We start from the raw sequence: 57171 nt of genomic DNA, 5'->3' as shown, positions 1-57171 counted from the left end.
CTGACGGGTGCTGGTGATCAATGAAAAAATGTAAACAAAGACTAAAAAGATGATTTTTGACGTTTTCACTCATAAAAAATGGAAGAAAACAGTTGAGATTTTTCAATTTTGTTTCTTATATATAGGTTCCTATGTAAACCATTAAAAAGTTGACCCTCTAAACTGTTCCAGTAAGCGTAACACAAAAATGCTTATTTTCAGAAAATCTCGAACTGAAAAAAATAAACAAAAATGCTCATAGAGTCCGCTTTCTATACCGCAATCCACACGACAAAACTATTTTGTAAAAAAACATTGCAATTTATTAAAATTTAGCATTTTCTCAATTTATTCATGTCCTGATACTGTGCTGGTGGGTCCTGTCATTGTGCTGGTGGGTCCTGATACGGTGCTGGTGATTTTGGATAAGAAGTTGGTCATATTTGAAACAAATGTTAGAAAATCAATAAAATTGGGCAGATAATTGTTGTCAATAGGATCTATGACTCCTATTTTAGCTCTTGTGCATCCATGTGGCTGTTTAATATGTGTTTTCAAATGATCGTAACTTGTATTACATAATTACATAAAAGGGCAACATCTTTCGTTCAATATCAGATAACAATATATAGTATCTAAAATAAAAATAGTTTTATTAAGATCTTAAATGCCCCTTACATTGATGCTTCAACAATGATCAAAGCCCATGCCGCATAGACGTGTTTGTTAGCGCTCCGCATACCCCTCCCCACTTCTACCCAACCAACCCTTCTCATTTCCTCCTTCATTGTTACAGTGGTATACTAACACACCAATTTATCACATAAAATAATAAAACAATGACACACATTATTGAACAACGAATGCTCGCAGGTACTGAAAGCTAGTTCGAAGCCGCATTTTCAACACAATGAATTGAACACAAGTTAAAAATTCCACAATACTATATAATTCATTTTATGTGTCAATTTGTTCGAAAAAAGTCGAAAAGAAGAGAGTTTTTTAATGTCATGATTATCTGTCGCTTTCTAGATCTATGCTTAGCATTTATTTCAGATGACATGGACTCCTCACCCTGGTGACCCTGCTGCCTTTCATACCTTTATCCGTATACATATATTAATAGATAAACAAACGGCTGCAACTGGTATTTTTGTATTTTTAAAAAATGATTCGTTGTAACGATAATATTTGTGGTGAATGGAAACTGTGAGGGTCAAAATCTTAAATTGCTTATAAATGTTGCTGGACCCAGTTTCGTTATCTGATCTGAATTTTCTGAAATGTGCAAGGTAGATAGACATTTTGATTTTTTTACTCGGTAAGTTTTACCCTAATTGCTTGAACTTTTGCAATATTAAAGCCGATTTCAATGAGTGTGAAGACAAAGGGAATATCTTTGGTTATCTTGCTTGCTGAACAGAAAAGTCATTGTTAGGTTATGTAAACTACCCTATTTTAAGAGTAGACTAGTCCGACAAATGATACATCTTTCTGTCTTTAGGACCAGGCTACTTCGAAAGGAGGGTAGTATACCTTACCTAACAATGACTTCAAGGTTTAGCTAACAAGCAAGCTAACCAAAGATATTACATTTGCCTACATACTCAATGGAATCGGCTGTAACTAAAAACTCGAATACATTTTAACAGACAGTGGTCATGTTTGTTGATGAATATTGTATTTCCTAGATTCACTCTTGATAAATCATTTGGTAACATATGGTCAAGTAATTTCAGAAAAGATCTTTTTGTAATTGCGGACGCAAAGACAATAAATGAACCTCACACGACCCCTCGACACAGGTGAGCTTATATATGATCTTATAGCGATTCGGGTTGATAACCAGTTGAAATTAAGCCAGTTTTTTGTGTGTGTAGATTTGTATTGTTTTAAACTGTTCAGGCCACAGACGGGGTCATGAACCATACACGAAAAGATAAAATATTAGTTTAAACATATTTATTTATAGTGGATTGGGAAACAAGTTTTGCAACTTATATTAATCCCTTTCCACTTGGCGGGTGCGAGTGCTGCCTTGTAGCGGCATTAGCCTACTCTTTTTCGAAATCTACAAGGGTGTCTTTAATGTGCAAGAGATGTGGCTCTCTCTTAACACGGGTCAGCCATTTATCGTCCCCTTCCGACGGACTTTCATCGTTTCCTCAAGACCATACTCACCAATGGTGACAAGGGATAAAATATTGATCTAAGTACTTAATTTACATCTCTGAACCCCCACCCCCGGCTTGTTTTTTTAGGAGGGTGTCTAAAAATGGTCGATTACAGACAGCCGAGTACGCATTTTACGCAACGTCAGATATTGCTACCATTTAGTGTAACAGAAAAATGACGTTAAATTGAAAACGTACACTATCTAATTCTTCCTGCTTTCCTTTTTTAGTAAATGCAAAGTATAACACACAAGTGTAAATGCCGTGAGAATCCAATCCAATATGATTTTATAATTAACATAGGAAATGCAATTTTAATGCTAGTAATTATGTGTTTTTGGAGGAATATTGCTGCATTATATGTGGGTCTCATTGGGGTCTAAGCGTGATGCGGGACTGCCGATTTTTGGTAAGCGTGACACGGGAAAGTCAAATTATTGTGTCGTGAAAACGGGAAATGAGGTCTAGCGGGACCCGGGAAATGACAAAAAAATGAGAATTGTTTACGTACATAGTGTAAGCGGGATACGGGAACCTGACAAAACAGTAAGCGGGATCCGGGATCGGAACCCCCCAATGAGACCCCCTTATATATTCAACCCGAGTATGATTTTATTCAAGCAGCAACATACAATAGCTTATAGGTATGATACTGATGTTTTTTTTTTTTTTTTATCGTCTTATAGATGTGTATTTTTGTAATGTGTGCATCATTTCGTTTTGTTGAAAGCAGGACATTTGTATTTAGTGGAGGAAGGAACAAGCGAATGCAGTTTATACCGTCCCTATAGCTAGCATAACGCTTCTGGCGACGTCAAATTATGACAACGGACAAACTTGCAAGAAATTTTCATTAATCCGTATTTTTTATAGATAACCATGTAATGTTAATGCTATTTGGTGTACCAACTTCAACTTTAAAAGTACTTTTTATTGGTATGGTTATCAAAGCCGAAAAATAATCTTCACGAAATCAAATCTCTGTTTTTCTGGCCGTAAAAGTTTTGTGAAGGCATGAAAGTTTAACTCGGACATTTCCGCAAGACATTGCAAATCTATTGTTTTGAATTGAATATGTAGCTCAATTTATTTTTCAATTCGAATTTTGGAAGCTTACACTTAGTACAAAACGATCGTGCTTACAATTTAATTAATTTTCTGTAAAAATTTTATTCATGAACTGAAATGTTTGAAGTTTCCAAATTAAATTTCCGATGGGACATTTCCATACATCATATTCTTTTGAAAATATGTATGCAAATTTTAAATGGAGACAGCCATGTTAACCAATACTGAAATATATCACGCCATAGAAGGTTCATGCAAAATTTCGAAGAGTTGCGTGAACATTTCGCGAATTGTGCGAGTTTTATGTCCCGAGTTTGTTACATGGGACAACGCTAGGTAAACGTTTTTCGGATAATCTGTGTCTTCCTAAGCCTATGCATATATTTTTATTCTTTCTCTATCATAATGTGCAAATGTAAGAATCAATCTTTATTTTCATGTATAATTTGAAATATTTATTTCTGACAGCATTTCTATAAAAAATTTCCGGTCAAATATTTACTTAACGCTATTTTTCGTGGTAGTAGCAATATCTAACGTTGCGTCATTTTACTTTCCAGGCGTGTTTACGTTGATTGTTAAAGTCCTGAAAACGGAAAGATGGAAACAAAAATGTTTGATATATCTGGCTTTAGATTCAGTTTTTTTAAACATAAATTAAGGCTACATTTTAATATAATAATACTTAAAATTTACAATAGAAAAAAATGCAGAAAAAAAATGGATGAAGTGAAATATCTTAGTAAGGAGTCATTACTACAGAGATGGTGTGTTTGACACACAAAACTTAAAAGCTTAGTGATATTATCAATATTAAAATAAAAGTGTATTTTAGTTGGGTATTTTTTCCATTTACTCATTTTCAATTATAATAAAGGCACATTTGATTTTTATTCATAAAAATATTTAAATATAGAAAAGTAGGACACATTGTTCACTTCCTCCCCCGTAATTCTTTATCAAAAATATTTATTTATTTTGGAATTTTAAAATGAAAAAGCGAAGACATCTTAGTTTTGTTAGTGTTCTCTAGGTTATTTCGTCTTCATTCTCTGACATATTCTAGTCTGCCCTTTCATAAAATAGTGAAAAAATTATGTTGAAAAAATCTTACAGATACAGCAAGTGATTCTTAATAGCTATAAGATACATTTTTCTTTTGAAATACAACTTTTAAATCTTACGGGAAACTATTCCAAGCTTAAAACTTTCACTGTAACCTCGCTCTAACTTATCACCCCCCCCCCCACCCCCCACCCCCCAAAAAAAACAACAAACAAATCAAACCCGCAATACTATTGTCATTCTTATAGTCAGCTATCAAATTCACATATGATTCAATCGCTCAGAAAGTCCTTTGTTCTATATTGTTGCTCTCCATTTTTATGCAAAACCTTTTACATTTTTATGTTATGGGTTATTGTTGAAGGTCGTACGATGACGACGTATGGTTGTTAACACATACTTCCTTTGGTTTCTTATGGAAATTCGTCCATTGACAACAAACATACCACATCATCTACTTTATATAGGTATTGTATAAATTACAACGTATTTTGGTGATCTTGCAAAATGATCGTAATCCCGAAAATCGTAAACATATTTTCTTATCTTAAAAGGGGGCAAGAAGGGTTCCATTAACAGCCCAGTCAATGGATGATTTTAATGTGTCAATCAACGGCCACAGCTACACTGTTTTGAATTTCATTCTAAGATTACAGTTAATGTTAAAAAAATAAAAAAATAGGGGTATTTTTTCTCTCATAATAACAGTAAACAGAACCACAACAATGTCAATTTCAAGAAAGCAGACAACAGTTAATTAGTCAGTAACAGTACAGCATCAATGGTCTTGAATATATGCCACTTTTAACTAAAATATAAAGGCACAGAACCAGGACTTAGGAGCACAGAACCAGGACCGTTTTTCTTATCACCAGCACAGCGTCAGGACAATTCCGTTTAACGAACTTGCACGACTTTTGCAATATAATATTGTTGTAATATACTTTGCATGGTTCTGACGCATCAGAGAAAAATTAAGCAACAAAACAGTCGCCTTTTATTGCCGTTCTGATATAATGTAAACAAACCCACCAGCACAGAATCAGGACCCACCAGCACCTGACAGGACCAAATCACCAGCACAGAACGTTCTCTCGCAGGACAACCATACCCACCGTGAGTAATACAGAGATTTCTTTCGTCAAAAACAAATACGTTGTTTCATACACAAGCGAATTAAACAGGAACGTTGTGGTGCCATCTAAAAATGGATAATTAACAAAAGGAAAGCTTCTAGTTCAATATTAAGATATCGAAATGCAAAAAAGGGCAGTTTTCATTGTTATTATTAGCTTTATTTTAAGTCAGTTTAGCAGGATAAATCTCTTTAGTGAATATACTATAGTCGTCATAATTTATTGAGAGCCAATATATCATTCAAATATCTAAAAGTGTTATTTATTTTTTGTATTAGATGTTGATTCGATGGGTCTTTGCTGATTTTAGTCATACATGGTAACTCGTAACAATACATAAACAGGGCAGCAATAAATGGTGCACAGTTTGTCCTCATTTGAATTCCGATAATTTGACGACAACGGAATCCCCATAGAGAACAAAAATGTTATCTAGCAAAAAAATCACTTGAAGGGCAGTTATAGTATCAAAGCAGGTCCAATTGACATGATTCTTTTGTTTATTGTTACTAAAAAAACAGAAAAGAGTTTGAACATATATTATTCGCATTCTGACTTTTTAAATGCCCATTTGGTTCAATCCATCATTTTCTACATAAGAAAATGCCTGTACCAAGTCAGGAACATGACAGTTGTTCTCCATTCGTTTCAGAGATGTGTTAGAGCTTAATTTTGATTTTGCCATTTGATTACGGACTTTCTGTTTGGACCACCTTTTTTTTTTTTACAGAAGTCTTCTTTGAATTTCGCCAAAAAAATCACAAAACTGATAAAACCTTCTATGTTTTAAGTATTCCACTCTATTTTTTTTAAATACAATAAACACACTTCTTTTCATTAACTTCTAGCAATACACTAACTAAAATTAAATCATGATAAAAATCTTATGCAACATAACACCTTCAGTAAAAAGGGTGGGGTGCGAACTAGTCCAAATAATTATGACGTCTGGCAAGGCTATTTTTTTCTGGGTTTTTTTTCTTGGACGCAAATTGCCTTGCCAGACGTCATAATTATTTTGAGTAGGTGCGAACGTGAAAGCGGGCAAACGTGAAAGGGGCGAACGATAATAGGGCGAGCGTGAATGGGTTTGGCGAACGGATTCCGATTTTAATTTAGTTTCTATGTCATACTTCCGGTTTATGTTCATGATGTTTACTTTTGAAATGTAGTATATTTAAAAATTCCCCTTTTTCACATAATATATAGGTAATATAAAACATAAACGTTAATTAGTGCTGAAAATTATATCCAACTACTACGGGCAATCATTTAAAGCTAAATTAGTTTGCTTTGATTTTACCATAACAGTTTTATTTTATTTTGGTTATATTATGACTTTAGACTATACTATAGAAAGTCCCTGATTATGTGCTTGAATGCTTGCCTGTTATATGTCTTATTGTGAAAAATTATATGTATGTTTGTCTAACTATGTGTGTATGTGTAATATACATGCATCATAATGACAATTTAAGGAGGCTCGCGGGTACACAAAATTCAGCAAAAAAATAAATATTTGTTTTTTCATTACAAATTTTAGTTATTACACTATTAGTTATTACTTTATAATATGGTACAAAAATCACCCAGACAAATCGATTTGGTTTGGCCACAGATGAGTTTTAAAATATTTATATCATTGAAAAAGCTCCAAATTATCTCCCTTTGGTGCAAAAAATGTCATTTTTTGACGTTTAAATTGAAATATCTTTTTTAACTCATGAATTGGTGACCCATATTTTTTATTATTGTTTTCATACAAGCTGTACTTAAACTAAACACAAATGAAAAATTTAAGCGATTTCTGTAGTTCTTTTTTTATTTGATATTACCAATATTTCTCCTATTAGTTCAACAGAATAAAAGGACATTAACAAAAATGTATGCTTCTTTCGGAGGCAGATTGTGAGCTTCAATGAATGGTGACCCCATAATTTTATTTAATATTTCTATTAGGTATAAGATAAAGTTTAATCATAGAAAAAAATAGCAAAATCCTAGTTAGACCCGCGAGCCCCCTTAAATTGATCACTAGAGACTGTAGAGCTTACAACAGTTGCAATGAATAAAACTATGATCAGGTTGGGCTCAAGTCAGGAAAATTGGGGTATTCCCAGTTTTAAGAGAACACACCAGTTTACCAGGACTCTGTTTATCCTTTTCAATTTATGGTATAAAATCTACAAAACCGCACCTTCTACATATGATAACATATTTTTATGATAGCAAGTGTTTCTATTAGTTAACAAATCAAGCTAATATCAAGTCTAGTTTGATGCTGAACTCACAACAAAATAATTCCTTTGTTCAACAATTCATACATTGATCATCAATTATGAGATGACAAAAAGATGAGTTAATCACTTGGGTATAATAACCGTATTTAAATTTAATGGATAAAAAGTTTCGATGGGAGTGAACATAATTCAGTTATGGTCAGTTACACCTGGAGCATGCAGCTTAATCATTTGATTCATAAACAAGATCTGTATGTTTTTGAGTTCTAGTAAAAACAAGGCTTCATTCTTACATATTTTGTTGTTCCTGAAATAATTCAAATATTTACAAATACTACTTATACAGTTTAAATATGCGCTTTTGTAGATTTCATGCCATAAATTGAAATAGAAATAGGAAGACCCAGAAAACTAGGGTGTACTCTGAAAACTGAATACCCCACTTTTTCTGACTTGAGCCCAACCTGATGATTTGATTCATTATCTGTAAACCAGATTTTTAATGATATTGGTTCTATCTTTACATTTAACCCCTCTGAATCTGGTGCCTTTTTTAGTATATATACATATATTTGATCAATTACTATCAATCATGTCAACGTTTGTGTTTATTACTTATAAACTTTTTTGTAAGACATTCAACACAAAATCAATCATCAGATCATGATCAGAAAGCAGACTAGACATCTCAGTGTGTGCACTCTTTTAAATTATTTTTCAGACTGTAGTATGGTATACATGTATGTGCTTATACAGAGATGAATCAAGTACAAGTAACTTCTAATTTACCTGGACAGCCTTCAAATGTTCAGTTTCACAACACAGTAAGAACATTACCCAGTCATAGTTTGCTCATTATTATGTTTTAAGCAATATTGATATTGACACAACCTACATGTATTGTTCCTTTTTTGTGATAATTTGCATTGATCTAAAACAAATACAATTCAACAAACAGAAACAGAAACAGAAACTCTGTCACGTCCAATCTCCATGATGTAGCTCTACTAGATGAGAAACTTACAAAAAATGTAGATGTCAGAATCCATTTGTTTGCAACAACTTACAAGTAACATTTTTCTTAAACAAAAACACTCAAGACCACAGAAAAATGCTGAATATTTCTATTTTGAAAAAAAATCTACATTCCGTGAAGCAAAGCTAAAAATGTATATGCTTCATAAAGAATGACTGAAAGAAATTTGATTATGACACATATTATTTTTTCTATAATACATGTGTAATATACTCAGTTTGCTGACATTTACTCTTACATTGATTGTCTAACTTTGATATGGGCTGTAGTGTGAAATATATTTTATATCCCCACTCTAAAAGAAAGGATTATATTACAATCACCTTCTTCATTCTGATTTTTTTTAGGTCAGTTTGCCTAACAAATATTTTTGTTACACTTTTCACAGATACTACTGAATAAAATGACTTCATATTTCATTAGCTTCTAAATTGATGAATTGTAACATGTAAGCACTTCTGTTTGTCGATACTATGATTTTTTTAATAAGTTGAATGAACTTTAAATTTTGTTAGTTTATTTTTTTCTCTGAATGACTTCATATGTTGCCAGCAGCTTTAGAGTGATGATTTGTGAAGTGTGTGTCCCTATCAGATTTATCAAACACCATCTCCCTGTTTTCCAATACTTTAAACAACAAGTGGGTAGAATATGAATGACAACTTGTTCATTCTTCCAGATATTACTTTTGAAATTTTTCAAAGAAAGCAGAAAAATTAATGATTTAGATTATGTTTTAAATCTGTTATAAATGTATCAATTTCAATTATCAGACTCACCAGCAAGGACAGTTAGTGACTGGTAGCAGTTCTATACCAGTTGGTGTTACATCTTCAGCTCCTACACCAGTGATGACCTTAGGTCAGCCAGGTCTGGCAATAAGACAGCCTATACCTTCCTCAGGTCAATCAAGCATGGGTGTACAAGACACTAAAGTATTAGATAAAAGAAGATTACAGGAGCTGGTTAAGGAAGTGGATCCAATGGAACAGCTGGATGATGATGTAGAAGAGGTAGAGTATAGTAGTGTACTTCCAAGGGTGTTGTAGCTATTGTATCTTTACAATGGTGCTATCTGAATACATTTTTTGACAGATGTATAAAAAGTGATAAAAAAACAGCTTTAGATTAAAAGTTGCAGTATAATTGCCAATAAGACACATCTCAAGTTGATATTTTCAACCAGAGACCAAAAACTATAGATAAAGTTCATAAACATGTAAGCAACTAAAGTTCACTGTATGGCTGTCAGCAATGAGTCACACATTAAAGTAAGTTAAAAGGCCCAACCATGTCAAAATGTTGAATAAAACAAACAAGAAATCCTGGCTGCTTTGTGAGCAAAACTATGTTGGCTCTATGAACAACACATCAGATTGAGTCCCATGGATAACAAAAAGGTTTTCATGGATAGTAATAATTTCAATGAAATATAAGTTTTTGAATCAAAAGGGATTGTATTTTAAAGTATCAACAAGATTATTTAATTATTATTGTAAATTTTGTTGCAATTACTTTTGTAAATCTACATTCTGCAATCATACTATGTAAAAAGACTTAAACACTTCAAAATTAAAGTTCTTCCTTCCTACAAGCCTCTATTTGTTGTTTAAAAATGAAAGAAGATACAGCTGGAATAATGGAAAACAAAGTTGAAGTGAAACATACTATGTCACAGCCGCAGTCATAAAAAAAAACCAACATGTGAAATACTAAACATTGAGCAGCTTATAGTTTAAATTAAAGCCAGGAGTCACCTCATACACTTAATTAAAGCCAGGAGTGACCTCATACACTTAATTAAAGCCAGGAGTGACCTCATACACTTAATTTTTTCAAATTATTTAATTGCTGAATAGAAAGGAAAAACGTTGACATCCTCAACAACTGTAAAAGGAGAACAAAATGGGAGATAACTCTGTATGTCAACTTACTTATAAAAAAGAAGATATGGAATGATTACCAATGAGACAAATCTCTACAAGAGACCAAATGAACCATAAATTAACAGTTGTAGGTCATAGTACAGACTCCAACACTTAACAATGCACATACCGCATAGTCAGCTATAAAAAGAGAAACTAACAGCCTATTCAATATACAACAAATAAACAAAAAACAAATTTGTTACACAGCAACAAACGACAACCTCTGAATTACAGGCTCCTAACTTAGTATATTCATAATCATTGGTACATCAATCTAACAGTAGACCTGCAGTTATATAATAATCAATGAATTACATGTAATATGAATAAAGTCTTAGCACAAATTCTCTAATTCTCTCATTTATATGCCTGACATGGCTTTTTGATCATAAGACATAACATCTACTTAAAAACAATTACAGGGTATCACCAAGGAAGAAATTAGGTCAGGTTTACATTAAGCAATTCAAATGGATGCAGAATAACTTATTATTATAAGTCAGATAACTTGAAAGCTTGAAAAAAAACATATTATTGTTAATTCTTGGTAGAAAATACAACATTTCTTAAATAAGAGCTCACATCTTGATACATATGTACTTTTATAACTTTATTTTACAGGTGTTAATGCATATAGCTGATGATTTTATAGAAAATGTTGTTAGTGCAGCATGTAAGATAGCTAAACACAGAAAATCTAATACATTAGAGGTCAAAGATGTACAGATGCATTTAGGTTTGTTATAGGGATTAGTTTTTTTTATCAATCTGCGGACATGGCAGATGGATGTATAAATAACTTAGTAAATGAAAAGAAGTCTCTCTAAAACATTCAGTTACCAGCATTTTATTATTTGACAGGACAAATTCAAAATGACTAGAATTATTTGTGATAAAAAGATAACCTTATTCAGTTATTGCTGATGTTTTGTATGCAAACTGTGTTGTCTTCTTTTAATTATAATTAAGAAAAAGTAGAATCTTCTTGTTAAATTTCAATTATTTCAATTATTACTTTTGTTTTGTTCATAGTGTATAGCAACATTGCAGTTAAATATTTGCTAATTATTACAGAGAGGAATTGGAATATATATGTGCCAGGATATGGTTCAGATGAGTTAAGGCCATACAAGAAAGCAGCAACAACAGAAGCTCATAAACAGGTATGATAATATGATCAAACATGTACCATTAGTTCTTCCACAATCACACATAATCTGTGGACTGAGAAAACATATATTGTTACATTGGTTGCAATGAATTATGAATTCCAAGTGAAAAAAACCCAGATAATTACACTTGTGCAGTTAAAAAAGATAATTGCACATTTGAAGTAAAAATCGATAATTTCACATGTGAAATAAAAACTGATAATTTCACATGTGAAGTAAAAACCGATAATTTCACATGTGAAATAAAAACTGATAATTTCACATGTGAAATAAAAACTGATAATTTCACATGTGAAGTAAAAAAACGATAATTTCACATGTGAAGTAAAAACAGATAATTTCACATGTGAAATAAAAACAGATAATTTGACATGTGAAGTAAAAACAGATAATTTCACATGTGAAATAAAAACTGATAATTTCACATGTAAAGTAAAAACAGATAATTTCACATGTGAAATAAAAAAAAACGATAATTTCACATGTGTAGTAAAAACTGATAATTTCACATGTGAAGTAAAAACAGATAATTTCACATGTAAAATAAAAACAGATGATTTGACATGTGAAGTAAAAACAGATAATTTCACATGTGAAATAAAAACTGATAATTTCACATGTAAAGTAAAAACAGATAATTTCACATGTGAAATAAAAAAAAACGATAATTTGACATGTGAAGTAAAAACAGATAATTTCACATGTGAAATAAAAACTGATAATTTCACATGTAAAGTAAAAACAGATAATTTCACATGTGAAATAAAACAGATAATTCACTTATGAAGCAAAACAGATAATTCACTTATGAAATAAAAAATGATAATTTCACTCCTATGAGTATGATATTGTACAACAATAGGTGTTGTCAAGACAGGTGCTGACGATACACCAAAATAAATTGGGATTGTGTGAAAAAAACATATTCAGTTCCTTACATTTTCTGCTCTTTTCCAATTAAAAAGCCCATAGTTATCTAAAAATACAAAACACATGTTTTGTCCTAGCTTAATTGATAGTTTAACATAGGAAAGGAAAGGATGTATTAGTATAAATCTGAGAAGTTGTTACTAAAGAAAGATCAGTAGTTATCATTGTTAGAGGTGTTCACAAATTAAATTATCTTTGCCAGAGTTTACTTAAATGTATTAACATCTTAAGATACAAATTCAAGGACCAAAAGGACCCTACTTCTTATTAGGTCCTATTCAAATTACTATAACTTTTCGAGAAGCCTTTGAGAATTAAATCCAATCATTGAAACTTTATACATGTATTCACTTGGTGTTAATTATACAAAGAAATTAATTACATTTTATTGTTGAATTTATTGAATTTATGGTCATAGATGTATGGCATAACTAAATTGGTATATAATAAGTTTAGGATACATAGCACAGAACAACTGTAAAGCCACACATTTAAATTTTGCCACGGCATACTAATAGATATTCAACCAAAAGTGATTAAAAATATTAAAGAAAAGACAACATCAAATCAGTTACCTCATTTGTTTTCATAGCCTTTTAACGTTTTTTTATACAATAAAAAAAAAAACACACTTTGATGTGGTTTATTCACAATAAGACAACTATTCACAAAAGATTTGTTATTGAAATAGCAAATGTTTCTCAAACCACAGAAATAAATTCCTCACAATTATACACATTTATATTATACTAATTTATAAAAGCCACTTAGAAACATGCTTCAAAGAATTTAGATATTATGATATCACTATAAGACATTTTTCTTTTTTCCAGAGAATGGCATTGATAAAGAAAACACTAAAGAAATTTTAAGTAGAGAAATACCATGTGTGTCTGTTGGATATTGTTTAGTAATTGTATCATTATAGAAAGATATCAGTTCTACTGGTTTAACTTACAGTTTAGGTGAAATGGAAAGAATTTGATGTAGAAGAGCATGTTACGTCAGCATGCTTCTTGGAAAGTCTTGAATGAAGCTAGCTGAAATATCTGGCACATCTTCTTTACACTTGTGATTCAATACTTGACATTTGTACAAAAAATGAGAATTTCACTTTTTTATTTCGAGAGATTTCACATTTGTCAATTCAGTTTTTATATAAGAATTAACATGTCTTTCAACAACGTAACATAAAAAAGGACATTTTAAATGTCTTGAGAAAGTAATACATCATATCAGTATTCCCATGACCATTTGAAGAATTTTTTAGTTTATGGTTTAAATTGGATTAAACATTTTTAAAAACAATAGCTTTGACAGGTGTATCATTTGTTGTAAATTTTAAATTGTGTATATTGTAATCATGGTAAATGTGTTCTGCTGCCGTATGTATATAACTTATTACCACAGTGTTCTTACTTCTGGAGTAAATAGCACAAATAAATAGTTTTTAAATGTGTATAATATTACATTTATTTCAATTCTAATGTGTAACTCTCCAGTCCACACCCTTTTTAGAACACATCGAATTGAAATAATATGAGACTGCTATATATCAGGCACATTTAATAAATACTATATTAAATAGGGCAAGATAAGAGAAACTTTACCTTTCTCTATATATTTAATACAATGTATAAGTCTTTACAGATTTATTTCTAATTCCTTTATGCTTTCAAGAGTATTGTTAACAGCAATAGTATTAACGGACTTTTTGAGCATGTGCGTATATGGCTATATGATTTGATGTAAAATACTATTTTTGTTAACTAATAAAAGGGACAGTATCCAATAATCCTTCAAGAAACATTGTACATAAAAAAAAACAATTTCATGTGTCTGATAAAATAAATTCTAATAAGCCCTTACACACATACTGGTATCACTGAATTTAATATAAGAATATTATTTATAACTCTGAAAGTTAATATGAAGATTAAGAAAATGTTACTTACATCAAATGCTTATCTTTAGAACTCAAAATTAATAATAACATATCTTTATTTGAAGACCTCTATTAAAACATATATGTTTTTGAGCAAAGCACAATAAACAAAAATCCCTAAAAAATGTGTAATTTGATTTAAAACAATGTGGTACCTTTTTAAAGAGAAACATTTTCATGTTGGTTTTTTTTTTTTTTATTGTTTTCATATTGGGGTGTTTTCACACCAAATTGTGTAGTATTTTTATGTGTTTGTAAATTAGTTTCTTGGTTTAAAGATCTTGGCTCAATGAATGTTTGCTTTCGAAATAAGCAGAGCAATTAAGTTACTTCTTCAAAAGTGATCATAATGCAAGCAAAACGTTATACTTGAAAGCAGGGTATAATGTTAGAGGAGTTGAATTTGTAAAGATAACTCAATCAAGTTTATATGATAAATTGGGAACCCTCTTGCTATGGACTATCAATTTTTGGTTGCTAGACAACTTAACCTCGGTGGTAGCTGCTGTTGCATTCAAATACATTTCAAAATAATAACAGAGGAGATAATATGATTATTTGTTAGATTTGTATATTGTTATATTGATGTAATGTCATATTCTTTTGAAAGGTGTACATGAATAATGATAGTAAACATGTAGTTTGTTCTTTAAAAAACATCTAATTTGATGGAAGTGTTTTGTTTGTCAGACTGTTGTATAATAGTTTGATCATCATTTAAATCTATTTACTTTGAATAATTTTCTATACGAATAACAGTATCTGTCATTTCATATTCATTTTATAGTAAAAGGAAAGAAAGAATCTTCTTTGTGTCTTTTATGTATTTTATAAAAGTGAAGAATAACACCATATCAATGATTAAATGGTTAATTGACTTATTTTTATAAAATCAACAAAATATAGAAGAGAATATGTATCTTTATTCACCTTCCCTTTATATTAGTGTTGTCAACGGTTAACCGGTTAACCGGTTAATCGGTCGAACGACCGAATACCGAATACAAAAAACGCTAACCGGTTAACCGGACTTTTTTCAATTTTGATAGATTTGATATAAATCTGTATTGAAATCATAAAAATGTCGTCGTGGTAATTCATTTGACAGATCAATTGTCCAGTATATTGATTGCTATTGTTAATCCTAAAATTTAAACATAAAATTGATTAGAGTTCGGGGCAGGATCTTAAAGAAACATAATTAGTATACATGTTTTTTTAACAGTAACTTTAAATCAGTAATGAGATTAAATTTTACTAATTACTTCATTATTTCGTTTTTGATCTAATATTGTGTAAACCTACATCTAAATGTGCAACCTCCGTAGTGCAAGGGTTAGTCTTACTTTACATTAAAAAAATTGTAAAATGCAAACCAATGTGCATGTACTCAATTAATGTAGGTGTAAGTACGAATAACACGCCTAAAGAAAAAAGCAAACACAGTAAAGAAACAGGTCGTACGATGACCTATAGTTGTTAATTTCTGTGTCATTTTGGTTTCTTGTGAAGAATTGTCCTATTGGCAATCATACCACATCTTCTCTTTTTATAATCAATCATTTCAAATTGAAACACACCACATTATTTTCGGAGACAACAAGAGAAAAGGAAAGAATGTATTGTTTTAGACATATGACATATTCAATTCTACGAGATTAAGATTTTTTTTTTCAATCTGAACAAAAAACGCTATTATAGTTGACACGGTGTATTTGATTATTAAAAGTCAAATTTCGCCAGGAATCCCCACGGACAAGCCTTATAATGCTAAAGGAAAAACTTCAATTCTAAAAGCGTATTTATGTCTTGGATGAAAGGTTGTCAAATTGACACTCATACCACATCTATGTGTAGGGTTCTGTTGATAAGGCTTTCAAACATCAACTTAAACTACCGGTTAACCGGTTAATCGGTCGAACGATTATCCGAGTAACCGGTTAGGCAAAAGTGTACGATTTGACAACACTACTTTATATATATCATCTTGCTCAGTCACTCTGTAATTTAGATTGAGGCTATGAGATGAAAGCAGAACTTATCATCAATGTTACAATGTCTGAGGAAAAGTTTATCAGCTAATGCAGTTGTATATGAAATCATGATATCAATGTGCAGAAAACTGATAATCTATATACTTACTATGTGATACACAAGGTAGTTAGAAAGGGACGAAAACAGGGACAAGTTCAAGCTATCTAGCTCATTTGTTCTTTGTACTAGCTTTAATGATCTACTTGGGTGCAGTCAGCTGTAGTACATGTACTGTAATAACTCCAATACTTGTATTATATCTACTGACCCTTTATTATCCAATATCTTAGAACAGATGAGGTAATTTGGTGATAAACAGCTGTTCAAAGAAAATGAGTTCAGCATGCTTTCAACAATACAAACTTTTAACTTTGCCATCTGTCTATGCTATAAAACTAGTGTGATCTATTAAAGACTGTGTGCTATTGCAATCACTTGGTGTCCATTGTCTGATCAAGGTCTCTGAAACTACTGAACCAATATCAACCCAACTTGAGGTGAATGATCCCTATGGTATGTCAATAAATATGACTGCAATGGCTAAGGGGTTAAATGCAGTAATAACAAAACAAGAGGTCAGGTCAACATTTTCAGCAGGTCAAGATTAATTTTCTAGAAAAGATTCAGACAATGGGACAACCCAATTTGGAGTTATTGCAACTGAAATGATTAATTTTATAAAATTTCTCAGTTGACACCTTCCAGTTAATTCACTGTAAAATACTGTCTTAATCATGTAAGAAACGGAAGTTATAGCAAAGGTGAAAATTTAGAACGTCAAATATATTTTTTACCTTGACCTCTATTTCAAGGTCCCAGGCAAGAACCTAATATCAAAAGATCCTAGGTCTCTATTATGTATTGTTAATAAAATATTTTACAATACAACTCAGAGTATGAGTACGGTAGCCATATCACCTCAAAGACAAAATGACCTGTTAGAACATATCGTAACTAACAATTTATACAGCAGTTTCTTAGAAGTTGCATGCACAAGCAAAAGCAAAAAATTAGAATATGACCTTCACCTTTGACCTTTACCTCATTTTCTTTTTGATGGATACAGGACCTCAAATCAAAAGACCCTAGGTCTCAATAACTTCTGGTTTATTAGTTTCCATTGCATTTCACTTTTGTCAAATACATAACTCTCAAATGAGATCTTCAGATCTCTTCGATCAAAATTATTCTCAACAACCTGTGGATGTAATGACCAATTTGGTAAAATAATTTTGTTAAAATCTTTTACAGTTGCGAAGAATTAGTGTGCACAAGAATTCTGACCAATTGAAGAGTCGGTTTTATTCGCAATTTGGTTAGAATTTTGAAAAATTACAATAGGTGGAGAGCAACACTTCTCTGATTGTTAATGACATCTTTATCCTAAAAAATTTATGTGTACCTATTTTTATTTTAGTCTGATACATATTTCTTTATCATTTGTTTTTGGCTTGAAAAAGCTGATTTTTTTAATAATTTGTTATTGGCTTTGAACTAGCTGTCAGTAACTGCGAGTATTCTTCTCTCAGAAATGTACTTTGTGTCTTTTTTGTTGTGAGGGATGTATAGAAACACCCTGCCATGTCCTGTCTGTGTTCTTGTTAGATGATTTCTGATTTATATCGATCTGAAGAGTTAAGTCCCGTTTAACTATTTTTATAGTGTTCTTATTTTAAACTGTTACTGTTACACCACTGTCCAGGTTGGGTGATGGTTGGCAACTTAAGACATGTTCATCCCCACTACATTCTTTATGTGTCTGATCCAAGTTAGGAGCCTGTAATTCAGTGGTTGCTCATGTTTTTAATATTTGTTTTTTTCGTAAATAGTTTTGTTGTACATTAGACCGTTAGTTTTCTCAATTAAATTATTTCAATTTTGTCATGTTGAGGACTAAGTCTTGATCGCCGGGCTATAAAGTATGGGGTTTCCCCACCGTTGAAGGTTGTCTATAATTGTCTATCATCCACTTCATTTGAACTTTGGTGGATAGTTGTTTAAATAACAATCATACCACATCTCCTTATTTTTATGAAGGGTAAACCTTAACTACAAATTGATTTAGCGAAGACAATGAGTAAGACATGAATAGATTTACAAACAAACTATAAGTAACATGTCACCCTTTTAGTACCGGGAAATAACTTAATGTTCCGGACGCATAGGAAAACCATACTTCAAATTCAACAACTTGTCAAAAATGATATTCAAGAATGGTCCTTGTAAAACAATTAAGATGATGTCAATGGGACAATGAAAGGCTTGTTTCCTTTTTCTTAAAATAAGTCAAAGAAGAAGAAGAAAACTCTTCAAAGCTACAACAAAATTAATGGAAGTTTTTAACGACCTATACTCGCTATAGAGCCCTTACAAGTCTATATTACACTCGCGTTTTGGTAACACACGGTCTCTTCGTCGGCGCTTGTGTCAAAATAATTGGAAAGCCAAATCCATTACGAATTTAGAGAGCATTAAAAAACAAAAGTTCCCCAAAAATTGCACAAAATTTTGCTTTCGGATCCATGTTTTGTGAAGAAAATCCTGAGTTTACCAAATTATTTACCATATGAAAAACATTCAACTTACAGAAAATGACCGTATCAATGACAGAGCGATGGTTACTTGTGACAACATTATGTCTACCAGCAAGAAGGTTGTAAAAAAATTCAATCAAAAATACCAACCAGGCTTTTAATTCAGTACGTACTCCAATCGAGCATTTCGTCTCATTAGACTAACCATTGACTTTCGAGTCGAGTTGGAAAAGTTTCAAGGTAGAATCAATTACAAGTGTAGAAAAAAAAATCTGATTTTAACATTTTATGAACTCTAAACTTATAGAATATTACCATATCACTTACATCTCATGTCAGCAAAGTGGCACTGATTACTGTACTGGTGGTTTCCTCGGGGACCGTAATGTATGCGCCCACAAGAAGTGGCGTCGACCCCGCGTCAGTGCTTCTTAAAAGTTATCAAATACATGAGATTATAATTGACCATGGCAGACACCCATTAAGTATATATATATAAGACTCATCAGTGCTGAACAAATTGAGTTGGAAAAATTGGAAGGTCAAATCATTTACAAAGTTATAGAGCATTGAAAACTAAAACTTCACAATTGTGTAATGGTATGCCGTGCCTTGGGAGGACGAAGTGTATCAAATTATTTTAACATTTTCTAAACGGTAAGTTAACAGAGAATATCAAGCTTGTTATTTATTCTGTGGTTGTCGTTTGTTACATATTTGTCTTTCGTTCATTTTTTGTACATAAATTAGGCCGTTAGTTTTCTCGTTTGAATTATTATACATTTGTGCGGTATGGGAGTTGCTCATTGTTGAAGGCAGTGTGGTGACCTATAGTTGTTAATTTCTGTGCCATTTGGTCTATTGCGGAGGGTTGTCTCATTGGCAAACATTTCATATCTTATTTTATATTCAACACGGAGCCTTGGCTCACACCGAACAGCAAGCTATAAAGGGCCCCAAAAATGATTAGTATAAAACCATTCGAACGGGAAAAACAACCAATCTATATTAAAAATAATGAGAAACGAGAAACACGAATGAACCACAATATCAAACGACAACTAGTGAACATCAGATTCCTGACTTACATGTACATACTTTGGCTATGTATTCTTATCAAAAGCCTTATCACATAAACGACTTAAGAATGGCGCTTAGATTAATGTTTATTGTGGTCTTGAGCATATCCACACTTCATCATGTTTCATCCAAAGGACAACTGAAGAGATTGTTACTTGGTACCTCTGATGATAGGTTACAGCAGATGGAAATACAGGTACAGAACTTAACACAGACTGTGCACTTGTTACAGGAAAAAGGTATTCATATATCTGTAAAATGTTTTTATTTACTGATTGTAACGAATGCCTTGACATCAAATATTCAAATCATTCGCAGTCGAATGTACTTACTTAATTACTCTTTTAATGCTGATTCTGTAAGAATCGAATGCTTCTTTTTGTAACTTCATTGGGGTGTAAAAGCGTCGACAAAAGTACATTTTGTTTCCACGTTTCATTCTAAAAATGTGCGCTTTTACAACCCTATGAAGTTACAAATAGAAGCATTCAATACTTATTTTTACATTTTTTAGCTAGAATCATGAAAACACGATTTTTATCAAGCTTTTATTTAATTTATCTGTTCATTTTATTGTGTAATGAAATTGTTTAAGGAATAATGCGAGATTGCAGTTAGCCAATCAGAATAACGTATTATGACGAAACATACATCTAATGTAAATATACGGTGTTAGAAAAATTAATATACAATTTACGATACATAAGACAAAGGAACCTGTCTGTGGGTATGACCAACCCAAATTATCATAATCTAACATCTACTGCTTTTAATTTTATCTTCATTCAAAATCTGTCTTAATCTGCAGGTTTCGGCGTATGTGTTGCTCTTTCTTAATTTCTTTTAGTCATGATATTGTCACATTTCTTTGTTTCTGTTATGGTATGACAAGGCAGTTTTCTTCGAGTGGGGATTTTGACATCTACGTCAATGATGATTTTTGTTTTAAGTTTTATATACTTTCCCGGTCTGTCATTCACGTTTCATTTTTCAAATAAAACTAACCACGTTTATTTCAGTGAATGAGAACAACCAACACATTGCCTTCTATGCAACTCTAACAGCACATACAACATTAGGACAACAGCAAACAGTAGAATTTGATAAAGTCAGCACCAACATTGGAGGAGCATATAATGGCATATCTGGTATATTTACTGTTCCCGTTACCGGGCTTTACCATTTTTCGACCACCATGCTACAGATGACTAGCGCTAACAATCAGATTCATACTCAAATCATGAAGAACTCCGTTGAAATTGGTCGTAACTATGGAAATGAAAACAGATCGTCTGGAACAATGGACGTAGTTGTTATGGCACAGAAAGGCGACCTTGTGTATGTTCGACATTTTAGTTCCGCCCAGCAAGCAATTTACGGCTCTGGTTATTCTTCCTTTTCAGGGTTTCTAATCGGATAGAAAAATTATTTCTAGAAAAAAATAATTGCTCCATTTTAAATTGTTTTCCTTCTTGGTTTATTATTTGATTTGTGATTTGTCATCCATTTTAGTAAGTTACTTAATTTCAGCGTATAATAGGCAGACATCTTCTGATGCTTATCCTTCACAAATCTTTTTGATTCGAGCGTCACTGATGAGTATAATGTAGACGAAAAGCAACTTTGACATACAGAATTTTATTTCTGGTACTACGGTGAGTTTACCAATACATTGGTGAAGAACTTTACTTAAATTTTTACTTCTCAAATCAGTTAACGTATAATACCAATGTAAAAAGGACACAATAAAAAAAGTATTATTATACATTTCTCTCTATTAATAAACATTTTAATCACAAAGAAAATCTCACACTTAGAGAAACAATTTGTATATAAAATGGGCTTGGCATATATACAGAGTCAAACAAAGCTCCTGCTTATCTCTCAGTTTACATCCACACGGACAAACAAGCATACTAATATAGCAATTAGCAGATAAACATTTCTAACATGGTCAAATACGTCGTTAGGATTCATATCATTATAAACATTGGAATTAAAGGAAAAAGTGAAACGTTACATGGCACCAGATAGAAATATAAACAGCATATAAAAGGCTGCATGGAATTAACAACATTGATGAAAACAAACACCTTGAAAATCAAATGAAACATGTATTATAGTTTACAGTCATTTATAAATCTATTTGTTTATATATAATTATGGTAATGGGTAGAAATGTGGTCAATTTGTCGGTCTTTCACAACTTTAACTGTCTTTTTTTCTGAACACTTAATCTCAGATCTAACGTTATCATATTCTGTTTTGCATCTCCTACCCATTTCGTTTTGAAAACTTTTTATATTAGTATATTTCTTCTTGTCAGAAAACTTATACCCTTCTAAAGAAAAGAAGTTGAATGATGAAAAATAATAAACCTTTTACTTTGATAAGTACATGTTAAAACTATATTTTTTCATGTTCAATTTTTGTTTATTTCGTATTTACAGACATGATCCTATATCGACAACCGAAGGCTTTATCCCTTTTCCATAGAGTTGCATTAGCTATCATATTCTTGTTCACCGATTTGCCTGAATTATCATATTTTAGTTACAACAAACAGAAACAAATATCAATATTCACACGTAATTGGAATTCGATTCGCATTAACTAATTCGAATTAGTTTATTTCGCATTTGAAACGTTTAAACGTCATAACATCAATTATAATACGAATTGCAATGCGCGTCAAATGCTTTACTGTCCGAACGACCATGACGACGTTATACGTCCTAACGTCAATTCTAATTCGAATTGCAATGCGCGTCAATTTTGCTTTACTTTCCAAACGACGTTAACTTTTAATTCGTATTAACAAAAACGTATTTCTAATTCGAATTGGGTAATTCGAATTAGCCAATTCGAATCAATTCGATTTAAAAAAAGAAGAGTGTGTGAACGCGATTAGCGAACTTGATCTCGATTCGTATTAAATGTAGGTGTGAACGAGGCACAAAATTACAAAAAGTAAAAAAAACCAAAACAATTAACAATGACTGCACTATAATGCATCAACACTTTGTACGTATTTTGGACTAGACGCGATCTATTGCCTCGTTTACATGTATATTTAATTGGGATTGAATTCGAATCGAACGTGAACGTGAATTCTAATTCGAATTGCAATGCATATTTATTTGTATCAATATTTCTCTTTATCAGTCCCAAGTTTGACTCATCAATTCAAAAAATATGTCGTTTGATTTTTTTTTCTGCAGTCCACATGAAATTCCTACAATCTGAATCTTCGGAGAAAACTTCCTTTCTTCCCTCGATAATTTACAAACGTAAGATAGCACTATTCTAATACTTCATCCTTATTCACAAGATATTACTATACCTAACACTGTCAGATATGTATGTAAAACCAAACGTATTCAAAAGACACCAACACAGCTCTATAACAAGATTAAAATGACCATTGCTACCATCAACATTATCAAACTATGATGCAATTTAAGATTTTCCGAATTGTTTATATTTTGACCCCTTGAACTTGGTACAGTTTGTCGTAATTTCGTGGTATGTAGGTCAGTGACCCTAGTAGATGTTACTGACTCAGAATATAAACGTGTACGTCGTTGAGTAGTTTCTTCCGACGAAAGCGTTCCATTTGATAAATTGAAAGTAGTAGCCGATATTGTAGATTTTGTTTTGATATTTACTTCTTTGACTGTACTTGGCTTCAGGTTACTTGTGCTTAGAATTTTTTCTTTTGTCGCGGGAATGGTTGTTATTTCGGTTTTAGCAAAAACTGTTCTGATATCACTTGTGGAATGAAGTACATTCCGTTTTGTTGTTGTCACAGGAACAGTTATCTGTGTAGATGGAACTGCTCGTGAAGCTATGGTGATCCTAAAGTTCTCTTTACAAGTATCGTTCACGTCAGTACATTCGGCTGCTTGAAAGTCAAACTTGTCTAGCACGACTCTTTTATTAGAATCTTTTTCCTCACACATGTTTGAAAATAAGTAAGTGCTGGTTATTTGGTCCCTGACGATCCACTGTAGGTCACACGAACATGAAAATACATTCTGGTAGAAGGCGCTATTATTAGCAGCAGCTAAAAGTGGTTCTAAAGACATACACTTAAACAGCTTAAAAGTATTATCATGAATTTGAAAGAAAATCAATTTGCCAAAGTTATTAAGAGCTTGCTTCTCGATAAGTCCAAAGTTCGAATTTTGAATTTGGAATCTGTTTACATAGGCAATGGAATTAATTGCGTTTTGACGGACAATCGATACATTACAAAGCGTCATTCCAAAGTTGTCCATACGTTGAATTTGGGAAAAGCTGTTGCCTTGCATTTCCTCGATGGTTGTATTATGGAATGATACAGATAATGTCGATATATTTCTGAAAGCATTAGTTTCAATGAGACGGATTTTTGACTGGAAAAAGCTGATTTCGACGACTTGATGCAAATTTGCGAATGCACTTGCAGAAATTCTGTCGATTTTTCCAAAGTAAACTTGTAATAAACGTAGATGCGGAATTCTATGTGATAAGTCTGAAGGAATAGATTCAGCCTCCATTTCGTAAATAGTTATCGTTTCAATATCAGACGAAATTGACGTCGGGAAATGTTTGATCGTACCACATGACAACACTTTATCGATGCTAAAACACTCTTGGTCAATACTGCATTGTATAAAGGCTAATCCAAAACACAGAATGATGGCAAAAATCGTTACGGTCATCACTGCAAATTAAACAGAAGGCTGTAATTTTTGTTTTAAATTATATAGTTTTCAATAATTTTTTGTTGTTGTTGCAAGTTATTTCATTGACAAGATATAGAATAACTTATTCCATGAATGACTTTTAAGCAGACGTTTTCCGTTTTATTATGGTTATTGTTCGTATTTGTTGCTCTTTGGTTTGCATTTGACAAATATCAGATTAAGATTAGCATTGTTTTGTTAACTATTCCATTAATAAAGAAAGAAATGTTTATTGTATTTTGCAAAAGCTATTTTTTAATCTACATTACTCTGAACTATTGATGCCTAATTTTCTTATATTTTCATAGTTTTTTAAAGACAAATTACAAATAAAAAAACTCACTTTTTGTTAGCTCACGAAACACTGTCTTCCGTATAAAATATCTAGAGGATGTCGTGTTTATAGGAATCTTAAGTATACTGGTCAAACAAATGTAATAACAAGTGTAGATACTTGAAAACTACGACATAACTAATGTATAATCTACAGACTAATACTGTATTGGATGTTTATACTTTTAAAGTGTTCCATAGATACAATAATGACTGTTACAGCACACACAGTGTAGGTGTAGCAACCTCACGTGGCAATTCAAAACACGAAAAAAGAGAAACATTGCTATAATTTCCATTTCCTAAATGTCTAAAAAAAAAACAAGATTGACTGTTTCTGATAGATATATGTCTAATTGGCACATCCCGTTAAGCAAAATAGACATCCTGTAAACATCAGAATTATTGATTGCAAAAAACGTATGTACAAAAATAAGAAGTAGTTCACTCATTAGTTAAATACCCCAAAAAAATCTGCCGTTTCTTACATGGAAAAAACTTATAGGTTTACTTCATAAGCTCTTAGATCTTCCAACCTTCATTTTAGGGTAAAACTCTTATGTCTTGAAAACCAGTTTATAAGTTATAGAGAACAAGAATGTGTTCCAAGAAGACGGATGCCCCATCCGCACTATCATTTTCGGCTATGTTCAGTGGACCGTGAAAATGGGATAAAATCTCTATTTGGCATTAAATTAGAAAGATCATATCACAGGGAACATGTTTACTAAGTTTGAAGTTGATCGGACTTTAACTTCATCAAAAACTACCTCGACCAAAAACTTTAACCAAAACTTTAACCTGAAACGGGACAGACGGACGAACGAACGGACGGACGCACAGACCAGAAAGCATAATGGCCATAAATGGGACATAAAACAAATATTTACGGGAAATTATTCACTAAAGAGAATGCAACATCAAGAATGTCAAACAGATTTCTTGCACCAGTTGATAACGTGACTGGCTTGTCTTGGCTCAACCAAGTATTAAAATGTGTGTTTTTTTTTAAATCATAGCTTTGTTTCTATATATTTGCATGGAGTCAAATGCTATAAATCAGCATCTCTCCTACAACTCGCACTAAGCAAATCAACTCTGAATAAGCACACAAAAATGATTTTATTTTTCAAATATTTTTTCTGAACGATTTACACTGAATTTGATCAAGCAGTTCACACAAACTCTACATGATAACCAAATATTGTACCGTAAAACATTACAACGTTGCCATTTTTTTAAACTGAAAACAGTTGGATATATCTTCACATGGACTTTTATCAGTAGTTCTCGTGAATGCATTCTTTTACAAGTGTTAAATGTTTAAGCTATGTCTTCTGATGGTATAGTTCATAATCGTTGGTACCTGATACAGGGCTTTTTGTTCACTATTTGCTTTTAGTCCGAAATTTTCTCGTTTTTGTTTGAAAAGTATCGTGTCCCATATTGTTTCTTTATATTCGATTTGCGATATACTATTATATCTGTTTAAGATGTCCTTCCTTTCTTTTATGAAGACTTTGGCATTATTTGATTATTTTTAAAAAAGTATTGAAAGTTCTGATTAATATTGTTATATCAAAGTTGTTGATATTAAATTGTTATTGTTGAATTTAGTTTTTTGTGCAGACCAATGGTATAGTAGGTCTTAAAATTGAATACTTTAACACATTGAGATGTGGTATGATTGCAAATGAGACAACGTACTCTGGTCTAAATTCAACAAATAAAGATAGTCGGTATGATAACTTCGTTACATAGTGTGCTAGTGATCGAATACGATGTATATAGGGTCAGTAAATTCCATATAAGGTTTGAGCTTCGTTATTAAAATTTTTAAAACTTTATATATGTTGAGGAAAAAGTAAGTCCATTTATAACTAATATACGTGATAAACTTATAGATACTAGCTTTTGAACATAAACAAATTTCTGTCCAAGTTTGATACAAATCCAGGATAGTTTAAGAAAGTTATTAATTTTTTTTAAACTTTAGCCACAGAGTGAATGTAATGTTAACTGGGGGAAAAACTTAGTCCATTTATAAGTAAAATACAGAAAAAATGGATTTTTATGCCCCAATTATGGGCATTATGTTTTCTGGTCTGTGCGTCCGTTCGTCCCGCTTCAGGTTAAAGTTTTTGATGAAGTAAGTCCAATCAACTTGAAACTTATTATACATGTTCCCTATGATGTGATCTTTCTAATTAGAGATTTCCCTCCATTTTCACGGTCCACTGAACATCGAAAATGATAATGATAGTGCGGATGGGGCATCCGTGTACTGGGGACACATTCTTGTTTTTTACAAAATTTACTCCTGGATACTATCATAAACAAGCTTCTGTCCAAGATTGGTAGAAATCCAGGATAGTTTAAGAAAGTTATCAAAATTTCAAAAACTTTTAACCACAGAGTGAATATTTGTGGACGACACCAACGACGGAATGTAAGATCACTATGTCTCACTTTTTCGACAAAAGTCGAAGGCTTACCAAAACTTAAGTGTTAGCAAATATAAGCATTCAAATTGTTTGTTTTTACAGCTTCATTATAAACTTGAAGAATATCTTGTGAAAGGCATGATGTCACATTAGCAGATTAAGTACAGTTAAGACTGCTGTTAGTTACTGTTACTATCAAGTGTTTGGTATGATATTTTACTTGCATTTTTTTTTTTGGTCATGGTGTCTCATTGGGTTGTCAACTTTGATAATCAAATTCATTGTTTGTTTACATTTCTAACAGGAACATGTTACTTTTTTTTTAATCCTTTGAAGTCCACTTTTGTTTTCCAAATGGGTGCACATATTGCTTCAGAATGTTGTCGCATACCTTTGATGGTTACATTGAACCTAAAACCACATTTTTATTCTTGTTTGCAATGGTAAAACTTTTTTAGTACACCTGACTTTCTCTCAGTTTCATCATAAAAAGCTATTGTGTTAACTTAGTTTGTTCTTATGTGGTGCAGTTATAAAACCACTGTACACTCAAATACGTTTAACCCTGCCACATTCTGTCAGGTGCCTTTAATTCAGTGGTTGTCATGCTGCTGTTTATCATATATGTTTTTGTTTATTGTCCCTTAATTTAAACCTGGCAGTTAGTTTTCTCATTGTTTGACATATTTTTGGTCACTTTTCATTTAAGGAATAACAGTATTGTTTTTGGTGAGATGCCACCATCAATTGGGGATTTGATGGTCACAAATGCAAATTTGTAAAAGGGATATTTGGGGCTGTTAAATTAAAAATAGGCAGTGGATTCTCTTTTAAAAATACAGTTTTGTTATTTGTATCTTGTAAATGTTGTTGTCATTGATCTGACCACAGGCACATCCATGGAATTGATACCAGACATTGTCAAATTAAAATTGGTATTACCTTATTGTGTTTATAAATAGAATAAAGAATATCCAATATCTCCTTTATTTCTATCTTCTTCTTTATATCTAACTAAATGACAAAAGTTTTTATGGCAAATGAATAATAAAGTTAGTTTGTTTTGTTGCAATCTTTTAATGTATCACATGGTAAATATGCTACCAGCTTGCAATGTATTACAAATATGTTGTCAAATTTTACTGTGTGATCTCACAGAATTTTACATACATTCAAACATTTATCTCTTGTAGGTTAGATAATTTTGAGCAAATAGTGTATAACACTGATGTAATCTTGGATTTTAAAGTATTCATAAAAAGTATTATCATGGTGCTAATATCACTACTATATTCAGTATAGAACACAAACATGTTTGATTTCTCTTTGATTTTCATTTAAATATTCATGAGATGAAAAAAAAGTTGATTTCATCTAAATACATTTCAATTAAAGTTTGTAATTGATTAAAACATATCCCTTACAGATCTCAAAGTTACAACAAAGGACATCAAATATGAAAAAAATAGGTGATCAGCTAAAATGTTTAAGTGAATAGAAAAAAAACCTGTCTTTTCTTCAAAAGTAAGAAAATTTTCATTCACATGATTTAGGTTATTTTTCTAAGATTGATTTTTTTGTTAAGTAAAATTAGTTCAACCATGAGGTTAATCCTGATGAAAATAACATCTACAGAGAGAATTATTCTGTTTTGATTTTAATAAATCCCTGATTCACACACTAACTCACTCATTCTATTCATGATACTATCAATCATTAACATGTAGGATGTTCTGAATAAGTTTGTCATTATGTTAATATTTCAGACATTATTTGCAGATATGACTCATTTGAGATCCATGCTGCAATCTGTATAGGGAAAGCATAATTGTCCTTGCAAGCAAAAAAAAAAATATGAACTGATATGGATATATGTAAATGGATTCAAAACAGCATACACAAACATATAAAACAACTTAAAAAAATAACAAGAAAGACAGAAATGATAGATCACAGGTCTATGTTGAGAGGGGGTAGGAGAGGTCCTGATCCCGAAATCCCGAGCTTAAAAACACCAGATCCCGAAATCCCAGCTTAAAATCACGAAATCCTGAGGTCCCGAAATTGGAAAAAAAAGAATTCCCGGATCCCGTAAGGATCATTCCCGAAATCCCGAGCTTAAAAATACCCGATCCTGGAGTTCCGATAAAGGACCTATCCCCCCCTCTATGTTGAAACAACATTTACTGTTTACTATGACTACATATGTTATTGTGAGAAAGCCAAAAAAAATATTGAGATTCTAATATTTTGTTCAAAATGCCATAATGGACTATAAATCAGGTATGAGATTCATATAAATAAATGTACATTAATTGAAAAATAAGCAGAAGATTGCAAAGGGAAAAAAAATACCACAGCAAAACTCAACAAACAACAGTCTACATATGACTTCATTGAACACTGAAGACTGGGCAACAAAAAAACTCCACAAACAGAGGATAATCTCATGTGATCAGTCAGGCTAAGCAGACCTTGCTCCACATGTGACTCCTGTTTTGTTGGTCAGGGTAAGTAAACATTTTGATGAGAAGTCTGCTCCACTAATGGAACAAATGAGGCAAAGACCACAGGTTTAAATTTGTGGACTGCAATACTGAGAAGATGAAGTTCCTAACTAAAAATAATTGCAATTTAAATTCATCAAAATATAATTTTAAATAATTATTAAAAAGTTAACATCATCTAGAAGATTTATGTATATAACATTTTCTTGCAGATCATATTTTGGCATTAAACCAGTGATTTCTAGTGATATGATATTTATAGATAATGTTTGTTGAAGACAAAATAAGTTAATGCTACATTTCTTACAAACAGAATATATTGGAAAATTGCGGAAAATAATCAGGTTGAACAAATAAAGCAAAAGACTCACTGCTTTTAACTACCATTTAGAAACATAAAAACATATTGTTTTTGGCAAAAATTAAATCATCAAAATATTGAAATAATATGCTTTATTCTTTTACTGTGATGTTAATTTGAGGCAACAAGTTTCATTGGTAACTTTCAGGAAAGATTTGACCCCAAAACCATCAGTTAAAGTTACCTTCTTTCATGTATTAGGGTATATCAATGGTCATTTTAATCAAAATAAGTCTTTCCAGTTTTAGGGCATAACTCAGTCATATAAAACCATCAGTTATTCTTTACCTCCATCCATCAGATTTATTTAACAAATAAAGTGAATCTTTGAATTCTACATAACTTTTATAAATCATCCTTAAAATTAATACTGCCCAATAGTGACAAGCTTTAAGGTAATGTTGAATTTTCACAAGCATACATTTCATTTAATAATATTGTTATAAATATTGAGACAAAAAAATAAACTGTCTTAAAGACATAATAAATAAAATAAAAAACACTGCAAATAAAATACCGGCATATCAAGAAAATACTATGAACACATAAATGAGAAGTATGATCATAAACCACATTAAAAATTATCCCTGTAAAATGGGGAAACATTACCAAATTCCTTAAAAAAAATAGATGATATACATGTTAATACTAATTCTATAACAAATGCTAATAAAAATGGAAGTGTTAGCAAATAATAAGTTGGGACTGTATTATCATGCATTGCACATGCATTCATTTGGTCACCGGTGATGCTGTTTTCTTGGCCAGCAAAATAACTTGCTTTTTTTCATAGTTTTCTGTCAACTATAAAGGTAACAATTCAAAACTACTAGCTAATGTTGTGCTGCCTACCTTATAAATAGTGTGTCAGAATATATGGAGTATTTTTCAACAGATCTAGAACATATAGTTGATGTAAATAAAGAAATAAAAAAGCAATCTTACAGTTGAATATAGAGAATAAGACACAGTCATAGACTAAAAAAAATAAAGCATTAAAAATATGTACAGACTAAAATAAACTGTCATCATAAAGCTGCTGAGACATTATACATGTAGCTAGCACCAGTCACTGTAGAATTCAGGATGGTTGTGACGTTAAAGCTAACAGTAGTCACTGTAGAATTCACGATGGCTGAAGAGTTAGACATGAAGGTACAGTATATCATTGATGGATCGTCATTCACCAACAGTCCTGAAAAGAAAGTAAAATGATTGAAAAAAAGTTTATTCATGAGTGCACCATTCCTAATCCCTTTGTTTTGATCACTTAAGTTTCATAACTATTAAATGCTGCAGAAACTCAAAGTGGTCCTGAAACACATTAAAATGCCTTTTATTCTGGAGAGTAGAAAGTTAGCTTATATCTTGGTAAAACTTTAAAAAGATCCAGTAAAGTGAGCTAATGAATATTAAAAAATGAAGTCCTTTTATTCTGATATATTAACCTTTGTTTGCATGAGCACATCTTCACAAAACTTATGCAAGCTTTCATCCATATTTTACAATACATTTTTCTCAGTTTTTGCATCTATGAAGATAAGCTTCCTTTATATTTGGAATATTTTTAGATAATCAAAATGCCTTTCTTATGATGTTCCAAAAATTGAGTTGAAATGGTATCATAAAATGATTTACTTCTCTACAAATTTTAATGAAGAAAATAAAATTAAATGTACATTATCCTTAACACAATACTCTAAGGATGTCCAACTTAAGTTTAGCTTATATCTAAACTGCATTCCTTTTATATCAACAAATTGATATATCATCTGATATTTATCTGTTACATTTATCTGTTAACTTCTGCCCTCAGATGTTAAACAATAAATCCCTCACCTGCTACAGAAGCTGTTATGAGACAGGCTATGATTCCTCCTAGTAAAGATCTCATTACAATCTGAGCTAAATCTCCTTTCCTTGAAGGGGCCATTGGACCCAGAGCTCCAAGCTGCATCCCTAGGGAACTAAAATTGGCAAATCCACACAAGGCGTATGTAGCAATAGTCTCTGATCTTACCTAAACAAAACGAAAAAAGAAGATGGTAACATGATTTTAATGAAATTGTTTTTTTACCCAAAACATTAGGTTGATTTACATTTATGCTGGCCACTATCATTGGTGTTTAGTTGTACATTATAAATAATTGAAAAAATTAACAAACCACAAACACAAAGTGATGGCCTAATTGAACTAAGTTTTGTTAACAGACTAGTAAACTTACAGATAAGTGAGGCCCAGAGCAGTCCATTCTGTTGGACATGTAGCCAGCTAACTCTTTATAGGCCAGGAATTCATTAAGAAATGTCTTCATTCCTATAAGTTCTCCGACCAGACCCGCATCCTTCCAGTCTACTCCCATCAAATAGGCTAGTGGCATCAATACATAGGAGCAGATCACCTACAATAAACAACACATGTATTGACCAGACTACTCCCATCAAATAGGCTAGTGGCATCAATACATAGGAGCAGATTACCTACAATCAACCACACATGTATTGACCAGACTACTCCCATCAAATAGGCTAGTGGCATCAATACATAGGAGCAGATTACCTACAATAAACAACACATGTATTGACCAATCTGCTTCCATCAAATAGGGTAATTGAATCAATACATAGGATTACCAGGCAATTCAAGCTTGGTTTAATTTAAGACACTGTCCATGCAGCTCTCTGAATTTTTGTTTTTCGTTAATAATGTGTGTTGTTACGCTTGGTCAAAACGTCACATACTAAATGTCTCTTTTATTCATACATGTCATACTGTTCAGACAGTTTTGGAGTTTCAAAACTTTGGTCTTAAACATTGCTTAATAAAAGTTATGATTCTATTAAGATGCTGGATTTCATCATAAGTTAATCTTACTGGACACAACTTTATTGTGACATTCTGCATAGCAATAACTAGTAATGCGGTGGTTTGATATGTTGATCAGTTTCATGCCACATACTTCATGAATGGCAAGAGGCTAACAAGAGCCAGAATCGCTCGCCAGTTAAAAATGTGCAATTTCGGGTTAAAATATTCAAAATTTCTCTCTACCTGTTATAGTTTTCAAGATAATAACCAAAAACTTTCAAATTTTCAAAAATTTGACATTTTTCTGAATTTCTTATAAAAGACAGAGTTGACTTGCTGAATATCTTTTTTTAACTTCTCGAGTTTAGCTTTGTTTAAGATTTTAGTTATAGGCCAAAAAATTAAATTTTCTAAAATATTTACTTTTCATGGCAATTATTTTAAAATAGGTAGCTGGTTTTTCTGAAAATATCTAGACCTGCATCAGATTTTCCCTAACTACTTTAGTATAAGAGAAAAAGTCCAAAACTGCATTTAACCTCAATGTTCTATTTTTAGCAACATCAGACATGTTTACTGATGATTCAAATCCTCAAATAAAAGTTTTGAACCTGATTCTCTAAGGATCATTTGGTCCAGTAGTTTCTGAGATGAATATTTAAAAAAATAGTTTACGAAGATGGATCTAGGACAACAATGACAAAACTCACATGTCATTTTATAGAAGATGATCTAAAACATAGTATCTGTAGGATTGTTACATATTGTATACATACAAAGGTAGCAAAAATATTGTAAGCTACTCAGTAAACTAATGTTGCTCATCAATAGTTTTCTGTAAAACATTTTGTGATATATATATAGTTATTTGTCTTCTTCATATGATAACAGAGTTGTATTTTTGACTTGATTCTTTTTTGTATTACTCAAAGAGTTCTCAAAATCTGATTTTTCATTGGTTGTCCTTGAAGATAATCTGCTGGTCCTCACTATTACTTCAATTGCAAATTTGTGTAGGTCCTTTGCAAAAATGTGTTGCCGAACTCTGGGGGTCACTCCTATGTTTATTCTTTAACATGAATTCAGTGTTTGTAATATACATAGCCTTAAATTATTAGTAGGTTTAAACAATTTTACCTGAAATGAAAGTGTTGGAACTCCAACAAAGCTACCAAACCAAGATAGGACAGCATTAACAAACTCCAACATGGCTATAAAGGCTATAAGATTGGCTGCAATGTTGGCCACCAGTTTAATGGATGCTGAGGCACCAGCTGCTGCTGCCTCTAAAATATTTCTTTCTTTCCTGAAAAATCAGAAAAAAATAATATCAATTGAAATCCGAATTATTATGTTTTATATTAAAATACTGAAGACATTTTATGATAATATAACTACTAACTGTCAAAAAAATAAAAATGTTTTGGCCAGGACAAGAAAACCAAAAGATGAAGCACTACTTCTTAATCATAATGTCCTCCTTAATTGACAGAAGACATAATATGTTATAAAAGAACTGCTTTGTAGCTTTAAAATGAAAAGCCCAAATTTTTGATTGCCTATTTTCACTTCATTTTTTATTTGGCTGTCAATTTAATTTCTTCAAAAGTTAATAGAGATTTGCTGTTAAAAAAAATAGTCCACAGTAATAATTATGGAGCTGACATCAAGCCTATTATGAAAGAGAACCACAATGTCCATAAAACCATTTCAATAATTGTTGACCTCAGGAAAGTAAGAAGATAGTAAGGCATTTCTTTGTATTTAACACTCTCAGATTTGTTACATTCTTAGTAAAAACACTATTATCAAGGTAAGCGCAGCTGTAAAAGTAGTACCATTTTTTAAAGTGTGACAGACATAGTTGTTTGACAAGGTGAATGCTGTAAAGCCATGTTTGATGGTAATTGGTAATCAAACAATTCCATATGTTGCTAAATTTAGAAAATTCAAAGAAATTATGATGTTCTTAACTTTGTTTTTCAAGGATTTTTTAAAAGAAATGTTGCATAGAAGTTCTAAAAACAATAATGTTCGTCTATGTATAAAAATATCTGAGGTAACAACTACTTAAGGCTATTAATCAAATTTGTTTATGCTTCATTCTTTGAAAATTTGGTTGAAACTTGTCCTTTTTCAGATTTTTACATCTTAGTTTCTATTCAATCATAAAAAGGCAGTAATGTTTGATAGGGGTTATGTCATCAAACACAATTTAAAACGGGATATTATGAAAGTTCGTCTTTTTTGTTTATTAAAAGTTCATTGTTTTTATTGTTTTTATTGTATATTTTTTACTTTTCCTCCTGTTGTAAATCAGCTGTAGTTTTAAGTTTGCTCTCCTCAGTCTCGGGATACAGAAGTTTAGAAACTGCCAAGGCACAGGGGGCATTCATCACAGACGCACACAATAAATGTTCTGCTGGTACCTATAAAACAATATTATTATCCTAAATATTTGTAACAGAACAAAATTGTTAAGTGTAATAAAACAAGGCTAAACTATACATGTTTGATCTTTAGAGTATCAAACTTAATATACTGGGGAAAAAATAATTTGTAAAATGTACTAATTTGTTCATTGGGGAAAACATAACTTCTATTAATTTCACATTTTGAAATAGATAAAGAAAGATTATCTTCAACATTTTTTTGTAAAGTTTAGTAAGTTTTTATCAATTATAGATTAATTTTGGATTGTTTGCCAAAGACTAAGTACATTTTATATCATGTATATCATAACACTAATAGTACTCTCTAGATACTTTATAGACTCCCCACCGGTTTGACTTACCCCAAAAGAGATATAAGCAGCTAAAACACCACCAGCTATGGTAGCAAATCCTCCTGTCATAACAGCATTCAGTTCCGACTTAGTCATCAACCCTAGAAATGGACCAATCAGGATTGGAGCTTCTGTCTGAAATTATAGATTTAAGTATCATCAACCCTAGAAATGGACCAATCAGGATTAGAGCCTCTGTCTGACATTAAAGATGTAAGTATTATTCCCTTTTTCATGCAAGATCATTAATTACCAAAAGCTTGTGTATAAAATGATACACTCCATCCAAGACATTTTATTACTGGGTAACATGAGACCCAGTATAAATAGTCATACACTGTAAATCTGTTGAACGATTTTCATTAGTAGCTATTGTTTATACTGTATGAAGTTAAGTCTACTTCTACGGTCAGCTTCCAAAAGGAAAAATAAAAAGACTTAATATGATTAATGCTGGTAACTTTTTCAGGAAGGGGTATTTTACACTAACATGACTAATAGACATCAGTATGGTGACTTTTCAGTAGATTTTACTTTTTTCTGTGAATACTTCATCTGTTGATATATGCTGTGAATGTATTGTGTAAATTAAAAATATATATTCCTAAAGAGTGTGGCCAAAAGTATTCGTCAATTGAGATTTTTTGCTATATGTTGTAAAACTACATTTTTTCAAAATAATATTTTGGGGTCATTCTTTGTTTGATTTGCTTTACAGCATTCACCTTTGTATCAATAGAAGCAGAATTGTCACAGGTTTATTTGTTTATTTTGGATATATTTTTTTGTGAATCATTTTCATTCTTTTCACAAGATAAAAACACAAATATTATTTTCTGCTCAGAAATTCGCTATATATTCAACCAAATTTAGAAATTATAAAAAAATATTGTATGTGTTCACATCAAGAGAAAACAAAAACACATGAAGACAAAACTATTACCAAATAAACAAACCTACTTTAGACAATTCTACGTCTTTTAAGGCCTTGTTGATAAAATCTAACCATAAATGCCCTCAAAATATTTTTTTGAAAAAATGTGTTTTTTATGAAATATATTGCAAAAAATGCAGGTGACAAATACTTTTGGCCAGGTACTATATGTAGAAAGACGTGGTGTATCATGCTAAATTATAAAAATAACAATTGTTATGTCTCAAAGATTTCCCCAGCTATATTTTGGGGTACTCTGTGGAAGGGTACTGTGATGTAACATGTTTGTATTACATGTATATTGTTCTGACAAGAGTAAACTGCATTGCTGAGCACCTCTGGATACAACTGCAGAGGTCCAACCCTGAACAGTTTCAGGTCTGACTTTGGTTTGTAACTAAATATTTGACACGTAAAAAGGTTTCTGACACCGAATAAATGTAGTCAAAGAAATTAAAATTGGTTATATTATTTTAATTCATTTTCAATTGAAGATTCTTTGCTGTGGCAATACTTAGAGATAATTTGTTTTCAGACTATATACTAAGAAATAGCGAAATAAACTGTGACCTCTTTAGAATAGGGACAATTTCATTAATCTTTGGGGGTGGGGGAATTGCCCCCAAAATGAATTTCAACCTTCTCCTTGTGGTTTTGAACCTTGTGGTACAATTTCAGAGCAATAACAATACTTAAACAAGTTATTGTCCTGTAACTAGAAAAATGCTTGTATTTGGACTATCACCCCTAAAAACAATCCCAACCTTCCTTTACTGGTATTGAACCTTTTGTTTAAATTTCATACTTAAACTTAAGTTATCGTCTGGAAACCAAATGTCTTGGGACAACAATGACAATGTGATAACGCTATATATGACTGCATTGGAATCTCATTGTTTGTGAGTTGGTTTATAAAGATAATGCAAGAAATTGATCACACTTTCCTCAAACACAAACAAACAAATTGCATATTTTGGCATAATATTGATTCACTTATAGGGTCTTTGCATCGGAACAAAACACATTTATTTTTTTTATTTTTTCATTGGCAAGACACGGGTTATGTTCTTCTCATATATTTTATGATAGTATGATACTAAACCCCTAACGGGAGGGATTGTGCCTGATATTCATATGATGAAGACATAATCTTTCAATCAGTTTAATTGAGGTCTGGAGCTGGCATGTCAGTTAACTGCTAGTAGTCTGTTGTTATCTATGTATTATTGTCATTTTATTTATTTTCTTTTGCTACATCTTTTGACATCGGACTCAGACTTCTCTTGAACTGAATTTTAATGTGCGTATTGTTATGCGTTTACTTTTCTACATTGGCTAGAGGTATAGGGGGAGGGTTGAGATCGCATAAACATGTTTAACCCTGCAGCAAATTTTGCGCCTGTCCTAAGTCAGGAGCCTCTAGCCTTTGTTAGTCTTGTATGATTTTTAATTTTAGTTTCTTGTGTATAATTCGGAGTTTAGTATGACGTCTATTATCACTGTACAAGTATACATATTTTTAGGGGCCAGCTGAAGGACACCTACAGGTGCTGGAATTCTCGCTACATTGAAGACCCATTGGTGGCCTTCTGCTGTTGTCTGCTCTATGGTCGGGTTGTCGCTTTGACACATTCCCCATTTCCTTTCTCAATTTTAAACAAATGTGGTAGAGTGGATTTTCTGCCATTTGCACTGGATGGATTGATTATATTATATCTACTAATTCTAAATATCTCATGCAGATGATTTATTGAAGTAGGTGATTCGTTTGCAATCTACTTGTGATATTTGGTCTTATTTTATTGGTCATTGTTTTGAGGGCTTTTGTGTGTACGGGTGAGCTTGATTTATTTTAACAGTGACCTTGACCTATGTTATGGTATTGTCAATAATAATGTAGCGCATACAATGTAAACAAGTCAGATAATATTATGTTTGTTTATAAATGCAAGTACCTTTTTGTCAAGATTTATTTGTTTAATAGAATCTTGTACTTATTATTATATTATTGATTTCAGATAATGTATTGTGTATTGACCATAGATCCATGATATATTGATATGTGTGACACTAGGATAGAAGTTAAATAGTGTAGCTGTTGATGTTATATATTGTACAAACTCAGTTCCACAAATTGGGTTAGTGTATGTAATTGTAAGATGAATGCATGTGATGTACAATTGATGAATAAAGAACCCTACGACTCAGATGACTTATTTGTATTTCATGAAGCAGAAAATTATTTTCATGTCTGCTGAAAAAATGATTTATTAAAACATTTTGATGAAATTAGTACAAGCAAAAGCTTAAGTGAATAAAAAAAAAATGCAGCTTTCCCCATGTTTAAAATCATCTAGAACAAATTCATATTTACTGAATAGATTAACTAAAAAGAAGAAAACAATTTTCAACATAATAACCTATATAATGGTATCCTTTTTAGAAACATTTTTACTTGAAGATAACATTTATTTGCAAAGACACTTATTGCGAACCCTATCTTAGTTTTCCATAGATTCACCTGCAAGTTACCTGTCCATTTAAACTTTTGTAAGTCCTATTGTCCCATCTAACAAATACAACAGGTATTGTTCTCTGTGTAGTTTATTCACTGGGACCTTTAATTTTCTTCTAGGAGAAATATATCACTCATTGATTAATTTACCTGACCAAAAAATTATCTTCTTTTTTATTGAAATACTTCTAATAACTCACATAAACTGTATGCAATATTGTATTTATTCAATATTATCATTAATATATTTTCAATCTGTTCAATATAAATCTGGTTTAATACTAAAAAGTTTATTTCAGACACATTTTTTTAGTATTTTCTAATGAATTTACATGTTTTTGTTGTTGTTCATTTATAGACTTATGTTTATGAAGACCTTAATTTAAAAATAATAAAATTCAATTTTTAATTTATCAAACACACAAAAATATTGAATATTTGATCAGAAATCAACTTTTAATTTTTGAATCAGTATTACAAATGTAATATTGAACACATTAAAAACGAGTTACTCCAGGTATCGAATAAATACAACACCACATGCAGTTTTGTGAGTCCTTACTTAGTATTGGTATAAGTATTTTTTCTTCATTGACAGTTCAATTTTTTACTCAGGTAGATTAATCAATGAGTGATATATTTCTCCTAGAAGAAATTTAAAGGTCTGAGTGAATAAACTACACAGAGAACAATACCTGTTGTATTTGTTAGATGGGACAATAGAACTGCCAAAAGTTTAAATGGACAGGTAACTTGCAGGTGAATCTATGGAAAACTATGATAGGGTTCATAATAAATCAAATGGTAATGCCATGATCAAATGCAGGTACATTGTTCAACAACTGATTAAACAGATTTTTATACTTTTAATTCTTAAGTCAATCCAATTCAATTGAAATATTTAGTAGAATCAATCAATTGCTGTAGGTTTTTAACTATCATATGTAATCAATTCAATAAATCTATACACCTTATCTCTATTTGTCAGCCATTAATGGACACCACAAAGATTCCCATAATTTTTAAAGTCATAATACCAAATATCTGATGGCAATAGTCCAATCGGCACACAAATTTGGGTCTGTTCTTCAAGTATTCTAGTGTTATTGGTTCCTGATAGTGTAACAAACTTTTTGCTCAGTAAAGCCAGTTGTTCAAATAAATGTGTTCAAAGCCGATTGCGTTAATTTCGTAGATACTTCTATTCATTTCCTATTATCCGTAAGATTTTCTCTTGCGTAATCAAGAAAAATCAAAACATCTGCTGTCGTGCTCAATTTTGACATTGTGTGCAATACGTCATCAGTTCTCAATAGTTGTGAAAAGCAGAGTATGGTAAGTAGGTTTGATATTAATAGAAGATTTAAAATTACACATATTGAAGAAAAGTATCAATTAACTATCATTTGTCACTAGAAAACATAATTTTTTTAATGAATTTTAGCCTTAACAATCAATCAAGGCATCTTTCACTGATATCCTAGGAATTATCACTGAAGGACCAAAATAGGTCTTTGCATCGGAACTAAACACATTTATTCTAAAAACAGTTGTTGGCATGACACGGGTTATGTTCTTCTCATATATGTTATGATGGTATGATACTAAACCCCTAACGGGAAGGATTGTGCCTGATGTTCATATGATGAAATCATAATCTTTCAGTCAGTTTAGTTGAAGTCTGGAGCTGGCATGTCAATTAACTGCTAGTAGTCTGTTGTTATTTATGTATTATTGTCATTTTGTTTATTTTCTTTGGTTACATCTTCTGACATCAGACTCGGATTTCTCTTGAACTGAATTTTAATGTGCGTATTGTTATGCGTTTACTTTAGTACATTGGTTAGAGGTATAGGGGGAGGGTTGAGATCTCACAAACATGTTTAACCCCGCCGCATTTTTGCGCCTGTCCCAAGTCAGGAGCCTCTGGCCTTTGTTAGTCTTGTATTATTTTAATTTTAGTTTCTTGTGTACAATTTGGAAATTAGTATGGCGTTCATTATCACTGGACTAGTATATATTTGTTTAGGGGCCAGCTGAAGGACGCCTCCGGGTGCGGGAATTTCTCGCTACATTGAAGACCTGTTGGTGACCCTCTGCTGTTGTTTTTTATTTGGGCGGGTTGTTGTCTCTTTGACACATTCCCCATTTCCATTCTCAATTTTATTGAATATTAATCTTTAATATGTTTTAGATGATTTCAAATTATTGAACCAATTTTTTTATGTTATAAGATATTGCGACAGCTGCTATTTATATTTTACTGTCACAGTAACAATATTTCAGGGCATTACTTTTCCGATAATTGAATTGAATTAAATTTTAAAGTTCATAAGATATGTGGACCTGACCTTCTTTTCAAGCTAAGTTTTGTTTACATTTGAAAATGTGAATTGTATGAACTGAGGGGATGAAATTGTTTTGTTTTTTTTTAATAAGGAAAAGTAGATTAAAATCGGAAAATATCATTATTACTGTTGTATAATGTCAGAAAACTTGAAATGTTGAAATTAATGCTTGCTCCGAGCAAGTTTTTTGTTCTGTAATTGAAATACCGACAAATAGAAAACATGTGCAATTTTGCTAACTACTTCTATTTTAACCATGCGCATTGCTATTGAGAACTAATTACTATCGAGAACAGATGACAGCACTATATTTTAAAAGGAACATGGTTTTCAAGATATTTAGTGAACTTACTTGGCCAACAAATATATTTCCAGCAGCACATAGCGACTCAGCAGCTGTGGTACCCAGTGTCACCCTCATTATCCACGCTATCTTACCAATCACAATCTGCATAGCGCCAACAAAATATAGCACTGATATCGCACAACTAAAAAATACTACCACTGGTAAAATCTGAAAATATAAATGGTTTAACACTGATAACAATCTAAAACTAAAAAACAACAATGATTCACTATATATAAAAATAAAATAAAAAAAACAACATTTTAGTATGACTTACAGTTTGCTTATGAAAATAACCCTATGACTTTGAAAGAGACAAGAAAAAGGTGACCCTATGCTCTTTGGTTTAAAATACATTAATACTCACTACATATTTAAGAACAGCTAAATAGCAATTCCATTTTAATATTGAGCAATGATAACACTTTATAGACTATCCTACTTCTTTCTATTTTTTCGGGAATTATTTTTTTTGCATTGATGGAAATTGCATTTTCATGGATCTTTGATTTTGTGGCGATTCCAAAGTCTACATACAAGCCTATAGAAAATAAGCACTTTGTTGAAAATCTAAATTTATGGTTAACCTTTAGCTGTGAAATCCACAGTAGATTTAAAGCTAAAGCCCACTTGAATTTTATTGCTAGATACATACACCAATTTTTGTAAAAGCTGAAGACTTTTATTGGTGACAGTCTTTTTGTTGTTATATTATTGAGATGTTCTTCTGCAAGCTGGAGCAAATTTAAGTAATTTATAAAATATTAAGTTTTTACATGTCTGCCTATATAATATAATTTAACTAAAACTGTATTCCATATAAGTGTGCTTGTTATTATGGGTTTGAAAAAACAGTGTTACGCAATGTTATCTGACACATGTTAAGAATGTGTAGATTAAGTACAACCACTAAATATAGTGTGTAGATTAAGTACAACCACTAAATATAGTGTGTAGATTAAGTACAACCAGTAAATATAGTGTGTATACCTTCATGGCAAACAAATGCTCTGTATACTTTTCTCCAAAAACAAATTCTGTCCCTTTATCTGTAAACTTCAGGAAAGTCTGTACTTGTTTTCCAAGAAATTCAAATATTTGGAAACCAACACTCCATTTCAATATAATTGCAGCAAAGAAAAACTGTAGGGTAAAACCTCCAATGACAGGTCGCCAATTAACCTTTAAAATAAAGCAAAACTGTCAAAATTAAAATTGCTTGGTGTTACTTGATGTGAAATTAAATTGAAGAAAAATGAAAAATGGATTTACATGTATTATCTTATCCTTTTTAAATTGTGAAATCATGATTTTCCATAATGATTTGGCTTAATCAAATCATAATGGCAGTCTTTCAATTGTCTTATACATGTACATGATGTAGGTTCGCTTAAAAGTGGCAAGTTCTAAAATTTACTGTTAGAATGGGCTCAGTTTTACATGGGTAGAAATCTTTGTGACTTGCTAATGATATTTACAAATATAATATATGTTCCATGTTAAAACAGCATAGAGCATGGCATGTAAGAATTGTTTCTTCATTTTCATTTTAAAAAAATAACGACATTAGCCATGATTTAAAACGAGTGCACACACTGAAATGTCTTGCCTTCTTTTCTTATCATTGATATTATGTTGATAGTCCTAAATATAAAGCTTTATAACAACTATCACATAAAATTAACATGATCCAAGAAAATGGGGTCAAGGTCATATAAACCAAACAAGAAATACATGTACATCTTACAATCATTCAATACACTAAATATAGTTGACCTATTGATTTAAGTTTCTAAGAAACAGACTTATAAACCAAGAAAACTAAACATTGACCAATGAACCATGAAAATAAGGTCAAGGTCAGATGAACCATGCAAGGCAAACATGTTCAGCTTAAAATTCTTCCATACAACAAATATAGTTGACCTGTTGCTTATAGTTTAAGAAAAAACAGACCAAAAATCTACATCTACCTGTGCACATATGATTATCTCCCTTTTTGACATTACAAAAAATTACAACTTATTTTTCAAGTAGTCACTGAACCATGAAAATGAGGTCAAGGACAATGAACATGTGACAGACAGAAACATCGTAACATGAGGCATCTATACACAAAGAATGAAGCATCCAGGTCTTCCACCTTCTAAAATATTAAGCTTTTAAGAAGTTAGCTAACGCGATCATTATCCCTATGTCAAGCTTTCTAAAAGTCGCAGGCTCAACAAAAAAAAACCCAGAACATGAATAAAATCAGAATATTGCAAATTCTTACTAAAATATATATTCAGTTTCCTATGAAATTTGTAAATCTTGTAATTAATTAAGAGTGATAAAAATAAACTTTAAAATTTGTAAGTCAATTCAGTTGTCATGAACTTTTCAGCTACAGATTTAATGGTAAAATGGTCTATTTTATCAGTGTAAGTTAATATGATACAAAGTAAGAAAAGATGATAAGAACTATTGATGCATTAGTGATCCCACCTTAGTTGGATGAGCAGAACATATCAATAGGATGATCAGGAACACAGCCATTCCTGCTAGTGAGATTAAATTCTGTGGACGGTTCCAAACTGATGTCACAATCAATGTTATCATACCAACTATAACTGCTATCATAAACAATCTGAAATGATGATGATGATGATAATGGACATGCTAATGTGGTATGAATATGAACCCTGCTTTGCACTAGACCAACAAAGACAGATTTAAAACATGCTAGTTCACAAGGTAGTTGCCTGAAGAAAGACATATATATCACCCTCCCAGGACACATCATTAGAACTCTGAGCCAACCAGTCTTTACTGATACATGCTAAGCAGAGAAGCACTTTTAGCAGTTTCAAAATCTTTCAAATGACAATTATGCCAATCTATTATACAAAATGGAAGTAAAAGTATAATAGAACCTGACTTTTATTACTCATTTAAGAAAAAAGTAATTCATAAATTAGGCCATTAGTTTTCTCGATTTGACATGTGTCTCGTCTTGGGACCCTTTATAGTGGACTATGCAGAATGAACTTTGCTCATTGTTGAAGGCCATATGGTTACCTATTGTTGTTAATTTCTGTATTATTTAGTTTGGTCTCTTGTGGAGTGTTGTCTCATTGGCAATCATACCTCATCTTCTTTGTATTCTTGCGGTGTCCAATCATAGCATTGCCATACCTTTGGAGAACCCATGGTAATTATCCAAAAGACAAGCTAAATATGAAAAATCCTGGCTACCCTCTGTGTAAAATCTAGCAATTAGCTCACCAATTAAATTACCCTAATTGACTAAAGGTTGCCCTAACATTTTCCAGAAAAGGATTATGATTCCTGGTTTGTTTTGTACAAGGCCACATACAATGTACCTGACATACTTATGTATTTTATAACATGTTATACTAAAATGTACTCTTGAAAAATGTCGTTTTGATAAATACATGAATAATGTAAAAAAAAAGAATAGAAATGGATGCATATATGACATATGAAATGTTAATTTGATAAACATCTGATTAACTTAAGTAAGGTTATAGTAAATTAAGATTATATACAACAAACATGTCTTAGTGAACTAAATCCCAACAAACATTGAATGTATGAATTTTTAGCAGTAAAAACAATATAATAATATGGGATGTTAGGAGGGGAAAAATTCCTAAACATGAGTATATATCTTCAATTTTAGAACTTTTTGAACATTACTAATGTAGTATTTTAAGTTTCAGGTTCCCTTTTATCAACAAAGCAACAACAATGCCTAAACTAAACGGACATGTATGATGAAAGTGAGATAGAGAGCTTTGTATTTATATCATTTGTTTCTTACATTTTGACAAATGTCTGAAGCTTTTGCTTGGATGTAAAGCAATCAATGACAGGCTGTACAAAGGCCTTGTAGAGGTCGTCTTCAAATCTCTTTCTGATAAACCATATGACAAAGAAAGCCAGTACAACAATGGTCAGCACGAGGAGAGGTGTTGGATCTCTTACTTTGTCTACTGAACACTTCACCATAGCAGTAATAAAGTAAGCAAGGTAACCAATAAACAAGGAAACATACAGTATCTGAAAAGAAATAGATAAAATAACCAATAAAATAACAAAATATAACATTACACAAACAAGCTTTGGTCACAAACGTAATGCTCAAATTATAAGTATGGTATAATTATTCATGTATAATAACGCATGAATTACTTACCGCAGGCAGCAGAGCTCTAGGATCATTAACTTCAAAATACTATAATATGGGAAACATGGACTATGATACTAACACCAAAATCTATGACAGTACAGTGTCGCCGATACTTGAATACACATCTGCATGTGGGGAATTAAGAAGTACAATACACTAGAAAGATTACAGTACAGAGCCATTCGGACATTTTTTGGAGTTGGCAAGCACGCTCCTCTCCCGTCTATCACAGGAGATACAGGCTGGACTCCTATACACATGAAAACTCAATGTAACATGATAAAACTATGGCGTAAATTGTGTGAAATTCCTGAATATAGGCTGTGTCGCAAAACTTTTATGTGGGATTTCAAATTTCCAACAGATATAAAAGAACATGGACTAATGATGTAAAAACAATAATGACTAAATGTGGTCTACAAGATGAGTATTTCAATCAAAACTAAGAATGACGACCAACGGCTCATATGGTATCTTGTGTTAAGAATAAACTCGTTGAACTGCATCATCAGGAATGGCTAAATGCATTGGAAGATATGCTTAAATTACAAACATATAAAAACATTAAAACGGACTACAATGTAGAGCCATACTTGAAAAAGTGTTTATCAAGACAACAACGATCAGTGATAGCCCGGATGCGAAGCGGAACTTTACATTTAGAGATCAAAAAGTGCAGATTTCGTAATGTGCCACTTGACCAACGCCTTTGTTAAATGTGCAAGTCTTAATCAATAGAGGACGAAACCCATCTCTTGCTGTTTTGTGAATGCTATGAACAATTACGAACAACATTATCTAATGATATCTGAGATTGAGTACAACATAGACTGAACTACACTACCAGCAAACATCAAATTAAAACATTTATTTTGTAATTACAGCAAGCTTGTTTCTAACTTGATTTTGAACTGTTTTACCATCACACAATCTGTGATTAACTGATAACCTGCCTTGCTATAATTTGCAGGTAAATTTGAACTATATTTATTTATTTATTTTATTTTCAATAATGATACACAATGTACAGTGCATCATAATCCTATTTGGCTGGCTGAAAAATTACTTGTATATATGAACGTAATTGTTTGTTATAATTCAGGTTGCACTTTAATATTAAAATATTCTATTCTATTCTATAATATTAACTTATGTTTGATACATTTTAAATCAGGCTCATGCTAGTTTGAAATTTAAGAAAAGAAGTCATATTTCACTTTAATTTTTTACAATCATTAAAAAATATATTTAGTGTTTTCTACCTTCCATATTGGTTTGTAGTTAGTTGTGTAGAATTGTGTTACATTGTCATGGACTTTGATGAAACTGGCAAACAAAGCAGAACTTCTGTCAGAATCATCTGATGGATCACTGTCAATACAAGTCATAATAGTCTCTGAAATTATAAGATGAGCATAACAAACATAGATTACAAATACATTTACAAAGAAAAAAGTTGGAACTGTGAGTATATTTTCAAAATGATACATCCACATGTGCAAATATGATTATCTCCCTTTTAACCACATGCAGCTAAATTGAAGTAAACAAGTTCATTTATCTCCCATTTACCAAGTAGAAGACAAGAATTGTATTCCATTATTCACAACCTAAGGTGGTGTTCTACAATTATGCAAAGTTTCATTATTATTTATCCAGCCATGAAAAGGGAGTTGCTCTAAAAAGAGACTAACCACATGTGAGGGTCAGTTGATCAGGAAAACCCAACAACACATAAAATCTATCTAAAGGACATTTTTTTTTTTAACAATTTTTCAATGATTGAAAAGAAAATACAAATGCAATGTCAGCCATGTAGTTGAGAGGAAAAATAAAGAAATGAAGAAGGCCAATGGCCGAAACGTCTTGAAAAATTGGTTTATTTAAACAATTACATAAAATTTAATTCAGCCGTATCATAAATAATCCATTCTCAAGACTGTATGTACATTGTACTAGTATAAACAGCATATATATTAGTTCTCACCATTGTCAAAATTTATGGTCAAAGAAGTTTTTTCCTCATAATCTTCATATCTCGGTGGTAGATCTGTGTCTGGTATTGGTACTGATGATATCAAAATAGGGTCTCCTTTAACAGTTGACATCTTTAAAAAATAACTGGAAAAAAAGAGAACACAGTCATGTTGATATTTTATATAACAAGAGTGCACACGCTGAAATGTCTCGCCTTCTATACTAATCATTGATATTATGTTGATAGTCCTAAGTATAAAGCTAAGCTTTATTACAACTGTCACATAAACTTAACATTAACCAAGATAACTAAACAAAGACCAATGAACCTTGAAAAAGAGGTCCAGGTCAGGCAGACATGTACAGCTAACAATGCTTCTATACAACATATATAGTTGACACATTACTTATAGTTTAAGAAAAATAGACCAAAACACAAAAACTTAACACTGTGCAATGAACCGTGAAAATGAGGTCACGGTTAAATAAAACCTGCTCTACTGACATAAAGATCATAAAATATTTCCATACACCAAATATAGTTGACTTATGGCATATAGCATTAGATAAAAAGACCAAAACTCAAAAACTTAACTTTGACCACTGAACCATGAAAATGAGGTCAAGGTCACATGACATCTGCCTGCTAGACATGTACACTTAACAATCATTCCATACAACAAATATAGTAGACCTATTGCATATGGTATGAGAAAAACAGACCAAAACACAAAAATTTAACTATAACCACTGAACCATGAAAATGAGGTCAAGGTCAGATGACACCTGCCAGTTGGACATGTACACCTTACAGTCCTTCCATACACCGAATATACTAGCCCTATTGCTTGTAGTATCTGAGATATGGACTTGACCACCAAAACTTAACCTTGTTCACTGATCCATGAAATGAGGTCGAGGTCAAGTGAAAACTGTCTGACAGACACGAGGACCTTGCAAGGTACGCACATATCAAATATAGTTATCCTATTACTTATAATAAGAGAGAATTCAACATTACAAAAAATTTGAACTTTTTTTTCAAGTGGTCACTGAACCATGAAAATGAGGTCAAGGACATTGGACATGTGACTGACGGAAACTTCGTAACATGAAGCATCTATATACAAAGTATGAAGCATCCAGGTCTTCCACCTTCTAAAATATAAAGCTTTTAAGAAGTGAGCTAACACCGCCGCCATAGCCGCCGCCGCCGGATCACTATCCCTATGTCGAGCTTTCTGCAACAAAAGTTGCAGGCTCGACAATAATCATTTACTTTATATACATGTTATAAATTTTAATTTTACCCACATTTTGTACCTGCAAGAGGGCACTGGTGCCATTGATGGTGTGGATCCAGGATTTTTAAAAGGGAACTAAGCAAAAAAAAGTTAAGAATGAGAATTGAATCAAGTCTATGCATTAGTATACATATAGTAACATAAGGTAGACCCAGGTCCCTTACCTTAATATCCATCTACCATGTTCTATTGGAATAAGTTTTGTTTCTTAATTTCCAACATGTCCAAAGCAAAAGTTTAAGAAGAATTAGCTAACATGATACTTGGTCTTATGAACATTTAAAATCCTATGCCTAAATGTTTGTTTGTTTAACTTGCATATACTTCAGATATCTTATATGTAGGGTTATGTGAGGAAAACATGATGCACATCGTATTTGGTCATATTTGGGGGATTAAAAAAAACAATTGGGGGAAAAATATGTCAAAGAATTTCTTTTTCTTTTGGCACGGGCCACCCATTTATTTTAAGAATTGATGTGGATGTCAAACGGATTTCACTTTCAACTTCTTATCACATGCATCAATTATATCGATCAGATCATTTAGGGGTCATCCATAATTGTCAACCATTTTCCAAAGTGTACAAAACGTACACTTGGGGGGAGGTGGTTAAAAAATCAACATTTTTACCGTACACTTTTTTTTTATCACTATATAAAACAGTCAGATATGTTTCAGTCTTTTTTCAATGCAAATTTCTATATTAAACTAAACTACATGTATGACAGACAGGATATTTTTTTTTATATTAAAAATGATAGCTTCTTGTCTTGAAATCTGAAAATGGTTGATTCTAATATGATGTGCTTCTTTCGCTTTGTAAACAACACCGTGATAAAATTCTCGATATATCTATACTTAGCGCAGACTCCAAGATGTACACAAATGGCTGTTTAAATATGCCTCCCACGTAAATCCACATGTATCGTAACCTATGTGTAAACGGTTGTGGATTTTCGCTGTGTCAACAATTACAATTGAATAAAACCCTACAGAACATTTATTCTGATTCTGACACATAACAAAAAGAATTTACACATTAGAGAATGGAAAAATGGATAAAAACAAAATAAATTAAAATTCCGCGAAATTCCAGTAATGATTTTGGCACATTAACGTCATTTCAAAACATGACGTCATACGAATGAAAACGTCAAAGCTGAAGGTTTTTCTATTGCGTTTACCTTCTAAACTTGGATATAATTGCATTAAAATAAAGTATTGAGGTAGGTGTTGCTTGTTTTTTGTTCTATTGCATTATTCGCACATTTACTAATTTCAGCAAGTCAACATGGCGGCTCCTTGGTTACAACATTTCAACAGTGAATTTAACGGTAGCTTACGATAAAAAATGTAAATTTAAAATTGCAAATGTTGGGTTTACTGAGAAGTAAAAAAAGTAATCACATTTTTTCTTTAGCGGTTAGTTAAGAAATCATTCATGCAGGTTTATTAGATTTGTTTTACATTTATCGAACAGTGGGTAAAATAAAACAGCCACACACACGGTATACGCATCATCGCTTCAGTTTTTTAATGATCGTATTTGTCCTATTAGAATCGAAATAATTCATGGAAGCCATAGATTTGTTGGTAATTTACACATGGCCTGGGCCGTGATATTCGTTAATTTTATCCCTCGCTAACGCTCAGGATAAAATTTGAATATCACGGCCCAGGCCATGTGTAAATTTCCAACAAATCTATGGCTTTCATGAATTATTTCTTAATTTACACTTTTTGAGGGAGGGTGGGGGTCTGAAAAAGTGTATGTTTTGTACACTTTGGAAAATGGTTGACAATTATGGATGACCCCTTTCAATACATTTCATTAGAATTGTTACACAATTATATACATGTTTGTACATACATGTAAACATGAACCTTATTGGGATTCTTACATGTATCTACAATTTTGGGATCTGTAGTCCACTGTCTTAACCAAGAGGCTTTGACAACTTAGGCATGTTAGGTGATATATTTCCTATCGACATTATTATTCGTTAATTATCCATTTTTAGATGGTGATGTTCTCTTGTCACCATCTCATGGTGTTTATATATCTCAACTTGTATGATTCGCTCGTGTATGTAACAACATATAAGATTTTAGCAGGAGAAATTTATGTATTAATAATTACTGAAAATTATTACACCAGGGTTATCGATATCCGAAACTAGTCATTTACTAAATTTTAGGTATTTCACATCTAATCTTTTATGGTAATATTCTTTACAAAGCACAAAAATGTCAGTATTCACCTCAAAAGCTACATGAAACCGATATTCTACTTCACCTGGAGTAAAATCAAAGTGACAGGGAAGTGTGAGTATAAGTTAGGGGAATTTGGCGTAATGGAGGTCAGTGGTTTTTGTAGGTAGAGAGGTGAAAACCAGGGACACCAGTGTCCAGTCCACGGGTATTTGGAGCATGGACCCCCCTTTAAAATAAGTCTTAATGTTTTTTTTTCCATATTTACAATTTTCTACAATGTATAGACACATAAGAAGTCTCCAGTAGGTTCTTTCACCACCGAACACCCCAAAAGTTTATTATTTTGTCTTTTATCGTTATAAATGTGACTTAAATAAATATTCAAGTTATTAATTCAACAAATCAGAAGATTAAGAGTCCAAATATCTAGAGAAAACAGAAAGGGAGAGTCTATAACACCCCACTTTTAGAACTCTGCAGACCCCCATGGACATCTCAAATATATTTTTTTCCTTCTTTAGAATAGTTGTACAAGAGAAGAGAAAAATATCAAAATCTAACCCAGAATAGAGATCGAGGTTACTTGAACTGATTACTAATTATGAATATATTTGAATTTTATTATTTTAATAAATCACACAATTTTATCCAGAAACTGCAGAAAGTGATGAATGATTATGAATCTGGAGACATTTTTCCTTATATTGATTATCGATTTTAACATAAAAATGATGCCCATAAAAATCTAGGAATTGATTAAATTATATACGTAATTTAATTTGTTTTATTGTTTTATTGTATATCAGTTTTTCTTAGTGGTTGGTAGTTTTTGGGGTATTTGGCTGTGTTCGGTGGGGTTCAGAGGTGTAAAGACCCACCCAGAAGTCTCAACCAGAGGCGGATTTTTTTGGGAAAAAATTTGGTTGCTTTTAGGGAATCACTGAAGCGTGACTGAAGCGGGCCCCCTCTTAGGTCAGTTAGTGGGCCCCCACTTTTGAAAATTTCTGGATCCGCCACTGTCAACAACCCATTACAAATTGATTACACCATATCCCTAATTCCAACTGACCCGGCCGCTTGAACTTTTGACGCAAACAACAATCACTTTTCCATTGTGGCGTCAGATATTTTGTTTTATGACGTCAAAATTTTATGGGAACCTGTTTGATATCCAGTAATGGCAGACAAATAGCGATAAGGTGTATACCTTTTTTACTATCACCACAAACCCCAAGTGAAAAATGAAGTATTGTAATCTTCTAGGAATGGTTGTTGAGACTTGTTATATTTATATATTCTAGAAAATAAAATAAAGTAAAGTAAATATGGAAAAATCATGACTTTTTTTTTTACAGTAGGGACCAAAAAAGGGGGTCCATGCCCCCACATACCTGTGGTCTTTCACAGAGTTCGTGAAAAGTTGAAGTCCTCAGGATTTAACCACCAAAATTTGCATTGGACTGACACAATTTTAGTATTTTTCAATAGAATTAATAGTGAGGACCAGCAGATTTTCTTCAAGGACCACCAAGGAAAAAAAGATTTCGCGAACTCTGAAGTCTTTCCCCCTATTAAGGTTCATCATAAGGAATTGAAAAATATGGCCGTGTTTACACCTCCAAAATTACTATGAGTACAGACAAACTGGTACATCAAGGAAAGTTTTAAGGCATGGCAGGAACTAGATATATAAAAGTTATATGAAGTCTACGTTTCAGAAAATTAAAAACTTACGTGGATTTTGATGTTCATTTTTTTCCAGTCTGCAGAAGATAGCAAAATAAACAAACACCCGAGTTTCATTTGATACGGTCCACTCAGTTACACAGTTTAAACCTGTTAAATAACCTATTGTTTACAGGTGTCTATTGTCCATCTATTGTCCATTTAAATCAATACTACTCACAACATTGATTATAAGAGGGGAGCTTCTCAATCGTTTTCACTACTTAGTTGATTTTTGCACCTTCTGCAGGAACGAAAAAAAATGGATAGCAAAATCTAGAAAAGTTTATAATTTTCTGAAACATAAAATGCATTTAAAATTTATATATCTAGTTCCTGCCATCCCTTAAAACTGTTGCAGGTGTATAGGTTAGTCTGTACTCAGAGTAAAATTTGGGGTGTAAATACGGCCATTTTAGCCAAAAGGTTATGATGAACCTTAAACCTGATAATCGATACTTGCACATGTACATGTTTACCTGAAGCATAGAGTGCCAGATATGAATAGAATATAATGTTTTATTACCAAAAATCGCACAGCGCCCAAATGTATCATATGTCTCTGATAAAATTTATAAACAATTGCTGAAGAAAATTATAGAGGGAAAAAAAACACGCAAGCATGAAGGAAAACAATACAATTACAAAATAAATAAAAATGTAACAATGTTTTGAACATTTCAAATCCTTTGCACTTATTTTCTTAACTATTTTATCTTATAGATATTTGATATGTATGTATAACCTGTATAACAAATAATATACATTTTGTAGCTCTCACCTTGTCGCTTTATGTCCGTGTATCTACCGCTTTTTTTTTAATCTTAAGAATAATCTATCGGCAGTCCTCGGGTTTCTTCCATTCAGAAAGAGGAGCGGAAATAGCCGAGTTAATACGAAGTCTTGAGATTTTGTTCCAAGCCAATGAAACACTATCTATTTTCGTTTCCGCGAATAAACAGAGCCATGTGTGCAACGTGATTGCGTCATCTAGTACCTTGGCACTCCTTTGCGGATAGTTTATTCACTTATGACATACACATGATACAAGACCACAGGTGCTATACGAAATGTTTTTTTTTTATTTTATGTTCATAAAATTGTTGTAAAAGGATGCCCTTTCAAGGTTCTTGATTAGATTAATAAAATGCTTTTCCTCTCTTAATTATGATCAATTATCCTCATTAAAATATTTATAAATTTTTATGATTATTAAATTTAAAAAGTTTAACATTTTGATATTTGGTAAAAGTCAGGGTCGGCTTCAACCATTTTAAAAGGGGATTCCTCTTACCCAGGACAAAAAAAGGGGGAGGGGGTTTCCAACTACATGTCCCCATTCAAATGCATTGATCGTCAAAAAAGGGGGTTCCAGACACGCATTATATTTAGACTCGTGAAACACACATAATTGTCTTGGTACTCGGTCATAGGTGTTGAGCAGTGCCGTCCATCTGATCTCAGTCCGGCAGTGAGCAAGCTCCTATAATGAATGATAAATGCGGCTAACATTGTCGGACCAGTCAAATAACTCATGGTAGATCATGGTACTATAAAAAATAGAATCACAAAATTACTGAACACCGAGAAAAATTCAAAACGGAACTGAAATCAAAAGCTCAAACACAAATATACCGTATTCTTACAGGCGAACCGAAATTGGATATTATCCTATCAATCTACAAAAAAACTAGTAAAAATAAATCAAAATTTAATATGTTTTCATAAGAGCTTAAAAGATCTTAAAAGAGGGAACTAAAGACAAAGCAACACGAGCCCCACCAAAAACTTGGGGTGATCTCAGGTGCTCCGGAAGGGTAAGCAGATCCTACTGCACATGTAGCACCCGTCGTGTTACACAAATAGTATAATTCGGTAGGTCACATTCATGAAAAGGGAAGGGGATTGTAGTTACGACATATGGAACATATCCGATATCATCTGTGAAACGGTTAATCCATAACGGTCAACCAACCCGTAATGGCGTCCGTAAAATTTACGAAGGGATGATTTCAACTTCACCATGGAACTCTTGGTTTAATAGCTTCCTTGTGAGTAGCAATCCTCTTTCAATTAAATCATGATAGGGAATACAAGCCCGGGAATATCGTTTAATTTCACGGTTAAATGAAACATGCATATGTCTAGACATAAAAAAATAGCTATTCAAAAGATACTGTCACCAGGAAGACATCAGTTCTTTAATTGGTAGAACAGTGATCCAACATGAATGTTCAAATTGGCCCAACGTTTAACGTTATGCGATTCATAGTTCAAACGTTTGCCCATTGTTGGAAAGACACAGCCTATGTTGGATAAAAGATGCAAGGGCAAACGTACGTAGTACTATCAAACTTTATTTCGGCACTGCGTTGGTTCAATGTATAGGTGTTGCATTAGGAACACGATGTAAAACCTATCGATCGGAGCAGCACCTGACACAATTTCTGGTTTTATGTTAGTTCAAATGGCCTATAAAGCTTCTTGTTTTTGGTTATCATTCATTGTTGTTCCTTTGTTCTACTTGCATCATACCTTGAATATGGACTTGGTTTGGTATACGGCTTCTCTATTTTCATGTTCTCTCACTTGATAGCAAATTGTTTTTATAGTGGATCATATTGGAATTTTATTAAAAACTTTAAAGTAACATTTTACTACCTTGCAGTATACTGTCATTAAATGATAGTCGAGTATGAATATAAATAATCCATTATTTGTCACGACAAAAGGCAAAATCTGAAACATACTACGATTTTTCTTTTTACAGTTTTTAATCTAATCAGTATAATGTAGAGCTCTGATTTTCTTTCTTCCTCCTGGTTTGTTCACGTTAAACCTTTAATCTGTAGCATTTATTATTTAACGTTTTCCATTCACAGCTTCTGTAAGAATTTTAAAGTACATAAAAACATGCAACACCCCTTGTGAATTTATACAACTTCCATGGTATGAATAGAAATAATCATGGCTTAACAATACATTTTGTATAAACTTATATATCAAATATCAAATATACAAATCCTTCCTTATATCATATTATTGAATATTTTACTTTGGCAATCAATTTAGTTGTGTACATGAAAAAAGTAAAATCACAAAAAACTGAACTCCGAGGAAAATTCAAAACGGAAAGTCCCTAATCAAATGGCAAAATCAAATGATAAAACACATCAAACGAATGACAACAAATGTCAAACTCATATTCAACTCGATTTCAATATATCATGAAAGGAGATAATAACGTTACTTTTAAAAATACTTAGTTCAAGGATTTGTATAGTGCATACAAATCTTTGTTTAGTCGTTAATTTTTTTTT

At 31.9% G+C, this 57171-nt stretch overlaps 4 protein-coding genes across 5 annotated transcripts; 2 read left to right on the top strand and 2 right to left on the bottom strand.

Moving 5' to 3' along the window:
* Window positions 1-6530: 6530 nt before the first annotated feature.
* Window positions 6531-15474, top strand: LOC139513619 (transcription initiation factor TFIID subunit 12-like). Its single transcript, XM_071302280.1, has 6 exons — window positions 6531-6631; window positions 8384-8486; window positions 9472-9711; window positions 11248-11362; window positions 11701-11789; window positions 13562-15474. Exons 2-6 carry the CDS (start codon window positions 8421-8423, stop codon window positions 13598-13600), a joined length of 549 nt encoding a protein of 182 aa, XP_071158381.1. The 5' UTR covers window positions 6531-6631; window positions 8384-8420; the 3' UTR covers window positions 13601-15474.
* A 4890-nt stretch (window positions 15475-20364) lies between these two features.
* Window positions 20365-21781, top strand: LOC139513618 (complement C1q tumor necrosis factor-related protein 3-like). The gene is made up of 2 exons (XM_071302279.1): window positions 20365-20560; window positions 21341-21781. The coding sequence occupies exons 1-2, from the start codon at window positions 20389-20391 to the stop codon at window positions 21739-21741; spliced, it is 573 nt and encodes a 190-aa protein (XP_071158380.1). The 5' UTR covers window positions 20365-20388; the 3' UTR covers window positions 21742-21781.
* Window positions 21782-22088: 307 nt separating this feature from the next.
* LOC139513617 (leucine-rich repeat-containing protein 4C-like) lies at window positions 22089-25526 on the bottom strand. Its single transcript, XM_071302278.1, has 2 exons — window positions 25395-25526; window positions 22089-25029 (listed from the first exon to the last, which is right to left on the bottom strand). Coding segments are annotated over exons 1-2 (1308 nt in total). The 5' UTR covers window positions 25396-25526; the 3' UTR covers window positions 22089-23722.
* Window positions 25527-28885: 3359 nt separating this feature from the next.
* Window positions 28886-54728, bottom strand: LOC139513615 (solute carrier family 28 member 3-like). 2 transcript variants are annotated; one of them, XM_071302276.1, is made up of 13 exons: window positions 54633-54728; window positions 48616-48749; window positions 47891-48024; window positions 46260-46498; window positions 44921-45062; window positions 43424-43615; window positions 42440-42601; window positions 36300-36425; window positions 35804-35934; window positions 34643-34811; window positions 32922-33098; window positions 32536-32716; window positions 28886-31891 (listed from the first exon to the last, which is right to left on the bottom strand). In XM_071302276.1, exons 2-13 carry the CDS (start codon window positions 48734-48736, stop codon window positions 31725-31727), a joined length of 1941 nt encoding a protein of 646 aa, XP_071158377.1. In that variant the 5' UTR covers window positions 48737-48749; window positions 54633-54728; the 3' UTR covers window positions 28886-31724. The 2 variants fall into 2 exon arrangements, with proteins under 2 accessions (XP_071158377.1, XP_071158378.1); XM_071302277.1 differs by lacking the exons at window positions 28886-31891; window positions 32536-32716 and having other exon boundaries at window positions 32971-33256; window positions 54633-54725.
* Between the last annotated feature and the right edge of the window lie 2443 nt (window positions 54729-57171).

The sequence above is a fragment of the Mytilus edulis genome, chromosome 2 (genome assembly GCF_963676685.1).
Source record: "Mytilus edulis chromosome 2, xbMytEdul2.2, whole genome shotgun sequence".
Taxonomy (NCBI): domain Eukaryota; kingdom Metazoa; phylum Mollusca; class Bivalvia; order Mytilida; family Mytilidae; genus Mytilus; species Mytilus edulis.
This window is presented reverse-complemented; position numbering and strand designations above follow the sequence as displayed.

Excerpts from the sequence above, each read along its gene's own strand:
- LOC139513619 (XM_071302280.1), top strand. The coding sequence starts at position 8,421 with ATGAATCAAGTACAAGTAACTTCTAATTTACCTGGACAGCCTTCAAAT. Across the intron at positions 8,487-9,471 it reads ATGTTCAGTTTCACAACACA|ACTCACCAGCAAGGACAGTT; the intron begins GTAAGAACATTA and ends TTCAATTATCAG. Across the intron at positions 11,363-11,700 it reads AGATGTACAGATGCATTTAG|AGAGGAATTGGAATATATAT; the intron begins GTTTGTTATAGG and ends TAATTATTACAG.
- LOC139513618 (XM_071302279.1), top strand. The coding sequence starts at position 20,389 with ATGGCGCTTAGATTAATGTTTATTGTGGTCTTGAGCATATCCACACTT. Across the intron at positions 20,561-21,340 it reads GCACTTGTTACAGGAAAAAG|TGAATGAGAACAACCAACAC; the intron begins GTATTCATATAT and ends CGTTTATTTCAG.
- LOC139513615 (XM_071302276.1), bottom strand. The coding sequence starts at position 48,736 with ATGTCAACTGTTAAAGGAGACCCTATTTTGATATCATCAGTACCAATA. Across the intron at positions 36,426-42,439 it reads GAAATATATTTGTTGGCCAA|ACAGAAGCTCCAATCCTGAT; the intron begins GTAAGTTCACTA and ends CTATAATTTCAG. Across the intron at positions 35,935-36,299 it reads CTGCTTATATCTCTTTTGGG|GTACCAGCAGAACATTTATT; the intron begins GTAAGTCAAACC and ends ATTGTTTTATAG.